General features: G+C 39.1%; 2 long non-coding RNA genes across 3 annotated transcripts; one reads left to right on the top strand and one right to left on the bottom strand.

Annotated features, from left to right (window-relative positions):
* Positions 1-14,476: 14,476 nt before the first annotated feature.
* On the top strand, positions 14,477-56,218 carry LOC308193286. Of its 2 annotated transcripts, XR_013949520.1 has the most exons (3): positions 14,477-14,530; positions 52,871-52,924; positions 53,344-56,218. It is a non-coding gene; the product is annotated as an uncharacterized lncRNA (long non-coding RNA). The 2 variants fall into 2 exon arrangements; XR_013949521.1 differs by lacking the exon at positions 14,477-14,530 and having other exon boundaries at positions 51,826-52,924.
* Positions 56,219-56,899: 681 nt separating this feature from the next.
* LOC308193285 lies at positions 56,900-62,670 on the bottom strand. The gene is made up of 3 exons (XR_013949519.1): positions 61,518-62,670; positions 59,460-59,517; positions 56,900-58,913 (listed from the first exon to the last, which is right to left on the bottom strand). It is a non-coding gene; the product is annotated as an uncharacterized lncRNA (long non-coding RNA).
* Between the last annotated feature and the right edge of the window lie 9,419 nt (positions 62,671-72,089).

Raw genomic sequence — 72,089 nt, 5'->3', positions numbered from 1 at the left:
AATAAATAAAACTTAAAAGTCCCTTTTGAACAAGTTTATATAATGGCTTGAAAATAAACTTACTAATGCTCCCTGGTCCTTGTAGAATAGTTCCTTTCCTCCAGGTTTGTTTTAGATCAAGCAGCTCTCAAGCAGGGCTTTCTTGTTTGGAGCAAACTCCACACAGTCTCCTCTGCACCCAGAAGTGTCCTTTCCGTCCTTTCACCTTTGAAGTCTGGTCATTTGTGCCTGCTTTAGATTCTCCTGGGGTCTACAGCCGAGTAAAACATCTGAGCCAATCTGAAAAATGCTCCTCCTTGTCCTCCCAGTTTTCCCTTGTACTTACCACAAACCATAGTAAATCATTCCAGTGAACTAAAACAGCAGAAAACTGACACAACAGCAGAAAAAGTTTTTTCTGTTTGTTTGGTTGATTGGTTTGCTTTTGTTTTTTCAGCAAATTTAGCTTGCTGATCCAACCCCGAAGGTCAGGCCATCTGAATGGATATATGGATTGGTTGTGGGGTGGGAATGCCAGTCCCTATCACAAATCTACACCCTCCAGGAATTCCCCAGCTGGAGGCTGGCTGATGAATGTCTGTCCTTCCCTGTCCATCAGAGCCTCCCTTCCACCCCTGATGGCACCCTGGGGTGCTCAGCCTTGCCCCAAACACAGCAGCCAGGATATGCCATACTAGCAGCCATCCTCCTGGTTCCAGCACAGACAATGAACAAATAAAACAGGTTTGCCATCCATCAGGGGAGAATCCACTATACTGTAACCTCTTCCTTGCAGTCATCATCGTGTCTTCCACTGCAGCCAGCACATAGCAGGACAGCACTGTGATCATAAGGGTACACACTAGAAATTATCAACAAAATTCAATCTGCAGTCAGCTCTAGTTGCAGTGTGTGCATTCAAGATATCTATTCTTTCCTATCTTTGTTTTTTGAATGTTTAACCACAATCCTTAGTGATTAATACAAATTTCTGTTAAAATAGGAAAAACTGCTGCTTGGTGTAAAATTCTTCTTTCAATGAATTACTATTATGTTGCAGACGGCAGTAATAGCAAGTAAACGATTCAGTATTATTGTAATGCTGATGATTATTGTTCATTTCTGCTCACCAAAACAAAGAAAATCAAAAAATTGCCGTCTGTCTTCAAATTTGCCTCGGATCAAATCCCCTGGGCTTCGTTCCCAACCTGCACCTGCCTTATATCAGTGCAGGCCATTGATTTCAATGAGGCAACACTCAATTTGCACCAGTGCCTGTGACTGAAAAAACAGGTCCTGGCTTTTTGTGAGGTTCGGCGTACTGTCTTGAAGCTGGACAAAATTAGCCAAAATTTGTGATTCGGTTATTCTTTGCCTGCTGAAACGAGGCAACGTCTGCACGCACTGCTTTGAGAATCTGTTCTTTTTGTTTCGGAACAGATGTCTGGGAGGGATTTTGGCAGGGCCCACTCTGTCAAACAGTCCGGCTTTGACAGTTACTTGCTTGAGGGACGGCTGAAATGCAAAGCATTTCTGATCAGAATATCATATTCATCTGGAAGTTAATTACTGTGTCTGCCTTGGTATAAATAATTAATTATGCAAAACCCACACAGCTGTGGCTGGACCGAGTTAAGTGACTTGCTATCAATGTCTCATGGTTCTAGAAAGGATGAAGGGATTTAGAAAATAAGCTCTTTAGCTTTTGGGCCACACTATTGAGGTAGTCCCTTCCCACTCAGATGAGAATATGATTACCACTGTGCATGCTTTTTTAACAAAAGGATGTTTCCTGGTTTAGCCTGGTTGGGCCCCAATAATAAACTCTTCTTGATGCTGTGGTTGTGTCAAGCTAAGAAGCCAAACATGTCAGCTTGTTTTAGGGAAATGCATTTGCAAAGCCTCTTTGACTGCACAATCACGTTCAGAGCAGTCATCAACCAAAACAACGTCTGCATTTGACTGTGTGTGTGCATGAGAGTGAGAGAAAAGTGGCGGCACATGGGTGCAATAATCAACCTGTCTCATTTTATAGCTGGCAGAGGTAAGGAGAAGGCCAAGTTTACAGGAATTCTGAATATTGTTGACAGCGGCCATCGAGATTCTGACAAATAATGGATGGGCTCATAGGTTCACTCATTAACAAATAAACAGCTTTTCTGGAAGGTGAGGGCAGAGAGATGTGACTTGCTATTTGTTCCTTTATGGTGTCATCTCCAGTAGTTCATGGATTTTGAGAGTGCAACTAGAAGCATCATCCCAAGCTCATTTATGATAAGTGGTTTTCTGCATGTAACTCTGATTTGCCAAAATGTTTTTGCCTGCAGCACTGGTAAAACATAAAAAGAAAAGCTTGGTAAATGTATCAAATACCTTGGTGTAGGCAAACACTGCTGACTTTACTGCAGTGAAATAAAATAAACTGCTACAACCCAGAGGACATATTTTGTACCTACAAAAGATCATATCACACTACAATTCATCAGGATGAGTATAGATCTCAAAATATATTTTATCCTTTTCATTAAGTAACACAAAGCTGTGTAAGCATCTAGCTACTCAAATGAGCAGGGAGAAAGAAAAAAAAAACTCTGTGAAAGCACTAATATAGAAACATAATTTCTGTATTTCTGTATATTACAGAAAGAATCTGTAAATCTTCCCCGGCCTTTGAGTACTGTGAATCTCCCACAAGGAACTTTGATCACCTTGTTTCCTAACTTCATTATTAAAGGGAATTGAGTTTTATATATAACCTTTCACATCCCAAAGATGCCAAAATATGTACGAAGCAGCGAATAGCAGAGTTGAGGGTGTAAGAAAATGCAGAAGACATTATGCACTTAGCTGTAATTCACATCTAACCTTGGATATTGTAACAAGTACAAAGTAAAGAATAGTAAGGAATTGTCTTACCCTTTTAACTGTTAAGTGTCACAAGCCTTCTACCCGCCACCTGGCAGGACTCTTAGATGAAACAAAGTGCTTTTTCTAGTGCATTTGCCCTTGTGTTGGATACGGTATAAGCCACAGAAATTTAAACTATAGCCTACTCTGCACAAGGAAGTTGCCAAATGAGTGATAGTAATATTTGGGCTGTCTCTCCAGCAAGAAGCAAGGCTCTGGCTGAAGGTCCACACACCGGCTTTTGATCGATCCCCCATACATTTCAATTGTTAACATGTGCTCTGGCATAGACTTGGACCTGCCAAATAATGCTCTTCCAGTTCAGTTTATCACACTGAATAAAGAACTTCAGTTTTCAGTAGGAAGTATTCATGAGATCACCCAGGTTTTTAGGAGAAACCTGTCTATATGCACAGTATTTGTCTTTAGGGCCAGAGGATGGGCCAGGCATGAGACCAGGCCTGATTTTCCTGAAGCCAGTGGAAGCTCAGCTGACTTCAGTATAAATTTAAGTGTCTATCAGTAAATTAGCTCAATCACTTAACCCAAACTCTTGTATGGACATTGTCTTTAGTTTAAAAATTCAAATACAAGCATTATCAAAAGTTGTGATAGAGTTTAGAAGAGGCATGTGACCTCTGCTGAAGGTTGAAAGCCTGAAGAAAAAGTGTTAACATTACTTTAACGTTGCCAAAATTGGCACTTGAAAAACACAAATCATATTTTACATTGAAGAGCTCCCTTTCTGAGCAAACTTGATGTGTCTGCATGCTGTCATTTCTGACAATGGCAACGCCTCAAATCCCTGGAAGCATTCTTCAGCAGTCATCTCCTAATTTATTTTAAATGTCACTGGAAATTGCTAGTAAGGGGGCAGGAAAACAACAAAAATACCTGAAGTTTTAGTGTCCCAAACTGCAATCATGTAACGTTTCTTCCGGTTTCAAAAAGATAACCTGTAAATACCTGGGGAAGGAGGAAGAAAAGAAAAAGAAAAGAAAAAGGAAGAAGGAAATAAATAAATAAATAAATAAATAAATAAATAAATAAATAAAGTGGAGAACTAGAAGAAATCCTTTAATTGACTGCCAAAACATGGCAAGAGGCCTTGTTGGTCTCAGTTTGGCACTGGTGATGAGCAGTGCTAACAAAAGATCTCTGCACAAGATTATCTTGGAAAGCAATTTTTACCCACAGTCTTCTTGAGTCCTAGTAACCTGGATGCTACTGTCACTTTCTGAGATTCTTATACGCTAGGCAGATTCCACTAAGTTTTGTCACCCTGTGCTGTGGTACATTACCAGGATATCCAACTTTGCTGGCACCACTCAGCCCACTCATCTTTCTCCCTCTCCCCCATTCAGTCTGTTCACATCTTTCTTCATCTGTGCACTCATGCTCATTTATGTTCTTTCACCCATCTGTAGTCAGATTTCCCCCACTATTCCTATATCTCAATGCAGCTCCTTAGCACGGTCTCTGTGTCCTCTCATCCTCTTCCCCAGATTATCCTTTCCTCTGTGGCAGGCCAGACATTGTCCACGTGCACTCTGCAATGCTAGACCTACCTCACTATTTAAATCACAGTATTCCAATATCCTCCTAAATGGGTCAGTACTTGTCCCCTGCTCCCACATCTTGCCCAGCTATATTCATAAGACTAGATAAATAGATACGAAAAAAGAAAGGGTTATGGCTGCAGGTTCTGCTATGGGTTTCTTTGTTCTCATACTATATTGTTGTTTGGAAAACAACAACAACAACAAAACTATATTTCTATGTTAAATATATCTGTCTATAAATGCATATAGGTAGATAGATAGATACATCTATATGCATGTATAATATATATATATATGTATGTAAGTATGTATATATATATAGGTTTTCAGTATTCCTGGAAAGGAATTAATGTAGTCTGCATCGTGTCTTTTCTGTTTTACTTATTTAAATAATTTTAATAAAAGAAATTGAGAAACTAGACTCTTGGGAGACTTATGTTACTGATGAATTGGCATTTATATAGTTTCCAAATTCAGCACTTAAATCCTCCCTATCTCATGCAGTAGACATCTTAGGTGTTTTGTGAAACTGAGCTTTAATTTCTAGTTCCCCATTTGGACATGATTTAAATAATGAGGTTGTGAGGCCAAACTAATTCTTGTGAATGACTGAAATGCATTGACAATATGACCATGTAAGCACCTAGCTAAATAAAAATGAACAATAGATGGGCAATTAGATTTTTACATCCTCTCAAATTTGGGGTATGATTTTAACAGTTGATCCAGAGTAATTCATCCATTCCTCAAACCACATTCCATTTTAATCTTTCATTTTTGCTGTGTGTTTAGGCATAAGGTCAAAGTGTATTATCAGTGTCTAGGGATGATGCTTATGCAGTTGCACTAGGAATAACTGCAAGTCTTATTAAGGCAATAGACTTGTCTTACTGCTTAGTGGGATCTGCACTTGCTGACAAAACTGCATAAAAACACTGCTGGTTTGCTATAGGATTTGGGCCAAGGATGCTTTCTCTTTATGTATTTTAAATGCCTGAATGTTTCTTAGAATACTCTTGTGTTCTGTGGGATAATAAAATCTAGCAACTAACATTCAGTCCCCATGGGTCTTCACTATGCTGTTCATGTTCTTGCCTCAGGCCTTAACGGGTGGAGAATTTTACTTTACCTACCTCTGACTCTAAGAGAAATGTTCTTAAATTTACAGCCGTCCTCTGTCATAATGCCGTAAATCAGTAGGGTCACTGGAATGATATCTGCTATGCGTTCAGGCAGATGTATGCTAGAGACAAGCATCTTCCCTAAAATTACATGAGGAATGAATCTGCCTCAGTGTCCTTAAGAATGATCCCTGGGAGATCCTTTTGGCTCGGTCACCTTACCCTAGTGCATTGTCTGAAGCTTGCACATAGCAGTGTGGGATCTCACCAATATCTGTTTATTTCACTAATATTACCAAGACCTTCTGATAAACTGACTTCAGCATGTAATACATTATTAGCAGAGAAGAAACACTGTGCCTTCCCCATTATAAACCTCTGCTCACAACTCCCAGCAGGAGCAAGGCAGGTCACTGAGTCACTATTAACCAATAGCTGACAGCTAATTGATTTTACACTTGTGTATTAGTACTTCCAAACCATAATTCAAAAGCTAATTTGCTTCATACTTTTAATATCATAGGCAGCCTTGTATCCTATCTTACAAAGCCTGAGCTCATCACAGTCCATCATTTTTACTGCTGCTGGCCCCCAAACTGGTCTTATACAAATTCATACTCTATAACGCTCTTATCTTGTAACCCAAATGCAAGAAAGAACCCTCCAGCACCAGTTGTCTCATAGAGACATCAATGGAGAGTTTTCAAAACTGAAGCCTCTTTAGGGTAGTTTTAATGAGGTAGTGTTTGCTAAAGCATGACTGACAGAAATAATAAGTTAGCATTTATGAGGGAACCCTCAGAAATTGAACTACAGCAGGCAAAAAGCCAGCAGAAATTGTGTTGTGCTATTGAAATACCTCCTAAAATAGCTCTCCTAGCTCAGCCTAATGCAATTAAAGTTACTGATGTACATAATATGAAAACTGGGAACTCTTCCTGTTAATAACCACTGTGTAACTGAGGTAATCCATTTCATTAATTTAATATACACTTTCATATCCCCCGATAATAGACATATAATTAAAGTGATAGGATTTGCATTCCAAAATGAAAGTTTGCAAAGGGCAATTCCATAAAAACAAGACATTTTGCTTAATTATTGCTCATTGTTATTTTGGCTTACACCTTTATTTTAATGAAATAATAGTGAAATTCAGGACAAATTGATATTTGTGTTGATAAACTTTATCAGTAAACAAGCATGTTGCCCAGTGAAGACGTATTTTCAAAAAAACAGTAAGTGATTGTAGGAGGAGTGGCTTCTGTTGATAAAGGTGCACATTGCAGTTGCAGAAGGTCCATATACAAAGTGTTATTTAATATTATGCTGATATAAATATTCTAATAAGAATGATTTTTTTTTTCTGAATTATGAGATTATGGTGAGATTGTCATTATTTTACCTTTCTCAAACTCTTGACCAGAACTTAAAATCATAAAGACAAGAAGGTAGGTTTCAAGTAGAGATATGAAAGATATCTAAAGGAACAGCGAAGCTGAAAAAATGGTGTCTAAGATTTCAGGAGGTAAGTGGCTGATTAGAAAATGATAAAATTGAGTGATAGTTCTGTTAGGCTTTAGGGGAAAGAGGAAGGATACAATAACTATTTGTCTAAAATGCAAGATGTTTTGTATTTTTTTATATATGCACATATATAATTTACAGAGAGCTGTAAGACTTTGTGAAATTACATGGAAAAATATGAGATACATGAACATATTGACAGATGAATGTGATCATGTTAATTGCATAATTGTTACAAAAATAAAAGGGAAAATGGACATTCAAGAAAGCTAAATATTCATGAAACTCAATGAGTCAAAGAATTAAGAATTAGAAAATGAATAGATATGCCAACATTCAGAAGCTGTGGTAGTGGTGGACTGCTTAGGTTTTAGTTTGTGATGATATGATGTGACAACATTAAGTGTAACAAGATCTTATGTTGCTCATGAGGTAATAATCTCTTATAAAGGTAAGTGTACCTGAAAGTTAAGCTCATCAGCATTTTTGCAAATGAATGGGAACTTCATATGTATATATGAATGCATATGTATGTATATATATGTATATATATATATATATATATATATCTTTCCCCAATCTGTGTTGTGAAATTAAAAGGCAGTTCATTCTTTGTGGTTGTTCACTAGCAACAAGTCTTATCAACAGCTTCTGAATAGCTTTGTGGAAAAGTCAGTGGGGAAAAAATGGGCATTAATGGAATTATTAAGATGTGTAATATATTAAAAGGTAAACTGATATGAGTTTTCCTGTCATACCAATCATTTTAGGATGCAGAAGCAGGGAAATGCCTACACAGTGTTTGTGGCCTTCTGCTTTGTGTTCAGAGCAAGTAAAATTCTACAGCCCAAGGCCAAGCTTTGTTCACCCAGTACTGACAATACATTACAATACCTGAGTAATATGGTAGACCTTTTTCTAATCCCTCTTCCTCCTTCAGAGAAGATAGAATATAATTGCAAATTATATTTTGGCATAAGCGAGGTAAGAGGAATAAGAAGTACTTCATTTCTCCCCTAAGATTCCCTCTATTTACTCATTTATTTAGTTAGTTTTATTTTAAAAAGACATGGATACAAATGCCTTGTGTTTGGTTGTCCATGCACCTGACAGAGATGCCGTAAGGAGTGGGGAGCCACTGTGGAGCTGTTATTGACAGGCAGGGGGTAAGCACCCCAATGATGCACCTCAGGAGATTGATTTTATTCAATCTCCTGATTCCTCATAATTTTTCAAGTGCTTTAACTTCAGCAAAATCAAGATTCATTTTGGGTTCTTAGGACAACCTGTTACCTTTGCCAATTAGTGCATAAAAGGGTAAAAAAAAATATGAGGTGAGATCTGGATTCAGTCAGCTCATTAACTGATATCATTATCAAACTGATACAGGAATCATTAAAAATGTATTGGATGTAAATAGCTTCCAATCTATATTCAGCTGGCTGGATTTACACTAGTAGTGCTAATATATACTCTAAGCCATCCGTTCCCTTAAAGAATGCGAGTAACTATCTGCACAATTGTTACTTTCATGACCACAAATTTGGCATAATAATAAAAGATGTGTAAAGTGCAGAAAAGCAAAAGCATAAAAATGAAAAGTTAAGGTATCTAGACATGAACACACATTTGCTATCTCTTAGAGAGTTAACACCAAGAGAAAAGTCCTCATGGATCATAAACTACATGTTAAACTCTACCCTGGAGAGGCCAACCTTGCACTATTCTCCAGCTTAAAGCACAAGATGCCAAAGAGCTATTTACTTCAATCAGACTCCTACTGCCAGCCACTGCGGCTGTAGTCTGTGTTGGGGTATGTGAGGTGACAGATGGAGCTGAAAAAGGAGGAGGGAATGAACCTTCCTAAAATCAGCAATTTCTCACCCAGGTTCCCTGCACCAGCAGGAATAGCAAACCTACTTCTCACCTAGCTGCTGTCCCAGCTCCATCTCTCTGACTTCCCAGTTCTGCTTGTAGCTGGGACTCACACTTTCAAGACGGCAAATAATCTAGTTGGTCTAAACCTCTAACAGGGACTAACTTTGTTCCATGTTTCTTTCCCTACATTTACACCATAACCTAAAGAGATATCTTCTCCTTATCTCAGTCTGTACAAGAAAGAAATAAAATAATAAAAAAGAAGAAATATGAAAAACCAAACCCAAACCCAGAAAACCTCACATTTGGTAAAAAAGAAACACCAGGAATGACCACAAGCACTCAGAGTTTGGCCTACTTATTTAAATACAGGCTTTATGATATATTTTATGTGGGTGAAAAAGATCATTGTTTTATTTCATGCAGCTGGCTGTCTTCCACTTCCGCTGGCAGAGAGCATTCCAAACTTGCCCATGTGTAGATCTCCTTACAACTCCTGAACAGTGTTGTTACTGTGAACCAAAATTATTTTGTTTCACTTGAATGAAAATAATTCACTTCCGCGAGATTTTTCTATTATTGTTGCTTTAAAGGACACGTGCTGTTTGACTGTCAGGTGTTGTTTTTCCACACAGTGGTGCTTTCTGTGTAGCATGAAACAGATGCAGTCTTAGGGGTGGACAAGCTGGCAGTATACATGGGAACTTATTCATTTTGTAGGGAAAAATACAAAGAGCTGTATTTTTCATGTCCGAGTAAGGAATCAATAAAATGACTGCTTGTAAACTCTGTAGTTTCAATGGATGTAGATAAAGATGAGAAAAAAAAAATTCTGAAAAATTGTGTTTTAGATATTTTGGCACAGTTAATGTCTAACTTTCCATCCTTCTGCAGCTCAGATGTGAACTTTCCCTACGGTGATGTGAGATACACCAATAAGCTGGGCCTAGGATACTGCTAGATTTATCAGTATTAAAATAAATATTGCTGTTGTAGCTGTAGGAGTTGACTGTAGGTTAAGATCTGGCTTTTAGCTGTCAGTTGCTTTGTGCACAGGAACAATATTCTGTGTCAGACCTATGGTCCCTTGAAGCAGCCAGTGATAAATAGCAGAGAAATCCTGCAGCTGGGAAATATGGGATAATCCTTCTCACTTAGCTTTTCCCTCACCATCTTGAATAACTAAAAGGTGTCTTAAATTCTAAAAAAGGAAAATTCTTCCTTATAAAATGTGTGTTTGAAACTGCTATTTCATTTCTGAATTCTCTTTGATTTTTTGTTTCAGTAATTTCTTGTTATTGTGAGTTCTATTGCTTAATTACCTGATGATAATTAACAATTATAACTGAGAGATGAATGTATAGAAAAGCATTAGAAAACACATAAAAATAGAATGGAAAAAATGCCAAAAAATCTTCAGAATTTCTAATAGGAAAAAATATAGATCAGGCATGATCAATTGCATTTATCATCTCACAATGACAAAGTAAATCCCAGTCCCAAGCAATGACAAACCTTAGGTCTATCCAAAATGGTTTTAGGTATTACACATCACAAAACTTCCACACATGGAAAACATGTCTATCTGAGTCATGTAGGAGCTACACACGATTTGTGCAACTCAACCTCAGAAGCAAGTGAGGGTCTGAAGGAGGTCTGGTGCATAGTTTAGATCTCCAGTTTGTCTAAGCAGGAAAAGTAAGAGAAGACCGCAGGTAGAGATGAGGAATGGAGTGAGCTCCTGAGCGTCAAGACAGACCAAATTGTCTTGTTTTGTCTTGTCTTGCCTTGTCTTGATTTGTTTTGTTTCAAATGAAGGCCTTTGCTCTAAATCACAAGTGGCTCATAGCCTGACTTTTGCTCAGAACGAAGACTTGGCAATTTCAACTCTGGAAAGAGATTTTAGAGTCAATGTTTAGTATTTCTTTACAATCACCAGTGTGCAGCTGCAGCCAAAAAAAAAAAAAAAAAAGTGTAATTGCAAAAAAAAAAATGCAATGTTGGTTATCATCAGGTTGGTTATTGAGAATGAATTTTGAATTTTGAACTCTTATCACACATCAGATGCCATGTAACAAAGGCAGGTTAAATTGTACCCAGAGTTTTAGTGTTTGTCAGTTATGCCATTATATTCAAAGCTACTTTAGAGAGGGGAAATCATCATTTGAGAGAAGTATCTTGAAATTCCATAGGCAGACGTACAAAAAGTCCTGTGTCTGGGGAAGAATAACCCCATGCACTAGTAAGCACTGGGTTCTGAGTGGCTGGAAAGAAGCTTTGCAGAGAACAGAGGTAGCTTAAACTACTTTGGGGTCCTGGTGGATAACAAGCTGAGCATGAGCCTGTAATGTGCCCTCACATCAGAGGAAACCAACAGCATTCTGGGCTGCATCAGGCAAAGCATCTTCAGCAGGTTGGTGGAGGTGGTCCTTCCCCTCTACTCAGCACCAGTGAGGCCATACCTGGAGTTCTGTGTCCAGTTCTGGGCTTCCCTGTACCACAGAGACATGGATATAATGGAAGGGTACCAAGATGATCAAGAGACTGGGACAGCTCTCCTATGAGGAAAGACAGAGAGATCTGGGATTGTTCAGTATGGAGAAGAGAAGGCTCAGGGGAAGATCATACTGATATATATGAATACCAGGTGGGAAGGAATGAAGATGAGGGAACAACACTCAGTAGTGCTCACTGAAAGGACGAGAGGCAATGGACACAAATTAAAGCACATGATATTCTATCTGAACACAATAAAATTTTATTTATTTATTTATATTATTATTTTAAATTATTTTTACTCTAAGGGTAGTCAAACACTGGAAAAGATTGTCCAGAGAGGTTACAGAGTCTCCACCTGTGGAGATGTTAAAACCTGACTAGGTATGGTCGTGGGCAACCTGTTCCAGGTGACCCTGCTCAAGCTTTGGGATTTGGACTAGATATCACCAGAGGTTGCTTCCAACCTCAGTCATTTTGTGATTCTATGAATATATAGCAGTTACATATTTTCTGCAATCTGTTCTGTATTTACAAATTTTGGATTTATTTCCTTTTTTAAGAGAAAAAGATTTCAAGACTTCAGTGAAAACTGGTTATGAAGAGAAGGAATATGAGTAAGGAGAAGGGTGTGACTGAATCTGTCCTGTCAATAAGAAATGAAAGTCTTAGGAAAGCAACTTTGGGCAAGTAACTGGTGTTAGGTGTGTTAGGAGACACACTGGGCAGGAGGATGGCCTGTTCACTATATGGTTCATGGGAAGAAGGTCCATAATTTGATGATATTCAAACATTTTTCTTCCCTATACTGTTTCTTTTCCAGGTGATGCTTGTGGTAAAGTTCTCATCACACACAGAGTGAAACATATAGAAAGGGATGGATGACAGAAAAATGAAGTTCAAATGACTCTTGTTGCAGAACTGTAGCAGTATTCTAATTCAATATGACAAAGAATTATGGAGTCCCAGCAGATGGATTGTTCTAGTCACATCTGATCACCAGGGAATCAATTGCATAATAAAAGACTCTATTCATTTTCTCTGGCTTTTAACCAAAGCCATCCACTGGACTCACCCTATGAAACCCATCAGGAAATACACAGACACAACTGTGTATTACTGATACATGAGCCTATATATCTCCAGAGTTTCAGACTGTTCTAGGAGCACATTCTTTAAATGCATTTTCCTTAAAAATGCAAGGATCAATATCTGGAGTTTTACACACTCTGATATCTTATTTTGATCTTCAAATGGCTGTGGTTCAAGAGGGAACAAACTTTGGAATTATCTATAGCTAATCCTGTCCTCAGCTGTCTGCCCTATATCATTCCTGGGTGTCTGTGCTCATATGCCAAAAGGACAGCTCCTGAGTCAGCAGTTCTGAATTGCCATTGTTTTCAGACTGGAATATTAATATTAAATTAAAAAAAAAAAAAAGGCAACACAGGTTTTTATTTAGCTTGTGGAAGTTACAGTTTTGTGGCTGCAGGCAGCTGAGCTGGAGGAGAAATGTGGTGGGCAGCTGGAAATAGGATATGCTAAGGTCTTCCCAAGGTATTACCCTCACTGCTTGTAAATCTGAGACTGAAGTCAATACTGAGTGAAAGCTAGCAGGAGGACAAAGTGAACAGCATGTCAAAAATGTCAAGCTTTACTCTGAATAAATAGGTATATTTATAGTTTGGCTGCAGTGCGAGAGACATCATATTTTGGAGAAGGCACGTCCCTATTAAAAATAGGTGCTATGTCAAATCACATTCTGTACTGAGCAAAAAGGATGAGCAAAGAGTGAAAACAAATGATCCACAAAGCTTTATCATATTACTGTTAATTGGAGGAGATGAGCTTGGAAGAATTTGATGATTCTTTTTCTACCTAGGCAAAGATTATTATTGTTTGCAGTCACTGAATAATGGATTCTGTTTTCCGACGTCGTCTCAAGAAGTGTTTTGATTTGATGTACACTTGCATGATTTAAACCCTGGACTGTGTCAGGCTATGATAAAAGCTGCCATCACCTCACCAGGAATTTCCTGTAATGTATAAACACTTGACTTCACGCTAACCTTCCCTCCTGCCTCTCCCACATCCTTGCATGCATATCAATGACTGCTGAAAAGGGCACTGCTGTGTACCAAGGCCTAGTCAACAGCCCGGATTGATCAAGGCCCAAGGATTACTGCAGCACTGACTGCTAATCAATAGATATTGAGTGCAATCCCCTGCTCTAAATTCAACAAGGTTAATAAGTGTCTACAGAAAACAATGGTCTGAAACACAATCTCCCATTCAGTGAGGGAGGGAAGGTAGAAATGTTTGCTTCAGCAGCTGTAGATAAAACCTGTGGGAGGCAAAGCTTTAGCTTTTACCCAAATTTGGCCTGAAGCATTCTTGATTTGCTAAGTGTGCTGTGCATTAGAGACAGCTTTGCTGCTGACAAGAGAAATACCACATATGATGACATGTTTCTGAGTTCTTGAAAGTCTTTGTTTGATCTCTTTTACTCAGAGATGGTATGTGAAGATCCTTATGGTCCCATCTATTAGACCTTTGGTTTTGCCTTTTATGCTTCGTATGCAAGACTCAGCACATGCAGGATGGAGGAAAGGAATTCAATTTAATAGCTGGCCAAATGCCTTTTTCTCTTTTAAATAGGCAGTGATGCTATCTTGGGATGAAAGGTGAGACTCAAACAGAGAAGCAACACCGCTTGTAAAAGGTCTGAATTTCTAATAACTTTGCTTGATGGCAAAAATGAAGCCAGTCCCATCCCCCAGTTTTACATGATTTACAGAGTGAACTTTTAGTACAATTTAAGAGCCTGAGTGAAAAACCTAGTGCTGAGAGACAGTTTGCCAAACTATCTGACTAAGCTGGGGTAGTCAGCCAAGTTCAGTATCTGCTAGCTGATGATGAATGGTGACGTCTCAGTGCTCGCTCAACATCTGTCTGCCTGCTTCACTTCTAATTGCATACCCATGGATAACTGCTAAGAAGGGCACACCAGATTCCACTGCAATAATATAACATGGCCTACACACGAGAGTGAAAGATTAGGTAGGTATGCCTATGCTGTGTATTTAAATAGGCCTTCAACAGATGTCTGGTTTACTGCATGTGGGCATACCCCACTCAGGATTATTGGCTGTCTAAACCTCTCTGTGGTAATAAAGGAGGATGTGCTTTTGCTTGTCACTGTAGTTTTATTGAGTTAGTGGGAGGAGTCAGCAGAAATGCTTCTTCTTATCAACCAGAAGAGCTGTACTTGTTAATAGATTATGGAATATGAAGATAGGCTCACTATGACATGTCTTCCTCAGCCACCTCTCTTCCACAGATTAAGACAAATATATCACACTATCTGCTGATGTATGTAACTGTCACCCGACACTTTAAAGCAGAGAAACAATTTTTTTGAGTTGTCTGTCATTTTCCTTTTCTGTAATTTTGCATGTTCTTTGTTTGTTTTTATATAATTTTTACAGGGATTAAATAGATAGTTTTGTGTTTTTTTCTAATTACAACTTATTTTATTTTTATAAATTACAACCCATTCCCCTGTGTTGGTCTAAAACTAGAGAACTCACTTGCTATTCCCTTATTTTTTCTGTGCCATACTTTTTCCATCAGTATAGCAGCATCAACAGACTCAAAATACAGGCAAGGGAAATGTGTAATATGAAACAGGATTTGCTAAAACAACACCCTCTATTATTTCTTACAGAATCGAAACGGGGTAAAGGGACTCCAGGAGGTCATATAGTCCCCTCTCCTCTGCCTCTTATGCCTTTTATCAAGTCCCTTTCCTTCAGCCTTCTAACCCTTCCCTTTTTACCTGTTACCTCTTCCTTTCTTTTCTTTGGCTCTTCCTCTGCTGTGTCTTACCTAAGTGTTGATCTGTATGTATTAAAACAGGCACACAAGAAATCCTGACTCACAATGATAGCTCATCTGACTGCAATGGTAGCAGAAAACTGTGTCTCTAGTTTTTAAATTAATGGGGAAACAGATTTCATCTATGCTTTCTTCCCAATGCACAATGTTAGCTGTGGAGTTATAGCAACATGGAGTAACAATAAAACAATGATGACATTTATAATAACAGCTTTAAGACTTCTGGTTTGCCAATGTAGCTCTGAGTCTGCAAGTATGCTGTTTTGTGCTATGGGGAATCTGGGCCTTTGTGTACCAAGACAAATGACTTCCAAATTGGAATACAGCTATGGACTCAGGCTCCATTGTGAGGGTTAATTTTGTTTCACTCAGAAATAATTATTGCTGGCTTATCTAGACTAGCAGAAGCTTGGAACAGCAGAGTACTTCACTCTTCCTGGCACAAAGACTGTTGTGATAATATAAGTTATATAAAAGGTGCCAAGCTAAAGCAGAGGGGAAATAAAACCATCAACAGAACAGTGACTTTAGCCACCTTTCCACTGCCCAGATTACTTTCCCTAATTTATTACATTTACATTGACAACATTCTATTCTGACTGGTAGCTTGCAGGAAGTCTTACTCGTCAGCCTCCCACCAGAGAAGGAACCGGTGACCCAAAATGTGGTATATTTTTTATGACACTAATTAAAATTGCATGAGTTGTGTTAGTCCTTGAACAGTAGAAATGGCCTGCAGCAAAGAAGCCTCTTTCAGGGAACCCTGCCCAAAAACTAACACCCAGCTCCCAGTCAGCTTTAACAGAGATTCTTCCCACTAGCCCCAGAAATTCTGAGCTTAAAATTACATGAAAACACCACACTCCTAAAGAACGTGGCAACACTTAGTCAAGGAGTAAATGTTTTTTGAGTGGTAAGAGCTTTTAAGGTTGCCCTGTGGTTCAGTTGAGTAATAGAGGTGTGACTAAACTTGCTTACTCAGTGATGAGCTTGAAACAAGCCTGTCAGAGAGGCTTGTGTTCTTGGGCTCTCAGCAACCTGCTGCCACGCTGCTGGTGCATCTTATGCGCAGAGGAGCTAGCTTGCGCATGCTGCAGTGGACAATGCCTCCATACACTGAACACATGGTTGACATACTCTCCTGTGTGTGATCATGCCACTTGTCATTTCCTCCTTTGCTACAGGTGCCTCCAAATCCCACGTGAAGCTCAGCCTGGCACTGGCTGATTAATAGACAGGTGTCTAGCTGGGGTAAGAAGTTATATGATTAAAGAGATTAAGTTATAGAGCAGGATTAAATATTCAGAAGGAGTGCAAATCACTCCTGTGAGTTTTGCTGAAGGCCCAGAGTGATTTATCTGCGTATCAGGAAGCAAAGGAAGAGGATGGTAGTAGAAATAAGGGAGAGCTCATCAGAAGTCAGTTTAGTCCTAAGCTTCTTGCCCAGGAACGCAAATGGTTGACCATGTGTGGAGGAATGAAAAATAAGTTCCAATGAGACAATATTGAACAGTGTGGAAGACCAACCAGAATCTGAAGGATAATATCTGGTCTTTCCTAGCCAGCTTTACCTTAACTAGCCACTCACAGTCTCTTTGCAAAACACCTGCAACCAAATCAATCAATCAATGCCACCTCTCTCTCCTGGCCCTCTCCCACTCCCTACCCCAAAAATATAAACAACCTAACCTCAGGTCTCCTATACCTCTTGTGGTTTGCTCTTATCTTTCCACTTTGGAAAGACTGGAAGCTATTGTGTGGATAATTATATTTCCATTTCACATTAAAGCATTGGCTTAGTATGATTGCCCCCCAGGATTTGCTCTTTTTTGTTTAATCCCTTTACTACCTTTCTGATACACCTGTGCTCATGAATCTAGGGTTTTTGAATTCTACCAGGTGGTGGCAGTGATGAACTGATGTTACCTAGCTCTCCAAACCCTGTTGATATAACAATAATAATAAAGAATGTAGGCAAACAGGTTAGTCCTTTAGGGCTCAATTTTTAACACTGGGGCAGGGGGAGGATTTAGTACGATATTAATTAGAATTGCTTGGTCAAATCCGTCAGCAAAACTTTGACAGTTTATCCTGAACTAGTGACTCCAGTCTTCAACTTTGCAGAATTTTTAGATAGGGTATAGCAAAAGAAGATTGGAATATATTCTGAATATATTATGAGTATTTACTGGTCATGGTGAAAGCTGCTTTTGTGTATTTCTGAGTCACTTCCCTCAAGATGTGAAAACAGTTTCAAAAGAAAGAAACACTAAAACAACCATGTAAAAGAACAACTTGGTGTATGTTCTGTATATAAAATGCATATATTGTAATTACATGTAGAATATTTTGTCATTATTTTCATTCCAGAAATTAATTTCTCACCTCAGTTGGAGAATAATAGCTCCATTTAAATAATGGATACCTTTAATTTTCTTTGAATACTTTATCTTGCAACTAAGGTACTAAATGTGTAGGAGTGTCAGTGTAGAAGACGGGGTTCCCCAGAACCTTCATGTAATATATTATACTTTTCTGAATCTAAGAAGAATTTAAAATCTTTGCTTTTATTTATAATTATCAGTAAGATTGTTTCAAGAGCTCTCAATACCCATGTGTAAGAAAGCAAGCAGGGAAGGCAGGTATCCAGCATGACTGAGCAAAGACTTGCTGGGCACACTGAGGTGTAAGAAGGAAATGCACATGCAGTGGAAGCAGGGACATGTGTCCTGGGAAGAGTATGTGGATGCTGTCCGGACGTATAGGAATGGGATCAGGAAAGCCAAGGCACAGATGGAACTGAACTTGGCAAGGGATGAAAAGAATAATAAGAAGGGATACTACAGACACATTGGTCAGAAAAGAGAGGCCAAGGAGGGAGCACCATCTCTGATAAAGAAGAAAGGAGAACTGGTAACAGCAGACGTGGAGAGGGCTGAGGCACTCAGCAAGTTCTTTGCTTCAGACTTCACTGCCAGTCAGGCTTCCCACGCCTCTTGTTTCCTTGAATCTTTCAGTTTAGGGCTGGGGGGCAAAGTCCCTCTCACTGTAAGCAAAGATCAGGTTCAAGGCCACCTGATGAAACTGAATAGGTACAAGTCTAGGGGGCCCAATGACATGCATCCCAGGGTACTTACGGAATTGGCCGAAGGAGTTGCCAAGATTCTCTTCATCACACTTGAAAAATCATGGCAGTCAGACAAAGTCCCTGGTGATTGGAAAAGTAGAAACATCGCTCCCATTTTTAAAAAGGGTAGAAAGGAAGGCCCAGGGAACTATAGACTGGTGAATTTCACGTCTGTGCCTGGGAATTTCATGGAACAGGTCCTCCTGGAAGCAATGTCAAGGCACATGCAGGACAAGGAAGAGATGTGAGACAGACAGCATGGCTTCACCAAGGGCAAATGATGCCTGAATAATCTGGTGGCCTTCTATGATGGAATGACTGCATCAGTTGACAAGGGAAGACTGACAGATGTAATTTACCTGGACTTCTACAAGGCCTTTGACACAGTCCCACATGACATCCTGATCCCCAGATTGGAGACAGATGGGTTTAAAGGGTGGACCAGCCAGTGGATAAGGAACTGGCTGGGTGACAGTAGTCAGAGAGTTGTAGTCAACAGCTCTATGTCCAGGTGGAGGCTCGTGATTAACAGTGGCCCTCAGAGGTCCATCTCTGGACTGGTGCTGTTTGATACATTTGTCAATGATATAGACAATGGGATCAAGTGCACTCTGTTTTTGTTTGCAGTTTGCAGATGACACCTAGCTGAGTGGTGCAGTCAGTACAACAGAAGGAAGGGATGCCATCCAAATGGGCCTGGACAAGCTTGAGAATTGGCCCCATGGGAACCACATGAGGTTCAACAACTCCAAGCGCAAGGTGCTGCACATGGGTCAGGGCAATTGTGCTGGTTTTACCTTGCTAGGCAGCTGAACTCCACCACAACTGCTCTCTCTTCTCCCTTCTCAGAAGAGGGGAAGAAGAAAAGAAAACCTTTTATTGCTGAGTGTGACACCATATAGTATGGAATATCCCTTTGGTCAGTTTAGGTCAGTTCCCCTGGTGATGTCCCCTCCCCATCACTTGCCCACCCCCAGCCTGCTGGCTCTGGGGGGGTTGGAGGGAGTCCTGATGTGGTGCCAGCACTGCTCAGCAGCAGACACAACACTGGTGTGATACCACTGCTGTTCTAGCTACAAGTGCAGAGCACAGCACTGTATGGGCTGCTGCAGGGAAAGTTAACATCCCAGCCAGACCCAGTACAGCACTCCCAGACAGGAGCACAGACTGGGAGAAGAACTCATTGAGAGCAGCCCTGTGGAGAGAGACTTGGGGGTTCTGGTAGACGAAAGGCTTGACATGAGCCAGCAGTGTGTGCCTGCAGCCCAGAAGCCCAGCACACAATCCTCAGTAGGGCAGCTTGTTGGACTGCTACCAGCTCCCCTTCCAGCTGCTAGAGGCCTGGGACAGCATCCCCTATCCCTCTGAAGGTCTGGCAATGTGGGGGCCTGCAGTCTTGTAGGCCTTTTGAATAATTTCATAGGAAATGTATGAGTAATAATTTTAGTCTCCTGCAAGAGCAAAGTCGCAAAGCATTTTTATTACCGCTGCCTCCAACCCAACATATTTGTTCTTCTCAGCTCAACATCTCTGGCATGCTCTGGGCTAAAATCCTGCTTTCAGTTCTCTTGGAGCTTCACTATTGTATGTGTAAAAGTGCGACCTTCCCATATTCACATATGGGTAACAATCAGAGAGACACTTTCCTCAGAGTACAGAAGGAAGATGTGCAGGAACCATGAGGAAACCAGTCTTTAGACAGTCCTTGACAAGCAGAGCTTGAAACATAAATGTATTTCCCTCTGGAAAATTTTTATTATCAGTCTTTTTTTTTTTTTCTTCTTTTTTTCCCCTTTGAGTTTAAGAGGAAGGGTATTTCATACCCAAAATAAAAATGAAATGAAATGAAATGAAATGAAATGAAATGAAATAAAATAAATAAAATAAAAATAAAATAAAATAAAATATAAAAAGAACCAGCTTACCCCATTCCTCCCCATCCCCCACCCCCCCACCCCCCTCCCACCCAAATAAACAGCAGTAAGGTTTAGGGAGGTGCTGCATAGTTTTGCAGTTTTTCTCTTCCAACCACCCAGGCAGAACACCTCCCCCTCATTTTCTTATTTTATTTATTTATTTATTTTTCCCAGAAGGGCAGAACACTGACAGCAACAAAGTGCAATGTGACTTAAAAGATGAAATGCTTGCCTTCCTCTCCACCCCCTCATTTTGGTAGTAGTTGACTAACCGGTAGCATAACCACTGTAATCACACTGTAGTTTGCACAGTTCTGCTGAGACAGAATATTGCTGGACTTTGAGCCAAGAATTGATTTTTATGTCCCCAGAGTCTTCAAGTATTGAACACAACTCTGCTGATACCAAGACTGTTTCTGTGTGTGGAAACATAAAAAGAGAAATCTGTTTCAGGCCTATGTGTGACCACAGAGGAGAAGAGGCAGGGTACGTGTCTATCAGGGCTAGCAGGGACTCCGTTCAACAGCTCACTTTAAAAGTGACGCTTAAACAGGTACAAGGGTGTTTGAACTGTATGGTGCTTACATCCATCTGCTCTTTGATCATGTTCAACCATAAGCTGCAGTTTAAAAACCTGATTTCCATTTTGCTGAACACCTCTTTATACAGGTAAATCCTGTCTTCTACATAGCATGAGGATTAATGCTGTAAATCCATAGTTTGAGAAAGACAAATTTCTTAGGGGAAGATAGTTTCTCAAAAAAAAAAAAAAAAAAAAAAGCAGAGAAGCTTTTGGGCACAGACACTCAAAATTATAGCAGTTAGTGTGAAATGCTAAGGACTTTCTCAAAATCTTAACTTCTCCACCCACACCCACCCAAGCTACACCCACAGCAGGTGACTTCAAGACAGGACTCTGCTCTAATCCCTGTGAGACACGAGAATTAGTCTCCTAAAGCCACCAGGAGGAGTTTTGTGACTTTTACTGCTGAAGGGGGAAATGTGATCTCCTAACCCTTCCCCGAGATTTGGTGCAAATTCACAAAAGGCTGACTGGATCCACCTGTCTGTTTAGCACTTTCCTAATTTTTTCACAGTGCTGTTGACTTGAAACTGATTTACTCAAACAGCCTTTCACACAAACATGGCTGTGAACAACTTCACAGAGAGTAAATCATTGCATCCCCCTGCCTTGATCAGGTTGACATGTCATTCACATGAAAATCCAAGGCAGATATGGCAGGGCATGTTTGTATATTTGCCTACTTAATGCCTTTTAAGCTGTCATTTGCTAGTTATCTGATTCAAATATCTGGACAAATGTAAAGAAAACACTAAACCAAGTCAAAAGTGCAAAATTATTAATCAAGTTGAGCAAACAAATAAATCTCAGCTTAGTGGCTGCCTACAGACGTATTTCTGGGACTTGTGCAAATGAAGCCAAGAAGACATACAGGCTGTGCTCCTTATCAGCTCAGTTTATCTCAGCTTCTTGTTTATTCTTCATTACCTCCCAGCAAAAGATAAAATTGGATTGTACAAGATCCATTAGTCCAATTGTGTGCTTTGGTTTTAATTGCTAATATCATTTATTAATCAAAGGATAGCCAGGCTTGGAGGTATTGCTGGAGAGCTAGCAGGTTTAGGCCTACCTAGCTGAGTATGCTGATGTCAACTGATTGTCTTAGTATGCCAGTCAAAACCATTTCCTCTACACTCCGGTAAGCTGTTGTGACAATCAGAGTGGGCAGTGACAGCTGGGATATCGGGACACTGCATCCCACTCAGAGGGGTGTGAGGATCCTTACACCTTTCCTGGGGAGCTTGGAGACATGGTGGATGGAGCCGGGGAATGACACAGCCTGAGGGCTCTCACGCTTCTGCAGGTTATAAATATCAACCATAGAATCACAGAATGGTTTGGGTTGGAAGGGACCTTAAAGATCACCCAATTCCAACCCCCCTGCCATGGGCAGGGACAACTCCCACCAGACCAGGTGCTCAAAGCCCCATCCAGCCTGGTCTTGAACACTTCCAGGGATGGGGCATCTACAGCTTCTCTGGGCAACTTGTGCCAGTGCCTCACCACCTTCAGAGTAAAGAATGCCTTCCAAGTATCTAATCCAAATCTACATTTATTTATTTATTTATTTATTTTAGTTTAAAGCCATTACCCTTTGTCCTATCACTACACCCCCTGACAAAGAGTCCCTCCTCAGCTTTCCTGTAGGCCCCCTTTAGGTTCTGGAAGGCCTCAATAAGGTCTCCATGGAGACTTTTCTTCTCTGTAAAGACAAACTCAGCTCTCTCAGCCTATATTCGTAGGAGAGGTTCTCTAATTGTCTTTGTGGCCCTCCTCTGGACTTGTTCTAATATGTCCATGTCCTTCTTGTGCTGGTGGCCCAGAGCTGTACTCCAAGTGGGATCTTATAATCAATACATATTCTCAGTAGCACAGGAAAAAAAAATCTATTTGGCTGTCAGAAGAGAATGAAATAATCTATGTTATGACTTAATATGCATAATGAACAAATTAAACGTTTTATGTGTGATCTTTAGAAACAGGGAAATAATGTACACTTAAAATACGCATTATTATTTAATCTCAGTTGTGTCATAGTTGCCTTAGCACTCACCACAAATTATTCCAGGAACCTTCTAGAAAGAGTACAATTTCTTAAGTGAGCTCATAATTTCTGCAATATTGGTATTTGGTATCTTTGTACATAATGCTCATTAGTGCTAATGGAAGGTGTGGAACATTTTCAGTAGTGTAAAAATCAAACTATGGCTAACATCTCAGCATCTCAGCTTGCTGGCTTTAGGGATATCCAAGGTTAACTTACCCTGCTGAAAAATACTCCCTTCATAAGGTCTTCCTTGGGCAGAGCATTGCTCTTCTGGCATACCTGCAGTGCTACAGGAGTGTACTTCACTACAAATGAAAGATGCAGGATCAGGCTACAAAATGATTCAGGTTGCTTAGTCCACTCCAGCAGTTGATAGGAGCCAGGGCTAGAAGTGTATTTCATTCTTATGACATGACAGTCTGTAGGTTACATTAGGGATAATGTTGAAACACAGCATCTCCGGGATTTTGACCCTCTCCAAACAGAACAGGAACATTTTAAACAAGTTATGTGGACATTCCTATTCTAAAAGCTTTGCAAATATATGACTTAATTTATTTGAACATTAGCTGATGGGTTGTGTGGGGTTTCTGCATTCTGAGCTGCCTGGACTGCCATCTTAGAAACAGCCTCAGCCTAGGGATTGTTAGGAAAGGCCATTTATTAACAATTCCTTGGTTGAAAACACGTCAGTCCTCTTGAGGAGGGGTAGAATCAGAATCAACTTAAGGGATTCTTTTTTCCTTTAGTTATCCGTAGTTACCCTGAAGAAAAAAAAAAATCATAATCATAATTATGGTTTTTATTTTTATTTACTACCTCAGGAGTTCATCAAATAAATATTTCTGAAATACAGAGAATAAATGGTTGAAATTACTGCACATTACGTTATAAAAGCTGAGCTCTATCACATGATCCATTGTGGAAAACTGTCAATACCTTTGTAAGAGAGGATAGAAGGAATAAAGACTTTCCTTATTGTTTTCCTATGTAGTCTGGTATTCCAGAAAACTCCAGGGGAAATGGGTTCAACCTGCATGCAAGAAATAGAATTAAAAATTACAGTTTATCAACATCTAAGATTGAGATGTTTACTGTATGCTCTTCTACCTCCCTGCTTCCATTGTAAATTAGGTTTATAATTCATATAGCAATCATACGTACTTCATCTCTTCTCCGACATACACTACTAGTATTGACCTGGTACCTGAGGCAGTGCCTGTATTGTTAACATATATCTTATTTGTTGTGACATTAGTTTTCTGTCTTCTAGATTGGTCTGAAGTAAAGAAAAAGAAAATTTAGAAAACAAAATCACAATTTTATTTTTAGCTCACAGTTTGTAGGAACAGAATCAGACCTAACATTTTAAAAAGTTTCCCACCTGAACAACCAGTATCTTAATCTGTTTACAGAGCTTCTTATGTTCTTTCAAGATCTAGACTCGTTTTTACATAGCAGCGTTCCTATGCAACGCCTGGGAGCACTGGCTTTTCAAAGCGCAGCTGGCGGTCATTTGTTAGGTAGCAGAGCAATAGCTGGCCTGGAAATCTTGGTTGGCAAGTGATACTTGTCACGAACAAACAGACCTGCTACAATGGCAATGGGCTACCAGTAGTATGTTTTACAGAGTCATTCCTGCAACTCATAGCAATGCCATAGGCGTTTTGCTGTAATGGGTGATCATCCTATTTGGAAGCTTGTCAACTTCAAAGGCTGTGGCCATCAATCTGTAAAATAAAATTACTTGGTGCTCTTTTACCTCTTCCAGGAGGTGTTACCTGCCTTATCCTGGTGGAAGCTGCCTTTTCTTTCCTGCTTCCATTGTGAGCTCTTAGAAAGCTGGGAACCTAGACTGATAAAGGCAGATCTGATCAGGCCACCTGATGCCTGAATACCATCCTCTGATATTTGTTACCTCATGCTCTTGAAGGAAGGTCCCACTGTGCTGGATATCCAACTATCCCCAGTTTCCCCAGGCTGGAGTACTCCCTGTTGATGCATGCTGGCATTGGGGTACCCATGGTTGGCATCCCATGAAGCCCTTGAGTCACAGCCAAGCAGTGAAGTGATGGACAACCTAAGTGAAGGAGACTGACTGTGGGTGCCTGTATAGCCCCACAAAATGCCTTGGAGGTCAGGTAACCTCCAAGCAAGGAGCAGGCAGCTCGTTGCCCAGATGCACAAAGCTGGAAGCCTTCAAACTATCGTCCTGTCACCATAGTTGGGTCTGCATAATTTCTTTCTTGCTTCTGTCTGCCAACCTATCTCTTGCTGTCTTGGTGGTGCCTGTTGCCTTGTTACTGCTGTTGGCACTGGTGTTTTATTTCTTATCAGTGCTAGGAGCTGCCTGTTTTCTTTCTGTTTTGTACAGATCTAAATCCTACTTTTATCTTCCTTTTATCCGGAGCAAAGCTTGCGGATATTTCTGCCATCAACCTACACTGTGTTTGGCTCCATATTCACTTGTCCACCATTTTTAACCCGTTTTTAACTATGTTTAGTATTTTAAAGCATCAACATTGAGAACATTGACTTTTGAAGTTTTTACAATACAGTTAGTCTTTTATTACAAATTCTCCCTGCTTTTTTCTTTGGGAAAAAATACCATTAGTGGAGAAAGTATGAAAAAACTTAATTTTGCTAAAGTGATATAGTAAAAGTGATATACTATGATAGTCAATAACTGCTGAAACCATTTTTTTTCTAAAAATAGCCAAGACAGAAGAAAAATGTCAAAAATTATCATTATACAAATGTGCAATCACTGTTTTAGGAAAAAAAATGCATTTAAAAATCATGTTTATAGCTCTAGTATTTTTCAATTTCAGAAAAAAAAAATCTTTTTTTTGTCACTTTTTGCTTTGAATCTTTGACTTGGAAAAAGAACTTGGAAGATTGTCTCTCAGTATCAGGGGAGGTGTTTTTTGGTCTTTTTTTTTGTTTTTGTTTTTTTTTTTTTTCTGAGCCGTTTGCAGAACAAGAAACTCACCCTTCTTGGCAGCTGCCTGAAGACAGATTGAATATTGAGGGAAGCTTACATAAAGAGAAAGCAAGCCCTGGCACAGTGACTGATAAATCCACTCCTGCCTTCTAAAAAACTGCTGAGATGAGGGAAAAGCCACCATCAGAACTGCAGTCCTTGAGAAAGAAAGACAAGTCCTAGATATCTAAGGTTGTTTTTCTTTCAACCATCCCTACCTTTGGACTCCAGAATACATATGACAGCTGATATTAGTAACTTTTCTTTAGCTCATTTCACTCATTTCACTTCACTTTTCATAATCATTTGCCACTCCTCTCTGTTTTCTGTAGGAAAAAAAAAAAAAAAAAAAAAAAAAGCTCTTATTTATCATGGTTCTGTAGTCCCTGCCACATTGCTATGTCCACATTAGTTTCAACCATAGATGTGATTCTAACATGAAAACAATGACTCTCACCCTCATTTTAGTATCCGTGCTTTATCATTTAGTATCAATGATTTATTATAATGGATACACATTTTCTGGAACCTTGGTATAAGTAAGCAAAGAAAAATATTTTAAAGCGATTGCATGGCTCAAAACAAACTCTTTTCCTACTAAGCCACTACTTTCCTACAAAGGACAAGATTGAGTGAATATTTGATGGAGGCCTCCATCTACCATTTTGCAAATGGAGGAGTCTCTCTCCACTGACAGATTCTACAATAAGATGTCCAACTATTTATTCCCTATTCAAAGTTGGTTCATTCTTAAAAAAACATCCTAGAAACATCTCACTCTTCCATAAGTGAGCCAAGGAGCTGAGTTTGATGTAGCATTCCTTGGGGATGTGTACCTTCTTGTCCTGTAAGAACTGTAGAAGAATTGTGTTTTAAATTCCTGATGTGTAAAATGAACAATATATTCTGTTTCCTTTCAATGATTTGTTAGCTAAGGATTTCTTATTTCTCATAGATAATTTTAACCTGAATTCCAGCTTTAATCTTTCAGACATCTTTTAGACTTTCTTTTTTAAAATCATCTGCTCCTTTTACTTAAAGAGTGGTTATTAGAATGTATTTTATACTGCTTAATTTATTTTTCTTCTTGAAACTGTCTAGAAAAGGAATTGGGGTTTCAGCTTCACCAGCAGATCTAAGGTTAAATGATTAACTGATAATGTCAGTAATGGAACTTTAAATCCAGCCAGAGGCAATCCAGCCACATTTTTTTTGGTTCTTTTTTTTTTTTTGGTTTTGTATTTATTTTATCTTTGATTTTGTTTTTCTTCCTTCTTTTTAAGAGGATTATCAATGAAATGGTAACTGGCAAGAAGAAGTGGTTCAAAGCATCACTGATGTGCTTAAAGAAGCACAATATTCTCAATAAATTCTCTGTATAAGAGAACAAGTGTCTGGAGTTCATCAGCATATGGGTGTTCAGTGTTACTGCCAAGATTAGCACCCACACACATACAGGCTATGTCTACTCTTGTCAAGATATGTCTATTCAAAGAGGCAGGATATAGTAACTCCAGGAAAATTTCATGAGGAGGTGTCAAAACAGCTTCTGTATTGATTTACTTCTTGTTGACTTACAGCAGGGACAGCATGAACTCATACTGCTCAGCACCTAAGCAGGTACATGTGTTTATAGGCAGCCTGGTCATCAGCAGGGAATGAATGTAACTCTGTCATCACCAGACATATGAACTTTTTAATGAGTTTTAACATAAGGTTAATAATCTGGACATTAACAAAATGAAGAGACAGAATTATAGGAGCAGTCTATAGATAGTCATTTTATCAGTATTTCCATAATATTCAATATACTTTGCAGTAGAAATTTAGGGATTTCTAATTTCTTCAAAATTGCCCCAATTCAGGAATGCACTAAAATACATTAAACTTAAAAGCAGCTGTTTCGTGATTAACTTCATTAAAGCTTGGTACTGAACTACAGAACTAACCTGAATGGGATAGAGGAGCCTCAGTTTATCTTGCAACATCTATTACATTTAAACTCATACTTAGTTTAAAATGCCATTTTCCTTGACAACAGAACAACATAGTGACAAATCAGTCTCCTGCATAGTTCTTTTTTTTGATTTAGCAAAGAAATAAAATATGCCTAAAGGTGATGTTTTACAAGTGACCACACATCATCTCTCATATACTCGTAAAGAGATGTGGATGGATCTGCTTGAAATATAAACTTCCTGCTACATTATTTTCCCCTTTCATACCCCTGCTTTCATGAAACAAAAACACATAAAGTCATGTTACACATATACTACAACATAGACACTGGTTGGAGCTGATAATTTACTGATCAGTTCTGTACAGTCACAGAATCACAGAATCACAGAATCACAGAATCACAGAAACATCTGTGTTGGAAGAGACCTCCAAGATCATCGAGTCCAACCTCTGACCTAACACTAACAAGTCCTCCACTAAACCATATCACTAAGGGCTACATCTAAACGTCTTTTAAAGTCCTCCAGGGATGGTGACTGATCCACTTCCCTGGGCAGCCTATTCCAATGCCTAACAACCCTTTCAGTAAAGAAGTTCTTCCTAACATCCAACCTAAACCTCCCCTGGCACAACTTTAGCCCATTCCCCCTTGTCCTGTCACCAGGCACATGGGAGAATAGACCAACCTCCACCTTGCTACAACCTCCTTTAAGGTACCTGTAGAGTGCGATAAGGTCGCCCCTGAGCCTTCCCTTCTCCAGACTGAACAATCCCAGCTCCCTCAGCCGCTCCTCATAAGACTTGTTCTCCAGACCCCTCACCAGCTTCGTTGCCCTTCTCTGGACTTGCTCGAGCACGTCCATGTCCTTCTTGTAGCGAGGGGCCCAAAGCTGAACACAGTACTCGAGGTGCGGCCTCACCAGAGCCGAGTACAGGGGGACAATCACCTCCCTAGACCTGCTGGCCACACTGCTTCTTATACAAGCCAGGATGCTGTTGGCCTTCTTGGCCACCTGAGCACACTGCTGGCTCATATTCAGCTGCCTATCAACCAGTACTCCCAGGTCCTTCTCCACCAGGCAGCTTTCCAATTACTCATCTCCCAGCCTGAAGCTCTGCTTGGGGTTGTTGCGCCCCAGGCGCAGGACCCGGCACTTGTCCTTGTTGAACATCATACAGTTGACCTCAGCCCATCGGTCCAGCCTATCCAGATCCTCCTGCAGAGCCTTCCTCTCCTCGAGCAGATCGACACATGCACCTAACTTGGTGTCGTCTGCAAACTTACTGAGGGTGCACTCGATCCCCTCATCCAGATCATCGATAAAGATATTAAAGAGAACTGGCCCCAGTACTGAGACCTGGGGGACTCCTCTAGTGACCGGCCTCCAACTGGATTTAACTCCATTCACCATGACTTTTTGTGACCGGCTACCCAGCCAGTTTCTAACCCAACGAAGCGTATGCCAGTCCAAGCCACGAGCAGACAGTTTCTTGAGGAGAATGTTGTGGAAAACAGTGTCAAAAACCTTACTGAGGTCAAGGTAGACCACATCCACAGCCTTTCCCTCATCCACCAAGCGCGTCACTTTGTCATAGAAGGAGATCAGGTTAGTCAGGCAGGACCGGCCTTTCATAAACCCATGCTGGCTGGGCCTGATCACCTGCTTCTGTTTCTTAGGGTATTAGCTGAGGCTCCAGTTTGGCAGATGTTTGTGTTATTGTGGTATTATAAGCCCAATTCTGGGTCCAGTCATCTCCCTTTTGTACTAGCCCAACACTGAAAAGGTAGAAGTTTGCCTTCATTGCAACATTGGTGCAGTATTTAGTCACAGGGGACCACAGCACTTATATGTGGAGTGTGGTGTTCATTTCTCCTGTGTAGATAGAGGCATCAGGAGAAGGAAAGGCATGTGCTGAAGCCAGAGTGCACATCTACCTTCCTGAAGTTCTGATTTAGTCAGTGGCATGTAGAGGGGCCCCCAAATAAAAATAAATAAAAATAAATAATAATAATTAAAAAAAGGTAATAGTCAATTTTTGACCAGGTAAAAAATAAAAATAAAAATAAAAAAATAATAAAAAAGTGAAGAAAACAAAAAGACATGGGGTGTCTTCAACATAATGTTTTTAGGATTTTTCCTTTTACAAATGAATTAATCTAACAAACTAGACACACTTGGGGGGATGTCTATTGACTATTTAATCAAAAAAGACACCTAATCTGAAGAAGTAACACAAAGTCTAATCTGATAACCTAATGCCAGTTCTGACTTAAAAACATTTTTTCAAAGACTAAAGATATCAATATTTCCACTGTTAATGTAAATAGCAATGTCTAAATCTTCAAAGTGTCCTGGGAGGTTTGGGAGGTTGATCTTGTTAAAGGTCATATGAGTTGCACAGAGAAAATCCTGGACCAGACTTTGAAAATGTGATTTGCTCAAAGGAGAATAGTGCAGATAAAGGGAACACTTATACTGAGCTGTTCCTTTTAAATGTCAATAGAAGTCTTTTTTTTACACCCCCACCTCTTGTCTTCCTACTTTGTTTCACTCCCTCATATACTTCTCCCTCTCAAATAGTAAACATCTTGAAAGTCCTGGCAAGAAAAATTGAGACAGATAAACTATCAATTAAAATTATGTGGAATGCTTTGATTTTTGCCTAGAAGGAAGAGGAATCAAGCTTTTTTCTGTATCAGAAAAAGGCTTACGGGTAAAAAATAAAATTTTAAGGGATGCCTCTGGCTCCCCAGCCTGTCATTTCAGGTACCTTCCAACACCCACACATTTTGATCCTTGCAAGTGAAGGAGACAGAAGTCCACATCTTTCTAACACACAGTTGTCTGGCTGAAGTTATACAGAGAAGCACAATTAGCCCTCCTCCTGGGCCCCAGCTATATTTTACAGGCACGCACTTAGGCTAGAAACAGTCCAGCAGGCCCACACGATATCAATGCTGGTCCTTGTGTTTGCCTTGTAAATGTAAAAAGCAATTACTCATAAACAAATATGAAATGAAATCTCAGAGCTTAGAGGAAAGAATAAAAGTAGACTTAAAAAAAAAAACTTTCCATGTTGTATGACAGGCTCTGGTGAAAATGTTTCTAGTCTATATCTATGCTTTGCATCAGCTTTCTAGTCTATATCTATGCTTTGCATCAGCTATGTGTTTTTGTTTACTTGGATGCCATAATTATTGTTGGTCTGCTGTTTTCTATTCAAGATTAATTTGATTAGTTTGTGCTATTGATCAGGAAAATGGGAATAGCTAACACAATAAAATATAAATCAGTTTTACATTGTGTGTATTTTTAAATTATTTTGCATATTTGTACATGCAAGTGTGTGAATATGTTTATATATATGTGTATATATATATATATATATATAATATTGAAAACAACACTATAAATGGGGGAATGAAAACAACACTATAAACTCATCTCTCGATAAAGTCATCTTTCCAGAAATTGCCTAGATTGCAATTGTCTGAACATAGCTCACATTTATAACAACAGCAAATTGCAATCATCTGATCATTCTCAGGTCCTCTTTAGGGATTGCATTTGGAGTTCTTGGGACTAGTGCCAGTGGATATATGCCATATCCAGGAGCCTAAAAAAATATAAGCTACAGAAATAGCTCGTTGGTTCACTGGTTGACCCAAGGGATAAGCCCAAGGGAAAATCAAGACATGCTTAGTTAACTATTTGATCACAAGACTGTAGGTGTCTGTGAACTTAAAGCCTGCTCTGAAGCCCATTGACATCAAAACTGAAGTGTCTAGGCTTTGCATAACTAAATAATGACATACCCTGAGCAGCCAGAAAGGGGTGTGGGGTGTGTGTATGGGTGGAATTCTTTTCTCAGAGCAGGAAAAGGGGCTCCCCAAGGATCTGTTGACAGCCCTGAACCAAGTGTGAGCTGCACCTGGAATGGCTGGAGTCTGAAATCAGGTGCTGTTTATTAGCTTTGCCTCATCAAAAAAAGCTTACAGGAGAGCCATTTATTTTGTTTATATTAAACAGTCAACAAGGAAAATAAGAAAACATGCTGTTCTGCAGATCAAAATATTACTTATTGCTCTAATAAGCACTTAACTCTTTTTGAGAGAGCAACATGGGCAGACAAGGGATTTTTTTTCTGCAGTGCTTTAAGTCATTCACTTGATTTGTTGCCATTTACTGCAGTTGTGTAATGGCTATAAAACTGGAAAAAACATAAAACATAAAAGAAAGGTGTTGAAGTCAGCCTTAAGGTACTAAATTCCTGACAGCAGCTTGTAAAGCAGCGGAGATTTAGGTGCTGGAAGATGATCCTGGGGGTTGTGGTAGGTGACAGAAGGTGCTGAAGTGATGAGGCCATGACATACTGGAATTATGCAACTCTGAAAAAAGGATATGGACACCTTCTGACCCCTCCTCATTCCTGGGAGCACCAATACTCCACAGAAGCTTTTCGTGTGACATGAGTGGTCTTCAAGGTCTGAAACTCCTGGTTTGTCTATGCCCAGCACTTCACCTAAATTCAGCGTGAGGCTTGGTCTGATAGGAATTTACAGATCACTTCTGTCAGGGACTGAAAACTTTCAACATATAAAAACATAGATTATCTCTTTAAAAATAAAAATAAAAAAGTTGGTGATTTCCTTTCACACAGCTTTTTTCAGTACAGTCTTAATGCCTCAGCCCCGGAGGCTGAATCTCAGATCTGTTGTGTACACAGCAAGGAGCTGAGCACTGCATCAAGAAAGGACTTAAAAGGACTCTGCATCACATGTGTTTTAAAATTCCTGGTACCTCCCACGTTCAGTAGTCTCATTCTAGTGAAGCATATGTTGAGGAAGGAGGAAACCTTGGTTCAGTCCCTCTGCCTCAGACTAAAGAGACTGAGAGTTTTCATGTTATCTTGCAGGAAGATTTCCCACCTGCTTGTCTAGAGACCACCAAGCAACAAAAAGTTCTTATTATTGGATTCAATCCACCATAAAAAAAATAAAAATAAATAAATAAAAATAATATTAAAAATAAAGTGCATGAATCCAAAGAATGGGATTCACTTTCAGTGCTGGTATATATTCAAGTGTTTTCAGAGTGATTCTCATTTTGTGTTCCCAAGGGTCCTTGCTCCATGGATCATTTTGTTTTGAAATACGTGAAATCTTGTGCATGAGGATACAACCCAGAATACAAGCCACATGAGATGAAGTCCTTCATTACTGGATTCCAGCAACTTAAAGTATGTTTTTTGCCACCATGAGAGTCTGGATGCTAGGCTAGGTAGGCCTATGATTATAATGCAGGGTGGTCATGCCTCTGCTCCATTAAAATTCCATCTATAGGTATTATTACAATTCACTTGTGGACTGTATATTTATATACTGTACATATTTATACATATATATATTTATACATATAAATGGAATAGATTATTTTTATTGTGTCTTAATACTTGATTTCATGAATAGTACAAGGCAGGCTGTGGTCAGATGCCAGGACTGAGGGGAGGGGGAATCATAACCAGTATATGAAGCGGACTAAGAAGGATATAAACTTTCCCCTTCCTCTGTTAGCGTAGTTGAATGGAGTTAGTGATTTCTATCCCACTACCATGAGCTACTATGCAATAAACTACTATGCAAACTTGCCTTTAATTTGTTGTGTCAGACTCACTCCTTCCACAAGTTACTCCCTTTCCCACTGCATCAGAGCTTGAGGCAATGCTACACTCTTCGATCCTGAATGGCTCCTTCTTGGTTAAGTCAAAAAGGGTTGGACAGGCGTAGAACTATAACTGTAACCCCTAGCAGATGGGGGCTAGTACATGTGCTGTATCTTTTGTAAATGTAAGTAGATGCATCTTAACACTGTTTTAACTCTCAGCAGCGATGCAGCTCATCCTCCCAAACAGAATTCCGTGTCATGTAGGCAGAGATTAGATTCAGAAGTTTGCATTACACAACCTCTCATTTTGGTCATGGAGGGTAGAATGAATTCCCTCAGTCCAACTTACTGGATATCTCTCATAATCCTTGTTTGTGCCAAGTTTCTGCATTTATTTACAATGCCACTGTAAATATATCTGCTGATAACTGACAATCCAGTATTCACAATACCTCTCAATAGGCTTGTTCAGATCAAAGGACATGTTACTTATCTGCCTGAAAAAACATGGGAACTTCAGGGCAGTTTCTTTTTGTAGGACCTGATCCATCTACCATTAAGTTCAGTCCTAGAGCAGATGCATATGACCAAGAATAAGAAACTAATGCACACAGCTCTACTTAAGCGTCTACTCTAAAGCCTACCAAAGTCAGAGACAGTCTCTCCTGTGAACTGTGGGTTGAGTTTCAAGTGCCAGCAGTTACTCATGTTACATATAAGCGCCAGAGCAGGGTCTTTAGTGATATGTACGTTGGTTACTAAGGCCAGTGTTAAGTCTTTTCAGTCAGTTAGTCATGTATTAGCTCATGATCTGTTTGTTCTCTACATGTTCCTGAGGAGGGGAAATGCAGAGAGTGTGTCAGTCTCTTTTCCCTGGTAACCAATGGTAGGAAATATTGGAAAGGCACAAAACTGTGCTAGGGGAGGTTTAGACTAGATGTTAGGAAACATTTATTTACCATGAGGGTGGTCAAACACTGGAACCAACTTCCTGTAGAGGTGGTTGATGCTCCATGCTTGTCAGTGTTCAAGAAGCATTTGAACAATGCCTTGAATAATATGCTTTATCTTGTAAGTAGCCCTGAAGTGGTCAGGCAGTTGAACTTGATGATCTTTGTAGGTACCTCCCAACTGAACTACTCTAATTAATTCTAATTCTAATTCTAATTCATTCTAATTCTAATTGTAAAATTCTAATTCTAATTCTATCTAAAATCAAATCTTTCTACAGAATAAGTAAAATGAGAGATTCAGCAATGCATTGTATCCATTAGTGCTACTCAGTGAGCTCAGTTTACTAAAACTTCTGGCTAAACCTGCCTAAAAATATCCAGATTGTAATAATGACCCTTTTGAAATATTACATTTACTGCATAGCAATATCAGGAGAATAAATTAATAATAAAAAATATACTGAGAATGATGGGCAGTTTTAGCTGATATCTCTAAAGCCAAGGACATTTTATCACCATTTTAATTTATGGTTATGGGGTGTTTTAAGAAACTAAACCTAATTCATGATCTGGGTGAGATGAATTACTATGAATATATTCCATTACCCTCTATCACCTATGGTCATACTGGCATTCATAATATGTCATTTAAATCAAAACAAAACAAAACAAAAAAGAGAAAAAATCCTTTCTGTGCTGAAGTACTATAGTGGCTCAGCTAAAATCCAGAATACCCTAGAAGCACAGAATTAAGATAAACATAACAGGATGACCTCAGTATTTCAAATGATTCAGTATTATAGTGAAGATAAAAAAAGAGTATTTTGTATAATAATATCAGAACATGGAGTAAAACAGTAAATCATTCCTTGGGTAGATAAGCTTACACAAAAGAGAGGGTCTTTGTTACAGTTTTTTTTTTATTATTTTAAATTAGTACCTGCCTCCTTTGGCTTTTGCTGTGATGTGTACAGTACTTAGAAAACTGTATCCATCCACATGAATAATCTCTTTAGGTTCGGTCAATTGAAGCAATATAAGAGGTAGGGAATAGGAAGGATCAATTCCAAAGCCAGTAAGGCTCGGAGAGAAGAGATAAGTGAACCTAAGTTACTTATCCTGGCTAGAGTAAATTAGCCCAGACGAAGAAATTCACACTGCATTGAAGAGGGCAGTGTGCTTCTTGCTGAAATTGTGCAATGGTGGGACCAGCAGGGAACAATTTTAAGCCTCCATCCTGCCAGCTGCTTTACATGGGTGGTCCCTAAGCATGCCTGGTATGTAATTAACCTGAATCCTTGGGCAGCATCTGTGGCATACACACTGGTATTGCATGCTACCATTTCACCTTAGCTTCCCTGCAGGTCTGACAAATGAATGTTGTATTACAATTACAGTACAAGAAGTAGCAGCCCGAAGCCAGCCCTACATTTTTCTTCCTCCCTTTAAAAATAAGGAACATGGTTTTCCATTAGCTGCCAATTAAAACAAAATTCAGTTTAGAATTAAAAAAAAAAAAAGATCCAAAAGACCCAGCTGTAAAACACTTGCTTCTGTCCTTGAAAATCAATGCCTACAGTGGAAAGTGCACAGATTTGCACCCAGCCATGCTTGTTATGTAGAACATATTTTCATCACGTTCTTTGAAATCTATTAGGCCTTTGATCTGGCAGATTTCTTAACTGATGATCAGTTTTTGCTGTGTAACTAGTACTACTCTACTCAGGTGCTTCTATTTAAGTGCTTAACTAGATCAGGATGTTAGTCTTGCCACACATGGTGCAGAAATATATTTGCTTCTGCATGCAGTTCCAATGACTACAGTCAGTAGGGAGACTGAACAGAACTTAATGTTGCACACAGACAATTATTTGGAAAAAAAAAAAAATCCTTTACCTTTCAAGATGAAACAGATTTCCTAAGCCAGAAGGGTTATTTTACTGGTCATTAGCTGCCATAAGACATTCTCTCCAGCAGAAAGTACACTATATATACCGTACAATGTTGACTTTATTATATTCTGGCTCTACTGGTTATATTACCATTTTAACTACATTTACCATCTTTTCTTAATTTAAAAAGAATCTGTTTCTCATAGCGATGCTGACAGATTGGTTGGCATCATGAAGGTGTTTGATATGTTATCATAAAATCCTGTGACTTGTGAAATGATGTGATTTAACCTACAGTTACGTATGCCAATTTCAGTGAGGTCTGATTGACAACAGACACTTGTACAAAAAGTGAGATTCTCTTCCTAATTAGAAACTGTGAAAGTAGCAAAACAGTGACAGTGGACACTGTGTTATTACCTTCACTGTATTGGCTTGGTCTTCCTAATACCTAAGTTACTGGGAAAATTACTGCTTTGTCAGGGTAGACTCATGAGGCATATCATGTAGATAAAATCCTCTTCTTCCAAAACATGCTTTGCAATGGAATTAATGTGTTTTGGCTCTGCATTATGGGATAATGGGATTTTCTTGCTGGGAATTCAGGAGGAATGTTCCTGAAGGACTCTAAGTCTACACAAGGAAAGTTCAGCTCTGCAGACAATGCTTCTTGTCTAGTAATGCTATGTCCAATGTTGGCTTTGATTTTATTGGCTGGAACCAGACTCAGAGAGACAATTTCCAGATGCTGAGCCAAATCTTTTTTCTGTTACTCCAAAGACAAGAGAAGGGGGAATCTACCTATCTACCTCACATCCCACTGATTGCTTAAGCCAAATACTGAGATACAAAGATCAGCCCTCTGCATCTTCCCAAGTTTCATTAGGGACTTAAGCATGTGCTTTGGCACAGGAAGAGCTGGGACTGTTTGCCCATGGCCTCTGAGATTTTATTCCTGACTGAAGTTGAAGTGCTCTGGCAGGCTGCAGCTGCATAGGAGAGAGAAAAAAAAAAAAGTAAAAAAAAAAAAAAAAAAGTCCACCTCAAAGCATGAGCTCGCTTACACTGCTTTTACTCACCCTTTCCAAACTAGGAGGGTGTGCCAGCTATTATGCACATATTTCTGTAATTCTCCAGTCAGCATGTGGATTTACATACTGCAGTGTGTGTGCTGAATGCTGCTTGCTGATGCTGGCTAAGATCACAGCCTTGCCACCAGAGGCACAGATCATACTGCAGCACAGACACAAAGTGCCTGCCTGCATGTGTTGCCTGTTGGCCCTGATGAAGGTATGTCACAGTGATAGCACAGCAAGCAGCTTTCTCCCATGACTGACTTTTCTTCTTAGAGATGATAGTGGGATATCTCCATGGGGGTGACAGTGCAGTGTAAGGATGCTGGAGCTAGCTTCAGATGAGTTCGCTTGGTACTGACAATAGCTCTGTATGACACTTCTCTCCTGGGGAAATTATGCAGCTGTCTGCAACACATACATACTCCATAGAGCTGGGGCTGTCTGTATACCTTGTTTTCTCTCAATAATTTTCCTTCTGCAATAATTGTGTTTCTTTTCCCCTTTTCCCTTTTCCCTTTTCCCTTTTCCCTTCTCCCTTCTCCCTTCTCCCGCCTTCCCCCTTCCCTTCCCTTCCCTTCCCTTCCCTTCCCTTCCCTTCCCTTCCCTTCCCTTCCCTTCCCTTCCCTTCCCTTCCCTTCCCTTCCCTTCCCTTCCCTTCCCTTCCCTTCCCTTCCCTTCCCTTCCCTTCCCTTCCCTTCCCTTCCCTTCCCTTCCCTTCCCTTCCCTTCCCTTCCCTTCCCTTCCCTTCCCTTCCCTTCCCTTCCCTTCCCTTCCCTTCCCTTCCCTTCCCTTCCCCTTCTTCATTTCCTCTTTTCTAAAGGTAGGAACATTTAGTCAAACTTTCCACAGCTAGAGAAAGGAGAGGGCTTCATTGTCCAAAACCTCTTATATAGCCCCTTATGGCTGGCATGTATCTTTGTTTTCTAGTAGTTTAAGAAGCTCAAATAAAAGCTTCAAGAATCCTTGTCTGGGTTTTATTGCAATAACTTTTTCTTATTACTCTGCCTTGAATCATGTCTCTAATGGAAGAGAAGATATCAAGTACAACTTTATGTACTTTTGTAGAGTCTGCACATCAAAACAAATACTGCATTTTTTTTTATAATAAGCTGCTGCTGCTTCTCTCTTTTTTTTTCTTTCTTTTTTCTTTTTTTTTTGCTTTTCTGTTTTTAACTCCTCCTGCCATAGCAATTTGCTGTTATGATGTGACAATTCTGTGTCTGTTTTGCATGTTGATTTAGTTTAGAGTTGAGTTGTTCTCTTGGATGCTGTCCGCATAATTAATGCTTTCTATCAGTCTCCAGCAGAAGGAAGAAAATCTTTTCTATCTCTGATGGAAATGGTTGAATGGCCCTCTGGGGCCAATTAGATCACCAAATGGCAGTGACATCCTGGAAGAAAACACTATGGTGCATTTTCATCATTCTTTTCAGCAAAGCAGGTTGGAAGATAGACGGAGGGAGTGGGAAGGAAAATGTCAGGGTCTCTGATCAGAGCAATAAATTGGCATATAGACCACATCTTATTTCCCAGTTGGAGGTGCTGACATGACATCTCTCACTTTTTCAACCTCATTCCTTTCTGGCTAAGTAAATACATTTCACCACTGTTTTGAAAGTGCAGTGTCTTGATGACAGTCTGAATCTATACCATTTAATTCCAGCATTTCTTGTGTCTCTTGACAGCAAGCAGGCAGAAAATACAGGTTGGGTTAAATGACATTTCCGGCCAATTCCAGGCATAGTGCTTTTTAATCAGAACATTTAAGGGAGCATCCAGGGCTGTAGTCAAATTGTTTAGGGCTTTCTTTTCTTATTCTAAAATTTAATATCGTGTAAGACTGTGATGCTTATTATAGCATTGCTGTTATTCCTGGCTTTAGTGATAAGATGGTTAGTAGAATTATTAGTTGTTTCAACAGAGCCCTAAAATTCAAAACCATTTAAAATTTTAAGTTGAATCCTGAAACCATCTGTGTAGAATTGTGGTAATAATCCTTAAGTGCAATAAGTTTATAAGTGATATGCCTGTCATGCTGTTAAAATGAATGTCTGTGTTGCCTTGACATTTATAAATGCTAAAACCTTTACTTTACCTTGCTATTCAATTCACAGCAGGAGACATTATTTAAAACTGTAACCTTCTCATGCTTATAGATTATTGCTTAATTTTATTAGCCTTTTTATAAAAAGAACCATTCAGTCATCACTATTTCTCCAGTGTCAAGGAGCACAATTGTAAGTTGATGTATGATTGTAAATTATAAGGAGAGCTAGAAAGAAGAGATGAAGTTTATAAACACATGTTTCTGATGCCATGCTTAAACATCAGATTAGGAAGAGTGTCAGCAGAAGAGAGGTGACATTTCATTAAAAAGACAATCCCTGTTTTGTAAGTAACAATCATTTGATTAATTTCATATGAATACAACTTAATTAGCACAACTTAGAAAGCTGTATTGCTTTCAAGTTCTTCTCAGTAGGTATGCCAAAAATGACCTTCCACATGGCCACTGCACATGATGAAGACAGACTGTCTTTGTATATAAAGTGCTACCTCTCACACATGCTGCTCACGTGTGTTCATCACACAAGGAACCATTATAATGCAAGTTAACAGTACTTAGTGGGATATGTGCTTATCCTTCACCTCAGGAGGCTTGGGCTCACTGGAAAACCCCAAACAGTCCTTGTGGATGAGTCACTACCGAGGTCACCAGTGCAGCTTGAATTTAGAGTAATGAGAATAGTGAGTATATGACAGACCTCATATGGTCATGAGATAGGAGACTACAGGAACCTTAACATGCCTTGCTCCTGTCACTCCATCCTTACTCCATTTCCTACCCATCAAGCTTTCAGGTATCTGCTTGTCAAGCTTGCAGTCTTACATCACAAATCCAGTGTGGTGCAACCTTGTTGTTCTCCCACTCTTGTCCCCCTTTATCATTCACTTCGCCAGCTATCAATAAATCAGCAAAATCTAAAGGTTTTATTTGTTTGTTTGTTTGTTTTTTTCCTTGGGGAAAGGGTTAAAATGTGGCAGAACATTCAGGTGACAGGAACGTGCTACAGCTTACAGAAAGAAAAAGATATTGTGGATAGTAGGCAAGACTATCTTAAACATTGAACTAAATGATTTATTGCATGCTGGTTGCACCTCACTGTGTGGGAGTTCCTCATGCTCTCTGTCCCCAGTTGTACAAGCCAAAGAACTAGTAGGAGCACACCTACTCTTTTCTCAATGAGTCCCCTCAGAGGGGCTGCATGTGGCCAGATCCCAACCCTGTCCAAAGCCACATCACCCAGGATGCATGTGAAGGGTCCAGGGCTGCAGGATGCACAGCAGAACGGAGTCACAGCTCTAGGTATTTTATTCCAGACTAGGACTCCAAATAAGACAACCTCTGCAAGTTAAGACTATCTCTGGAACTTCCAACATTTGCAGGTGTCTGTTGAGAGGAATTAAAAAGTTGAGAGAAGTAAAAGCTAGAAGAGAAATCTTAAAAGGAGTCTTGGACACAGATGCAGCTCTTATAAGCCATGGGGTCTTGATGACCCTCGGTAAAATCTCTCTTGGTTTCCTCCTGCACTGAACATGAACACCACATGTACTAGTTCCTCACCCAGCATCACAACAAACTGGGACAAAAAGTTTTCTGTGCCTTTGCAGTTGCCCACATTTGGGATCTCACTGACCATCCTCAAAGCTGCAGAGATGTGCTTGTGGCAACTCTGCCTAAGGACAAAAAGCGCCACACAGGAGAAAATTAGATGGTCCTGACACTCCAGCTGTCTTGTCATGTCACAGCATTTATTTATATTTTTTTTCTGGCAGTCTCCAAGCTTACAAGCAGGTGCCTAGGAACTTGGGATGTGTGCAAAATGGACAGAGTGGAGAAAATTACAAGATGAGTGAAGGTAATGGCCATTGTTTCTATTTTCCAACAGGCAACAACGACATTCTCACCTCGTTATTATTATCTAGGTAATGAATAACCAACACTGCTCTTGCCTCGCTAAATACTGTTCTTTCAAACATCTGTCATGTTACACAGGTATGCACAAAACCACATTCCTACAACAGAATTTTCACTATGGATCTCCCCAAAACCAAAATGTTTAGGTAATTTGCTGTGGATATAAGCGTTAAGAATAATCACCCTCAAAAGTGAAATCTGTTTCATTAAAAAGTTTTCTTCTGTGTTGGCTGCTCTTTAAACAGATAGAAATATCACTTAAATAGTTAATCCTTTTATGATTTTTTTCACAGTGTAGTAGTTTTGGGGTCACTTAAAAATCACTGGAAATGTAACCCCTTGCACTTCCTGTAAAACACTGAACTCCGGATGATAATCAAGACCTCTAGAAAATTGTGGGCTGCATAAAAATTGCAGATTTTGCAATTTTCTGACTGCTGTGTAATTTTCTGGCACACTTAAATATGTGTTTGGTTCAGTGCCAGGCTTCTCCCTCCCCCAGAGACCCTAAAATTAACTAGGAGCTTTGGGAATTTCATCTGTCAAACAGAGACAGAAGTGTCCAATAAGCCTGGAGGAAGCATGGCTGACCAGTGCTGACCCAAATCCCTTTTGAAAGCAGTAAGGAAGGAGACAGAGACAGATGAGGAAAAGTCTAACAGAGAAAAGAGAGGGAGGACAAGATCAGAAGGGGAGAGTGAAAAACTAGGAGAAAGGTTGTAAGAGAAACAGAGCTGCAGAGACATTGGAAGAATGGCTTGTAGTTCCCTTGTAAAGTTTATTTGGTGCAATTTCATCTGGGGATTGGGAATGGGAAATTTGTATACTGAAAAAAATAGTTTCTTCTCAGAAAGCTAAAGCAGCATCTGCACTTTTTGTGGTTTGGTTAAGGTAGTGCTGAGGTGATTCAGAAATGCATTAAGTACTGAATTTGCACAGGCAATTTTAAGGTTACAGTGGATTTGTAGCTGCACTCAGCAAAGTTGATGAAAGGTGGGGGAAGATACCTGTACCAGGGACTGCCTTGACACCACATCACATAATGGGAAGAGAAGCCTGGGCATCCCATGCCAGTGCAACACCTTAATCACTGAGACATCCACACTGCACAGCTTATTATTTTTCTATTCTAGTTTTCTTGCCTTTTTCTAAAACCTTTAGTAGTTTTGAAGTGGTACGAAATGGTTTACACAGCCTGCCTTTGTCCTATGCATCCGCTTTACTTCCTCCCATTTGTTATGTCATAATTCCCAGCAACCGTCCCTCACTGAGAAACAAAAAATCATCAGCCCTTGAAGCTCAGCACTCAGTGCAGAAAATAGCACCTCATGGGACATATTACTATGACTAATCAGTACCAGTGGTACAAGGCTTCTGGTCTTCAGAAGCAGCTTTTTGAAAGTTCTGAGGAATAGGGAAATATTTTAAATGAAGAAGCAAAAGAGTTAAAAGACATGAGGCATATTTGAAACAATCAAGGAATAAGTTTACAGACATATTGCCAATTCTGTATATAGCGTGTGGTCTTGAGATTGGATCCTTTTACCAGGACCACTGTCAGGAGTCTTCATTGTTACATCAGTGCTTTTTACTCAGCACTTGTCCTTACACATTTAATCTCCCATCAGTAAAAAATTTATGTATAGCCATACTCTTCTCAGGTTGAGAAATCACAAGCAAGCTTTGAAAAAAAATACATTATGATTACAGGCACAGGCGATTTTGAGATTGTTCCAAAAAGTGGCTCATTTGTAGTTTAAATAAAGGTTAGTAAATTGAACAAAACGTGGAAGATTTTCTCTAATATTGTTATGGGATGTGTGGATAAATCCTCGATTCTCTATTTATTCTTTCTATCAGGACTAGTGTGTTCTGAATCAAAAGTGTTGTGCTCTTTTAGAAAACATGACTAGAAGTTCTATGCCAAATACACCATGTACTCACTCTATAAGCACAAGAAAACATGATGATCTACGTTTTCTGGAAATTATTCACTCTGAGGTATTATAAAACTTTCTGACCTTGCTGGTGTCATGAAAGGTAGTTCTAAATAGGCTTACAGAAATACACAATTATGAAGAAAACTAAATAAGAAAAAAAAAAAGAAAAAAAAAACACTTCAAGGTCATAGAAAAGTAGACAAAGACAAAGAGGAAGTCAGGCAAAAATGCCTGGAGAAGATCATGGGGAATATCATACTTAGATCAGATCATACTGATATGTATGAGTACCACATGGAAGGAAACGAAGGTGAGGGAATAAAACTCTTCTCAGTAGTGCCCACTGACAGGAAAAGAGGCAATGGACACAAATTAAAGCACATGATATTCTATCTGAACACAAGAAAACATTTATTGTTTTTATTTATTTTTACTCTGAGCGTGGTCAAACGCTGGAACAGGTTGTCCAGAGAGGTTACAGAGTCTCCATCTGTGGATATGTAAAAACCTGACTGGACATAGAATCATAGAATGTTTTGGGTTGGAAGGGACAGTAAAGATCATCTAACTCCAACCCCTCTGCCATGGAAAGGGATGCCACCCACTACATCAGGGTGGCCAAGGCCCCATCCAGCCTGGCCTTGAACACCTCCAGGGATGGAGCATCCACAGCTTCTCTGGGCAACCTGTTCCAGTGCCTCATTACCAGTGAAGAATTTCCTCCTAATGTCTAATCTATATCCATCCTCTTTTAGTTTAAGACCATTCCCCCTTGTCCAATCATTATCTATCCAAGTAAAAGTCCTTCTCCATCCTTTTTATGACCTCTTTAAGTATTGAAAGGCCACAATGAGGTCACCCCAGAGCCTTCTCTTCAACATGCTGAACATCCCCAGCTCTCTCAGCCTTTCTTCATAGAAGAGGTGCTCCAGTCCTCTGAAATTTTTGTGGCCCTCCTCTTGACCTGCTCTAACAGCTCCACATCCTTCTTGTGCTGGGGGCTCCAGAGCTGGATGCAATACTCCAGGGGGGGATTCACAAGGGTAGAGCAGAGGGGGACACTCACCTCCCTCAACCTGCTGGTCACTCCTCTCTGTTGATGCAGCCCTGGATGCAGTTGGTCTTCTGGTCTGCAAGCATGCACTGCTGGCTCATTCCAAGCCTTTCATTTACCAGAAACCCCAGGTCTCTCTTTGCACAGCTGTTCTCAATATGTTCTTCTCCCGGTCTGTACTCCTGTCTGCACTCCAGGTGCAGCACCTTGCACTTGGACTTGTTGAACATCATTTGGTTCATAGGGGCCCCCTTCTCCAGCCTATCCAAGTCAAGTTCACCAACGTGATCAAGGGAGTGGAGCACCTCTCCTACGAGCAGAGTCTGAGAGCTGGGACTGTCCAGCCTCAAGAAGAGGAGTCTCAGAGGGGAATCTCATCAATGTCTGTCAATACCTGAAGGGAGAGTGCAAAGAGGATGGAGCCAGGCTCTCTTCAGTAGTGCCTGGTGCCAGGACAAGAGACAATGGGCACAAACCAGAACACAGAAGGTTCTGGCTCAACATCAGAAAACACATCTTTACTGTGCGGGTGATGGAGGACTGGCACAGGTTGCCCAGAGAGGTTGTGGAGTCTCCCTTCCTGGAGACCTTCAAAAGCTGTCTGGACATGGTACTGGGCAACATCCCCTAAGTGTGCCTGCTTGAGCAGGAATGACTTCCAGAGGGCCCTTCCAACTTTAACCATTCTGTGATTCTGTGAAATCCTTTGAGTTTTTGAGATTCAAGTACCCATGATTTTATCTACTTTCCTTATTTTAACACTTTCTCAAATTTGTAAATCTCATGAGGACAAGATCTCATGAGATATTCTATTATGTTTTTCAGTTTGGTTAGACATATGGCACCACATGAACAGCTTTCCTTCCAGTGTTTGATTTCTGTTACTCAGCTATGAAATACACAGTAAAATGACACTTTCTCCAAACTGAAATGCTTAAAAAAGGTTTTATTCTGATTCCAGTTGTACTTTAGGTTCAATCTGGTTTTATTTTCAAGATGGGAAGACTAATGAATTGTAGCATGTGATGATGTACGTAATCCAACATACTTCATCTTCAAAAGATTTCTGTTATTGAAAGACACTGATACTACACATATGAAGATGAAGATCCCCATGCAAATGGGATCTGTGCTATATCTGATATACTTTATGCTATCTCTGTTATTTTTAACGCAGTGGGTAAAGTTCAACAATGCACCACAGGCACCTCCATTCCTTCTTTCCTTGCTTAAGTTTCAAATGACTGAGTCATTTCCAAGAATGAAGTCAGGAAAAGTAAGATTGACTCATTCTTTTAATTTGGGTAGTTGTTTGGTTGAGGTCAATGAAGATACAATATTCTGCATGTTGCATTGCTCCTGTCACAGTAGTGGGGAAAGGAATCTGTCTGCCTGATGCATATAGCTTGTACTGGCACATGCTCACTTGCTCTAGAGACAAGGTGCACACTTAGTCTGAAGAAGATCTAAACTGTAAATTCATGTTTAGTTCAGATAGCAAACACTGAATTTAGCTGCATACTTCAACAAGTCCATGAATATCTTTTTCATAGATAAGAATATACATTTTTGACTTTTGCTCAGCACATACATCCAATGCCAATTTTTGCATCCATACTTCAGAGCATTGTATTGAGAGATCTCAATAAAACAGTTATAAGAATTTCTTAGCGTGGACAAAACAATATGCATTTCCTCTATCCTGGTTGCAAAAACACCTAAAGCACTTTGTTAAAAATAAATAAGCCTAAGGCACACTTCTGATATTGAAATTTCATCTTGGATGATTAAAATTTAACAAAATTATGAGTACTTGAAACACAGTATTCTAACTGACAGTATTGAAAAATATGACTACATAAAGATATTGTTATGGCTATTAATGACAGAATATGTATGCAAAAATGTACAAGGCATCTGAATTTAATGCTTTCAAAGCAAAAAAGCATCAATCATTTTTGAGATAATAGTGATTTTGCTTATGCAAATCAAGTAAGGTAAGGTCTTGCACATCACACCATCCAGAAAAAAATCTTTCTGAAATGTTTTTCATTAACATAAAATTTCTATTTAGAAGGTTCTAAAAGAGTATTTTCTCTTTTTAAAGATATTCTGATAAAAATAATAAAAGATGAAAAATAAATGTACATTTAAATATTTCCTCTCATCTAAGCCTGTGGTTCAGTTTTACTAAAACAGGTTTCTAGCCTGTTTAGTCTAGCCTCTAGACTCTTTATTCTTGGCCTCACATTGAGAAGTTGTCGAATTCTCACGTGATAAATGTTCTTCGAGGTCTCTCAGCTTGTTAACAGTGTTGTGCTTCTTCACAGGTCTAGCTTTGCAGTGACTACAGACATCACAGTGGCTTTTAATCTGTGGCTTTAAATCCCATGTCATACTAAAATACTTAGAGAGTATCCATGCACTTCTGAACTTGTGTTTACAGATTTCTCCTTCATCTATAAATTGTCTATCAGAAAGTTTATATTTGGTCTTTCCATGCTAGAACAGTGGAATACAACCCACAAAATCTCTGCTTCAAAGCTCTTTCTAAACAGAGGAATCCTCCTTCTCTCACATGATGTCTCCAAGTACATTTTCCTGGAGTCAGTTTAATCTATACACCAAGAAGTTCCTGCACTAATGGAAACTCTACATCTCTCTCCCTGGCCTGCACTGGATGTATGTTTCTATGGTATGTAAGTGCATTTTAATTCAAAAGACCAAAAAGAAGATTGGAAGTATATATTTTAGATGTTTGAGAGCAGATGCAGGGAAAATTTTTAGGAAGAATGCGATGGGGATGGTCAAATGGTGTAGCCTAGAATGATTGGTGGAATTATGTCATCAGCCATGTGCAAAAAAAGGAACATACTTGTGTCTCTGCAAAGCTTAATTTATACAAAACATAGAGGATAATAGAGAGATTTCTAAATCTTGCCACTCCATGGGTCTATTTTCAGGGACCATAATTCCTTCATATACTTCTTAACTAACAGAGAAAAAAAAATTAGATTAATTGTAATTTGGGTGGAATCCTGTAAGATTTTCACATAAATATAAATGGAGAGGTAAGACTCTCAACCTTTTCTGTCCCACTTAACCTCACTGTTCTTTCCTCCTTTTCAAACAGAGTCCACCTTTACAGAGGTTCAGAAAGTTCTAGAGAATGTCCATAGTCAATACTCATTTTCAGCTATATTTAAATAAAATAGAGATTTAAATATCGAACAGCGGGATATAGTTTCAAATATAGGAATATTCCTCCCTGGTCTCATAAATGAATAAAGGTGCACAGAACCATTTATAGTAACTGTATATTTATTACCAAAGCTAAATATCTTGTATTTTGAGTGTATTTCCCAGATCATCTCTGCATTGATTCTCACGTGTTTAGTATGGTTTTTAGTATTGTAGACAGAAAAACTAAACATAGAAGGAAAAAAAAAAAAAACAGATGAAACACAGACATAACTTTTCTTTTGGATTTATATCTATCCATGTTTCTGAGGCCCATAAACTGGACTATTCTCTGCTTTAAAGATTTTTTTCTCTCTCTCTCTTTTTTTTTTTTCTTTTTTCCTGGCCCCCAATATTTCTCTTCCCGAAAGAGCTAAGTGAATATATACTTTCTGCCATATATTAAATTCCATAAAACCTTTCCCATTGTTAAATGAATTGTAAGCCAGTAAGGTACTGAGCTGGAGGCTACTTTTTCCTGGCAGAGCAGACAATATATTGTTCAGCATACAATTAGCATGCATTCTTTGATTAAATAACTAGATAAGGCTAACTTCTAGGTCTGTAACCTTCTTACCGCCTATTAAAACTTGGAATGAACTGAAATGTCCAATCTCTGAAGTAATATCTTCCAACAGTGAGAATGAGGAAAAAAAAAAAAAAGAAAAAAGAAACAACATTCAGAAGTAAAAGTGGCTTAATTTTTTATGTATGTATGGTTTGATTTTTATTTATTTTATTTATTTATTTTTTTTTTTACAATGGTGCAATCATATTTTGGTCACTGCTGTGGTTAATATCAGCAATTTTGCTGGGGACATTCAAACTAAACTCAAGGAGAAAGTAAACATAGATAAAAATGCTATACATTACTTTATGATACAAAGCTATACATCATTCATGATATCTTTATAATGCAATACTATTTAGATGTTTCAGTCTGGAAAGAAGCCCAAGTATTTCCAGGCACTCTAAAAGCATATGAAATTATGATCGGGGACCATATTTAAACCACCTACTCTAAATGCCTAATTTAGGCATTGCTACTAATACAGTGTTTAAATTCAAGAGTGAGATGAGTGATCCAGGATATGCAGGCCTGCCAGATCTTGCCTCCACTACAGCTGGTGGGAAAGAAATAACTGTGACTCCTAATTCAAGCTCTGGAGGTGGGATTCATGGGATTCATCTCACCTCACTTCTTGCATATAAAAAGTAGTGGTTTAAATCTGGGCTGGCAGTCTTCCCTTAAACTGAGAGAGGGTGACACCTTTGCAGTGTCTTTCCTGTTGTCACCTGTTTCAGAAAGGAGTGAATTTTCCTCTAGTGTTTCCTCTGTTGCTATTTGGTAAGTTTAGATTTAGACAAGTGAATTCCAGATACATGACCTGACTTTTCTTATGGCGGTCAGTCTAACCAAGAAGTCACAGGTATGTCTTGCCACCAGCTCCACAAGGTGCTGAGGCTGGTGCGTGGGAGCAGCAAGGTCTGGTTTGTAGGGGCAGGAGAGGAAGGAAGTGGGATGAAAGCCAGGCTATGGGGGCCCTGCCCCACAGCACATGAATGAGGTGAGCAGGGCAGGTTGGTGATGGTCACGAGGGTCCACCAGGAGCCTAGGAGAAGTTCATGATGACAAGGGGTCCAAGGCCTGCTCAGGGAGTCAAACCAGGATTGGAATCAGCAAGGTCCATGAGCACAGACACAAGTGCTGTAGCTCAGACAAGGCCCAAGGTCGAGGGCTGGAGCTGACACACATCTCTGAGGCAACGGGGAGGTTCCCAGCAGGTGGGGAGGCCCCTTGCACAGCTGCTCATAGCTCTTGCCTTCAGCCCTGCCCACAACAACCTGACCTGAGGCTGCATGGTGTCTCTGATGCTAACAGGCCGCACCACAGGGCCTGTCACTACGGGCCAATATTTTACGGAACAAAAGTGCTTTAATAGCTTTCTTCTGATAAAGTGGGCTGATGTGGATGAACTTATGCAAGACACACATTACAGATAGAAATTATTAAATCTTAAGCACCACATATCAAAACAATTTTAAAAGCTGATGAGAATCTAGATGAATGAGTAGATGCAAGAATTTCAAATGATATTTTTAAGCCAGTCACTCGCATTTGTGTTTAAAGAATATTTGTGGTAGTAGTTGAATACTTTCTGTGGAAGTCATAGAATAGTAGGATCATAGAATCATTAAGGTTGGAAAAGACCTCCAAGATCATCTGGTCCAACCGTCCCCCTACCATCAATATAACCCACTAAACCATGACCCTAAGCATCACGTCCAACCTCTCCTTAAACACTCCCAGGGACGGTGATTCCACCACCTCCCTGGGTAACCCATTCCAATGCCTGACTACTCTTTCTGAGAAGAAATGTCTCCTAATTTCTAACCTAAACCTCCCCTGGTGGAACTTGAGGCCATTCCTTCTAGTGCTATCACTATTATCTGTGAGAAGAGGCCGACCCCAGCTCCCCAAACCTTCCTTTCAGGCAGTTGTAGAAAGCAATAAGGTCTCCCCTGAGCCTCCTCTTCTCCAGACTAAACAACCCCAGTTCCCTCAGCCACTCCTCACAGGACTTGCATTCCAGAAGTCCTGCCACTTTCACCAAATATTAGGAAAAATTCTGCCTCTGTGAATCATTTGTGACATTGTCATCATTTTATGACAGATAAAAGTGCAGAAAAGTGAGAAGTGCAGCAAAGCTAACAAACATTCCTCAGAGATGTTATGACCAAACAATTTAAGATACACTTTAAATAAATAACATCATCTTTTTGTGACCTGCCCGGCCTTGGACCAGCAGCTATACTCGTCTAGCTCCATCTCTGCTCCCATACAGCTCTGCTTGGCTGTGAACATGCAGGAACACAAGGTCAGCTACCTTTTTTCAACAGAGCAGCTGTGGTAATAAACCTGTGATGAATGTACCAGCTGAGCAATGTTCCCAAGACCTTATTTTTGTGCTCTGTGGAAATGGTGGGTTGAGAATTTTTCCAGTCAAGACATTCTTCCTCCATTTCTGTTTCTTTTGTAATCTTTTGGTCTGTCATTTCCTAACAGCTTTTTATAATGTACATTTGTATATTTAAAAAATATTAACACTGATGTAAGCACCTCAATGTGTTGTACTCTTCTGTGCATTCAATACTTCATCAAGACACAACTGAAAAGACTAACTTTAAAAATTCACAAAGTACTTGAGTCCAGTTGACCCATTTTGCTCATATGGCACCAAGTGTACTGTCTGTAAGGACCTCACACATAGCAAGTCTGACAGCCATTTAAAAAAAAAAAAATCTGGATCCTTCATTAGCAGATTTTGGGTAAAATTCATATTTTCTTCCTTAAGATGTCACTAACAACATTTTGTGCTAAGAGACAGCTTTTGAAAACATATTTTAGATTAGCCACAGTTGACATTTTCTCCTAGTACAAATATATAGGTGACAGTGATTTAAGTGAATTCCAAAGGCTCATTCTGATCCTTTCTTATCACTGAAGCTGTCACTCATTTGTGCAATGGAGAAACCACATGCTCCAAACGCAGAACTATTGTGACTTGCTGTGATTCCCCTTGTTTTGGTGGAGGTAAAGTAATTTATGCCAACTGCTGCTCCTTGATCCAATATTCTCCAGCTGTAAGGTGGCAACATTTAACCTTAGACTTACCATAGAATATTTAAGGCTATAAAACTGTTTGGAGCCTCATTGAACTTTAGTAAGTTCAATACCAGCACAGATGTCAGCTCCTATAGCTGTAGATTCTGAAGATGATCTGAAGAAGGTCCCATTTCAGAAACTGAATCTGTTGTAAATTAAATTAATTAGAAAACAAAAGAAAACAGCATATATGGAATGGCACTTGACTGTGGCTTCTGTCTCAGTAGCCACAGCTAACAGAAGTAGGCAGTTAAATACAGCAGTTTATGGTTTGTCCTTCTAGATCTTCTAGAAAATTCTCTTAGAAACACTTGGAGGAACTTTGGGGTGGCTGCTACCATTGGGAAAGGGTGGCTACAGAGTGCCAGGATAGTTAGTAAGCTCTAACAACTTCTCATAATCTCTTCCAGCTGTTCTTGACCAAAGGGTGCTGACTCCATATGAATCCTGATTTGGGAGGGTCAAGCAGCCTTCCAAAGAGGTGCTGGAGAGAGGCCTGTATAACTGCTTATGAAGGCTCTGCTGAGAACAGTGTACAGGTGCTTGGTGGTGGTGAAAAGCTATAGGGTATGGTCCCCTGCATTCTCTGGAATAGCTCTGTCTCTGGTGTGTTAAAGACCTTCACTCAAACCAAGTTGCTGAGGGAGGATGCAGCTCCAGGGCTGAAGGGTGAGTCTTCTTGCTGGGCTTCTTGCCTGCAGGAGGTATGCATTGGGGGATTTTCTGTGTATCCAAGTACAGCAGCTGTGGAAAGAGATCAACAGACTGTGCAGCACCAGAAATGTTGAAAAAGAGACTGACTGGAGCTTCTCCTAGAGCTTCTAGCTTCAAGACTCTAAACCTTTAACTGCCTTGAGTGGGGACCAGGCCAAGTCTGTGCTTACCAGAGACTCCCATGATTGTGAAGCTAGAAAACTGTCTTCTGGTACCAGGAGGATGACTTCATCTGTAGCTACAGAGTAGGTTCAGTGCCCTGGTAGCAGATGAGGGTCTGGGAGCTGTGTCCAAAGAAGCATCTGAGAAGCACCAGGAGGAAGCAACAGTATTATCTGTGGAAGACTCCCTGCTGCTGGGGATGGAGGTCACCATCTGCTGATCTGACCTGTTGTCTAGGCAGGTTTCCTGCTTGCCATGCATTTGGATCCAAGATGTTGTGGCAAAGTTGCCAAGGTTTGTCTGGTCCTCAGTCTATTACCCCCAGCTGCTCTTCCATGTGGGCACCAATGATACTGGCAGGGGAGACCTGGAGTGTGGCAAGTGTGACTATATCTTACCGCAGGTGAAGGCCAAGGACATGGGTGACCAGGTGGCATCTCCTTGATCCTGCCAGGGAGGAAGGGCTTGACGAGAACTGCAAGGATTCTATGGGTCAACAAAGAATTACACAGTCATTATTAACAATAAGGATTTGTGTTTTGCAGCCATGGGACTCTCTGGGGACTGAGGAAAAGATGACATCCACCTCGCTAAGTGGAGCGAGTACCAAGTGGCACAGAACCCTTTGCCTCTCTTTCATCTTTCTTATAAGACCCTTTTAAGTACTGAAAGGTTATAATAAGCTCTCCCCAGAGTCTTCTCTTCTCCAGGCTGAACAACCCCAACTCTCTCAACCTTTCTTTAGAGGAGAGGTGCTCCAGTCCTCTGATCATTTTCCGTGACTATCTTTGGACCCACTCTAACAGATCCATGTCTCTGTTGTACTAGAAGCCTCAGAGATGGATGCAGAACTCTAAGTGGGGTCTCACAAGAGTGGAGTAATCAGCTCTTCTTTGGAGAATCACCTCCTTCAACCTACTGGCTATGCTTCTTTTGATGCAGCCCGCCATGTGATTGGCTTTCTGGGCTGCAAGCATCTATTGCTAGCTCATGTTTCATTTTCTACCAATATTGCTAGGTCCTTCTCCACAGGGCTGCTCTCAATCCATTCATCAACCAGTCTGTACGGATACGGGCAATTGCCACAACTCAGGTGCAGGAGCTTGCATTTTGTCTTGGCCTTCAAAAGTAAAACTGGCCTTCATGAATCCCAGCTCCCTGTGATAGGTGGGAAGGTCTGGCATAAGGAAGACGGCCTTGGTGGAAGAGGATCAGTTAGGAAACATTTAAACAAACTGAATATACACAAGTCCATGTGCCCTGATGAAATTCACCCATAAGTGCAATGGGAGCTGTCTGGTGTTATTGTGAGGGCACTTTTGATTATTTTTTTTAAGCCATGTCAACTAAAAGGGGTTCCTGAGGACTGAAAGAGAACAAAGACTGCTTCTGTCTTCAAGAACCAGGGGATCTGCAGAACCAGGGGGTTATCAGCCTAACCCTGATCCTTGGAAAGGTGAGAGCACAAATATTGTTGGAAAATATTTCCAAACATAGGAGAATAAGGTTATGGGGAGTTGTCAGCATGGATCTACAACAGCGAAATCATGTCTGACCAACCTGACTCAATGAAATGACTAACTCAAAGGACAAGGGAAAAGCAGTGGATGTTCTTTATCTTGACTTCAGCATGGCATGACACCTTGTCTCACAATATCATTGCTGACAAATATACAAAGTGCTAAATAGATAAGTGGACAGTGAGGTGAGGATATAAGAGACTTATCTGGGTCTCAGTGTGGTACACACTGCAGGAACAGAAAAAGGAAGCACTTGACCCTAGCAGCAAATGGTCTTGAAAAGTTATGGTGAGGTAGGAAAGAAAGGCCTTGAAAACAACAAGGTGCACAAGGCACTTTGACCAATTGTGATCAATAAAGATAAATTACTGTTTGGTAAGCTGCTAAACTGTTACAAGGCTTATGTTCTTTGAATATATTAAGTAACATAGCAACTTTTGCAGAAGGATTTAGAAGGAAGAGGCAGTACGTCCATTATTGCTGCATTAGCCCTTTGATAAATGTTTACTCTTGCAGGTGCACATGCTTAATGCTTACCTCTGCTAAGCAACGAACGGTACTTTAACAAAGGAAGGACAACAGTAATCTCTCTTAGCATTTTCCTTCTGCTGTTGTAAGACTAATGTGTAGGGATGTGGTCACCCTTCACCCACAGAAGGAAATGCTCAGAAAAATGAGGAAAAGTGAAGCAGCAAAACTATATACAAAAGGGATTTGGAGGAAAAATGTACTTCTCAGTAGATGTAGCCAGAGGGAATAAAAAATATGTTTTCTGTGGCCTCAGTCACCTTCAGAGGTAAAACTCCATCTAAATTGCCCTCCACCTACATCTTTACAGTAAAAAGGAGAGCATTTGCCTCCCTCAAAGAGGATTATCTGTTAAAAGGATGGCCAAAGTGGTGGTTTCTTCTGCTTTCTCTCGCCAGTCAAATACTGTATCACACAGAAATAGTCATATTTTACTTGCAGGCTTCTAGAAAGTCTGGTTTTGCCTGTCTTGGGCAGCTCAGCTTTTCAAAGAGATGCTGAAATATCCATGAGACCCCAAAATGTAGGACTTGTGAGCAGAAGGCTTGGCATGTCAAAAAGTCTAAGAACAAAGCAGCCAACATCCTTTCTCCAGAGACAAAACACATTTTGTCTGTGACATGCTTAGTCTCCATCTGCTCAGGAGAGGGAAAGTTTCCCATATGGCACTGCAGTGGGCTAGTGAGTCACTCTATTGACTCACTCCACAAAATGCACAATTGAATGTTAAGTAACTTAAGTCAGCTTTAATGGGTACGGCATATGTATACTTCACGAATGCAAAATATATAAACTATTATTATGCCACCACTTATTGTGCTAATGATGGTACTACATTGATTACTAATAGATTTCTGTTTATTAATTGGAGTTATCACTCTGTGAATAACTTACACTTTGAATCACCAGTTTAGAATCAAAATTAGAAATGCATCCATTTCTCTCATATCACATTAAATTTTACATTTTTTTAATGTTGTTTTCAGTAATATATTGAGTCAAGCACATTAAGCAGCTGAAATATTATTACTGGTTTAGATCTGATACGAAAATTTGCTTTGCAGTTTTAGAGAAAAGGATTACTGACTCCCCATTAGTCTTATTCATATGTCGAAAGTGACCTATGTGTTTTAACAGAACACTAACTTTTAAATAAACTGTCAAGCTGGGTGCAGTTCATGAGGCAGGACAATTATGAGATGATCTACTGTTGTTGACTGCCACTTGGGTAATTTTACTGATCCATATGGGATGAATCCTTGGTTGTAACATCTTCCCTAACACCATGCTTGTAGCATGAAGGAGACTTATATACACGTTATATAGCTAATCAGGTTTTCATGGCATGAGAATGTGGGATTTCAGAAAAGGAGATGTGCCCAAGAAGCCATGACCTCTCCTGATGTCTGTGGTTGCTAAGTTTTTCTCAGTCTTGCAATGCCATCATGATCCCAGCTAAGGAAACTGCAGGTCAAGAGAAATTTGATGTAGTCTGTGAAAACTCTCAACAGATCCTACCTGACTCCAAAAGGTCCTTTTTTTCCTTTTTCCAAAGAAGCTACAGACACTGCTTCAAAGGGCAAAACCTGTCCCCATGACATTGTGATGGGCAGAGGCGTGCAGAGGGCTCTGTTGTTCACATTGGCTCAAAGCCATGAGACACTGCTGCAGGAAACAGCAGTGGGTTTGTGAGTTTGGGGTTGTGAGTCCAGCTGTGTGTAGTCAGTGCTTTACTCTAGGTCTTTAACAAAAATACGATTGCAGACTTGGGGCTGGGTCAGTATTTTGTGTATGGTTAGTTTGAGGTCCAGAAAAAAATCTGGTGTGATACAGCCAGTTTCAAAATACCTGCAGTATTTGAGAGGCTGGAGCCTTGAGGAATTGGAAGCAAATTGCTTTACCCCTGCCTCACAGGCTGATACTAAATATGGGAATTTAGCAAAAAGCAAAAATGTCCTTCCTTTTTTATTTTTTATTATTTTTTTTAATTAAATGACCACTTAAAGATGTTTTTTTTTTTTTGAGAGAGAGATGATTGAAAATGACATAGCTGCTGTGTTTGTCATTTAAAACACATTTTATTATTTATAAATGATTTTAAATAATTTAGATTAAAATATTTAATATTAAGCATATAATATAATATTAAACATTCCTATAGGCCTAGAGTGTGCACGATATGGATGTGTAATCCCCTTGGGCAATATTATAATGAATATTATGGGGATGTCATTTTTGTTTTCCAATTTATTTATTTATTTATTTAGCCCAGAAATGCATTTCTTTAATACCTGCATTATAACATTTGAAGTCTTTCTGATCTAAACTCAGAATTTTCTTTTATGTTTACAAATCAACAATATTGAGGCTTTCAACTTTTGACCTTTTCCATTTTTAGAAATAGTAGTAATATATATGTATATATACATAGAAATACTCCGAAGTGCAGAACAGATATAGTTATAAATGCACGTGTCATTCAAAAATGAAGAACTTGTACTTTGGCTCATAAACACGTTTAGTGATTCTTCCTTTGAAATAAATGTCATACACAATGTAGTTCTTACCAAAAAAAAAAAAAAAAAAAGGGGCTTTGATGAACCACAAAGAGACAGGAAATGCAAACTTTTTTTTTTTTTTAAAGGGTAATGGAAGGAAATGACAGAATGTGGTAGACAAAGTAATTTGATTCCTCCTTCCCCTTCCATGTGTGATTTACTACCTTTTTTTTTTTTTTTAAAGTATCACATATGGGTGTTTTTCCTTAATTTAAGATCCATCTACAGATATTGTTGTCAGTGATGGATTCCCAGAAAGTCTTTGTTCAGAATACCTGACAGTCATCCTTAGATGACTTGGATCCTCCCTGGATTCAGAAGGATTTAGGGGGGCTCCAAAGTGCTGCTCAGCACTAGAAAACGCTTGCAATTTCATATCAATTTATGAAGTCAGAAAAACTGAATAAAACATTGAAATAATGAAAACTGTTTGATTCCCCAAATCCATCATATTCCACAAAGCTGTGAGAGTTCTATATTCATATTCTTAAAAATATAAAGTTATGGGACAGAGAAAATGAAATAAACTGACCCTTCCCCCTAACAACTCTAATCCCTTTTAAAGCCCATCTGTTTTTAACCTGCTTTCTCTCTCTGATTACAGATGGGTAGAGATAAAGGAGGATAGTGTTCCTCCAGCATCACGAAGGCTCATGCTTTGGTGACATTTAAGCCATGCAAAGTTATGAACAGAGCTTTAGAGAATTAAAGGGATATTAATGTTTGAAAGTTCTCTTTAAATCAGCATAACCTTTGCTTATGCTCTGATGATTTTGGGGTCTCTACATCTTATGGACCAGATATGAACGCTTTTTTTTTTTTTTTTTTCCTGTGATTAATTGTTTGGCTGTTTTGTTTGTTTGTTTGTTTGGTTTGTTTTGTTTTTCTCCTCCTGGCTGGCTTCACATTTCTGATGTAGCAACCCTTGCTCTCCACTTAAAAAAAGAAAAAAAAATCAAACACCTGACCTACACTTTAGGAGGCCTGTTTGGTGGGAAGCGAGTGCTGGAAAATTTCAGCTTTCAAAACTGTAAAGATTCAGATTTATAGTCAGTCTGTTTATACTCTATCGTATCATGTGTGGTAGCATAGGATATCAAAGCAAGAAAGCCTACGGGGGCTACCACTATTTCAAATGAAAAATAGTTCTTATGTATGGCATAATGCAGCACAGATGGAAAGTTGTGCTTTTCTGTTTTACTGTTTTTGTACATCACTCAGGCAATAAATACTGGACAAATCAAGCAGTCATTTCTAAGTCTCCACATAACCTATTTTACCAGTATCAGCTGCTATAGTTTTATATTCCCTAGAGAAAAGCTGCCTAGGTTCCCAAGTTTTATAAGTCATTTCAATGAGACCTCACAAATAAAAATGGATGGAAAATATAGCCTGGTTTTTAATAACCATAAGGTTAACTCTGCATTTTCACGTGACAGTCAAAGTTCTCACTAGTGCTCTGCAGCATTTTCATTCTTCAAAGCAGTGTTTATTTAATGGTTATTACTTGCTCATTTCATCTTTTTATATTTATTACATTTTGCATCTTTATTTCAAAGGCACTGCACAACAGGAATATGCAGTAACCATGTCACTTCTGGTCTGTGCTTCATAAATGGAGAAGTCAGGAAGGGTTTTCTAGCATCTGTGGCAGCAGATGAGCTCTGCCACTGGTTTGTTCAATGCTGCAGATTCCCAAAGCAAAGGTTTGCAAATCCAAATAGCTTAATAATTAAAACAGTACCTAGGAAGCAGGGGACACAGTTATGAGGGACACCTTCAGCCTTCTCTCTCATCCAAAATACCTAATGTGTCATCAGATGGGACAGTCTTCCTCCTTCTCTCCACTATCTTCACTTTGGATTAGAGGCCACAGACAAGGGACTAAATCGCTCAGTTGGTCAGCACCTGATTGGATCTCTGGGCTGTTGCACTGGTAACATACAAGTTACAGTTTTGGTGGGTACTTGTCCATTGCTGAACTGAAAAAAAAAGAGCTGGAGATAAAAGAGAATTGCTTCTTTCTCTACACATTTTCTCTACAGTCACATCTGACTGTGGAAAAGCATTTCAAGTTAAGGGCTAAGATATCTTTCAGGAAAAAAACTGGCATCATCATAAACAAATGCTGAGCAAGATGCCTCTCTATAGAATGAGACTACACCACACTTTGCACACCGGGGGAAACAGTAGTACCTACACCTCATCTGCCTCTTCTAAAGTAACCTGCCAATTAAATGCATATTTTCCACAATATGGAAAATGAACTTTCTCCAAACTTTTTAGTTCAAACTACATCAACCATATCCAGCAAGGACAAGTTTCCAAAATTTTTCTTCTTTGAAATACTGGGGATGGAGCTGTAATAACAAGAGGATAATAAAAATGAAAAGGCTAAAGAATCCCTTAGAAATATTTGTTTAAACACAAGAAATAATTACTTATAGGACTCTGCTGCAAGAATTTTTATGTAGGTTGGGGGAAAATATATATATAAATATTTGTAAAGAAAAAAAAAAAAGGCATACCATCTTTAGAGAGGATCTCAAGCAAGTTCTTTCATGACACAAGCTGGTCTCTGTCCACCTGGGGTTAGAAGAAAAATGCCCATTTAGCAGTTTTCATATCACTGCCAATTCTAGTAGTGAGGCCAGTTCTGGGGATGAGTATGAAAGGACTTTTTCAGCATCTGATTACAATCACTCCTCTAAAAATACTTTTTTTTTTTTAATTAATTTATTTATTGTGAGACAGAAAGTAGTTATGTCATTGTTATATTCTGATGTAATAATGGAAACATTTTTTTAACCAACAGAACTTACAGTGACTCAGTTTGGAGTGGTCAAAGGATAAGTAATTGAATGTGTCTTTAGATTGTTTGCTTGTTAGCATGCTTTAAACAATAGATTTTAATTGTTTTCCCTACTTTCCAAACTTTGAATTCCTTTTGGAGTATTTTATTTTTCTTTCGTTTATGGATTTTTTTATATTTTTTTTAGAATGGTTGTATTTTTTTTAATTGATTTCTATTATCTAAATTTTAAAACATTACAACCACAAGACAAAAAGTTCAGAAAATATAAATATATACATATATTCAGGAAAATGTGTTTTTATTTGTTTTTAGGAAGATAGACTGCAGGATTGTACTCTAGGTAATTTCATATCCAAGGCTGGGTGTATAAAACTGACCTTATTTAAAGCCAAAGAGCAGCCCATGGAGAATTAGACATGGCCACAATGGTTACAACTAAACTAATAAACTAAAAAAGGTCAGCACTTGGGCCTGAGCACTGTATGAATACAACCGTTCATACTGTGAAATTTTTGGCATGGTTTTGGTCTCAGCCAATTAGTGCTATCATGGGGACAATCTGAGAGCTGGCTCAGGCCAGGCAATGTTCTCAGTGGGCAGTTTGAACTCAGCCACTCTGTTTTGGGGAGGAAGGGTTATGAGAGTTAAGCTGTGTGGACACGAGCCCTTCTGTATTTTTTGTCCCCAGTAGCAGTGAAGCAGCACTGTCTGCTTTTATTTACTGGCATAAATTCAGTCAGTGGCAACAGGCGTGACTGTAGGTTTTGGGGAAGGAGGAGGCTGAGGTAACAAACTGCTGTACCAGGAAAACTTAATGCGCTCCAAGGTCCACTAAACCCACTGCTGGACTGAAGATAAAATGCCTGGCACTGCTCTGACCATGTAAAAATCCAGGAAATTCAGATACATTTCTTGTTCGAAGTTGGAGACACTTTGGAAAAGGTTCTGATTCCCCCGAGCAGAGGATTGATTTAGTCAGCTCATGTGGACTAAGACATTTTCAAACTTAGCTTTATATTCCCCTTTATTCCCTGTTTGAATCAGAGCATTACTGTTTTGGTTTAATTTAATTAGTGTAGAAGAGTGGTTTTATTATTGTGGTCTGCTATTTTTATCACAATACCAAAAAAAAAAAAAAAAGAATCAGTTATTGTTTCCAAGCTCCTGTAGTTTTTACAAGTGAAAAAACTATAAATGGTGTCTGACTTAAATACTTGACATGAATAAGGGAGTCTGAGGCCCTACCCAGTGAGGTATTGAGCAGCCTTGTGAAAGTTGGGCCAGATGGCTTCGTTAGGGATAAACAAAAAGAATGAAGAGAGAGCAAGCAGTAAGAACCATTTAAGGACTAGGGAGACAGGAGAGACTTTGACCTCTGGACCACCTCAGACTGAGGAAAAAAATATTTTTGTTGTCAGGAATCATTCTGAGACTCAGAAGAAGAAACAATCATGAGAGATACTCTTACCTAGGGCCTTACTATGCCTTTGTGGCTTTTTAAAGAGTTCTCACAATAAGATTTTTTTTTTTTTTTCCTTTCTGTGTTTCAGCTCCTTCTTTGGGAAAAAATCTGTTTCAGTCTCATCCTTACATCATCCTGCTCTAATGCATCCCAGCTGGAGGGACTTCCCCTTTATAATCATCATTTTCCCCAGCGTGAGGCAGATCTCCTACCCCTTCTTGACCTGCTCTTCTCCAGCTTCATATGAGATTGCAGCCAGCACAAACCTTGGGCACTCCTCAGTCCCCATGTTGATGCTATAAGACCGACCTTTTAAGAACCTCAAAGCCTCAGAACAGCAACAGATCTCTGAATTTCTTCATAAGTAAAACAACAAAAAATGACAAGAAAAATTCTGCACAATGAATCAAATTCATTTTACTTCTAATTAATAGAACTATTCAGCACAGGCTGGTACAATTCCTCTCCTTCCAGTACTTAAATACCCCAAGTAAGGGCTTTGGGCAGCCATTTATATCCTCTCCAGCTCCAAACCTCGTTTTCAGAGAGGACACCTACAGCTGCTGCAGAGAACAATTCAAAGTTACTGCTTTGCATCCTTGCTTCTGTAGTTTAAGCAGAAAAGCCATAAGAAACGTTCAACAATATCCCGTTCAGCAGAGACCAGAATTTCCAGAATTACTTCTCACAATTCTGACTCCCAGACCTGAGCATTAGACTCTCTTGTGGCTTGTTTCAGCCCCTTCCATGTGTGGGTATAATGTTTTGCTGTTTGGAGGGGTAGTCCCACCAGAAGATCAGGGCAACTGCTACAAACCAGAGTGTAAGCTTTCTCTTGAGGATGAGGATGTGAATATCAGCCTTTTCTGATTTTATTTATTTATTTATTAAGCTATACAATAGTGACTCCTACAAATGTCTCATAATTTGGAATCAAAACATCTTCTCAAAAACAGACAGAAAATGCATCTGCATGCAGATCACCATTCTCTCAGGCGTGTTTTTCACTTGCTGGTGTAAAAATATATATATATATATATATATTCCCCCACTATTTCTTTGTGGAGGGTGAGGTATGAGCACAGCTGAGGAGAGTCAAGGATGCATCTAACTTAGGAACATGGGGCAGCATCAGTGCATCAGCTCACCCAAGTTTGTGATTGTTGGTATATAAGCAAGCTACTGCAATGTGAGTGTATACATACATATACATGGCCAAACATTTCTCAGTAGCTCACGTATGATGTTTAAAAATCCATTTATGGCTAAGTTCTCGTAGGAGGATTTGTTGCTTGGCTAGAACAAAGAGTTAACCTGTGAACATCTCCACGTAGACACTCCTGTTGCGCTGTACAAAGCAGTGTCTTCCTTACACCTTACGTTGTTTACCTGTGTAGGGGAAGAGATGATTTTTTAAATTTTTTTTTTCCTGATACAGGAGTTGCAGTAAACTGGGTGGACAATGGAATAGCAGATGGGATCCACACTTAAAATTTGGCTAAATTTGGGGCTGTGAAAAAGGCTTAGATGGGCTTAGGGCATGGTTCATTCCCTGTAGCAGGGCTTGTGCCAATGTTGTTACTGCACTGCATGGTGGAAAATGCTGGAAATAAAAAGACAAATCTTTTGAAAAATGGTTTAATGGACTTGATGAGACAGAATGACAGACGGGCCAAGTACACACCATTATGATGGATAGGGATAGGCCAATGCTTGCTGACTGCCTGCAGGTCATTCCCAAATCAGTTAGAACAGCTGCAGAGGAAAAAAGAAAAAAGAGGGAAAAGAAAAAGAAAAAAAAAACAGGTTAAAACAAAACAAAACAGATTTTCATCCATTGTAATCACTGCCTTTGCCAGGCTTAGCACTGGAGGCTGGCTTCCTGGAGTGAAAGAAGAAAGACTTCAGATTGCAGAAAGGAATATTAATAGGTGCAATAGATGAGTTTAAGAAAGAAAAAGGACTAAGATGAATATAACTTCCTTTTGGTGAGAACAGATGGATCATGGAATAGTCTGAGGAGTAACTAATGGGACATTGATGCTAAATTGAACAAAAGAGACAATTAGCAACTGAAGCAAAATCTGGGGAACGGTAAATAATAAGAGCAGGCCAGTTCTACAGAGCACTCAGAAGTTCATTATAAGTAGTACTTTAGCAACTCAAATTTTCATATACCCAAATACAAGGAAATGAGTCATGGTTATAGAACAAGACTCCATTTTAGCAATTGGCAACTCTGAGGACAATACAAGGTCACAGTAGTCAACCAACTGAACGCCTGTGTCCACAACTATTAAGTGTGGAGAGAGCTCACAAGAACTTTTGAAATGGAAACAAGAAAAAATATGAAGAGCTAGTGGTGTGGCTCTCCTTGGCATTAACAAGAACGCTACTGTCAGTTCTGGCGTCTGTGTTAGAGGATATTAGAAAAGGGTGACAAGAGTTATGTTTTTCCTGAACATGTCTGATTCACATATTTTCAACCAGAGGGTGAAAAAGTTTGATTTGTTTAGTATATCCAAGGGAGGGACTTGAGGTTACTTGGTCACAATGTATAAGTACCAGCTTTGAGAAATTGTTTTCCAGTGAAGAAGGCTCTTAATTCCAACTGACAATTTAAAATTTAGTGACTGGAATTAACATGAACTTTTACATAAAAAAACACTTCTTACAGTAGTTAACTAGCTAGGCATTTCATTCATCACATAACGTCTTCATATAAAGACTGGATGGCTTTCTAAAGAACAGCTGCTGTATCTCAACCAGGAGTTATGGGCTTTATTCAGGTATTACCAAGCAACATTCTCCAGTCTGTTGTGTTGAAGGTCAGAGGTAACAGGGATAGCAATCATTTTTGGCCTTAAAACAGATCATCATATACACCAGGAAAGCTCCAAGTGCATTGCAAACATACAAGTGGTAGCAATTTCTAAGAATTCTCATCAAAATGTCAGTCCTGCATAATAAATATCTGCCCCCACCAGATTATAAGAATATTTGGAGGGCTTGTTTTCACTGTTTTGAACCTCAGAGATGCAGAAGGAGCATCCAGATTTAACTGGAATAGTTTTCTATTGAAAAGAAAGTGACCCGTGTTTTACCTGCACAGAATGACACAAGTTTTGTATCAAATACACTTCTCATATTATTGCATGAATACTTAGCCTAGCCCTTGCAGGTTCAGTCTTAAGTTGCAGTCTTAAAAACCTTTAGAGAGGGAGGAAAAAAAGAAAAAAAGGAAACTTGGATCTCTGTCCTTTGTATTTGGTTAGAAGGGAAACGCATTCTCTTGTCAATCCATCAAGAACCATGATTTACGCATTAGCTGTTAAACCAAGTAATGACATGAGTAGAGGTGATTATATACTTGCAGGTACCAAATGCTCATCATTAAATGTAAGGACATACCTGAGGAGCTGTGTAATCTAAATAGCACCAAGTCCCTATGACTATCCACCTGCCCTATTTCTTTCACATTTGATTTGATTTTATTTTTTTTAATAAAGCTCATGCCGGAGGTGCTACTTAAGAAGCTCAGAGAGGCAGGAGCTATGAGTTCCATCAGCTTTATAATAAATGGGTGCGTAAGAGGAAACCAGCCATAGGGCAAGCATTTGGAAGTGAGATATTGAGAACACCTGCTCCTCCCTCAGCACACTAGTGATTAAACATTTCACTTAGTGCATGAACTCAAATGTGTTATGTTAAACTGGGGTCAGAAGGCACAATGTAATTACGGGTGTTATTAATATTACAGAGGCCACAATGGGTAGAAATCATATTGGACATGACTATGCGTGAGTGTAAAAGGGAGTAAATCTCCTTGGGGAAGGAATTATATTTTGGGTGGAGATGATAAAAAAAAAAAAAAAATCCTATGAAAAAAATCCTATGTTAAATTTGCAGCCTTGATTCAAGACAGTAAATAGGTTTTGTTTGTTTGTTTCACAATCTTTCATCAATTATTAAAAATCTATTTCTAATTTAATCTTGGTTTCTATGGGCAAATAATAATGCCATGAGCCACTTTGCAATGGCTATTGTGAGAATGGCACTATAGCATGAGACACATCCTGCAAGAAATTTCACAAAATGTATATCACTTGGAATTTATTTATTTATTTTTTATACAAGATGAATATTATGCAGAAAATATTAGTATTTATAGGTATACTAAGATCTCAAAATAAATTAAAGTGTAGCAAAAAGTAACAACTAAGGGACTCCATAAATAAGGTCGGTAAGTACAGTTGCTCATAGTGCAACAGTAAAGCCAGCAATTCCTTACCAGAATATTTTATTAAAATTCAGAGACAGATAGAAAGTACATTTTTATTCTTCTACCCTTATTTATCTTGAACACAACAAAATTATAATACAGGACAGTTACCGTAAGGGGTGAGATGCCTCATTCCTTTTATCTTATAATCTGTTTCTGATTGTAATCAGTAGCAATTACTATACAGAAAGACAGGTTTAAAACATGCGATATACTAGACCCCATCCTGAAAGGCTCAAGTCCTGAATCCTTCTATGCCTTACTTAAAAAGAAAGGATATTATGATTAATTGTGAAGTGTTGAGAAAAAGATTATTTTTTTTTTCTGATTCTTACCTAAGCTTGAATTTAAAAATTCCCTGTGGCAATGTGTCACCCAGTCTAATTGTATAATTTATATTAAATAAAAAATAAAAATAAAAAGGGAAATAAAATAATCTTGGTTTTGAAGCTTAGTCTTTTTTAATTATTTAAAAGGTCACTTGATTGTGTATTATAAGATAGGTTGTGATGCCTACAATCAATCTTTAATGTCTTGCTTTAACTTGATTAAAATTGTGTATGTTTACCTGTTTGCAATTGAAAATTTCCTTGCCATCTGTCTGCCACAGTTTGGTTTTCCAACAAAAATTTTCAGTTAAAATAGTGAAGTTTTTTTTTCTTCAGTGGCAGAGAAAAATACCCTATATATTTTTATATTAATTTATCCATATGTCCTGTCAAACTGAAAACTCCAGTTATTGCTTGTCTATTGAGCAGGAACTGGAAAACTGGAAGGTTGTTGTCTTAACGTCAAAGGTGTGCCTGTATCCCTCCTATCATAATTATTTCAGGTGTGGTTGAGTTTTGAATTTCAAGTTTTAAACCAGTAATTCTTAGCTAACTCATGTTCTGTATAGCATACTGGATGAATTCTTAACATTCCATCCAGAATTAAGGAATTAAGTTGTGCTACAAGGTCATAGTTGCAAAACCTCCCAATATACAGGAGTTATGCAATGCCAGAATGGAGATCACACATACAATTAACAGGCTCCTTGTGCTTACATAGTAGTCTTCAATTCTATAACAATCTATTTTTCTTTCTGGCAACATTTAAAACTTGCAGGAAAAGTAAATCAAAACAGAGTAAACATTTAGCTTGTCTTTTCATTCTTGCTAAGGTAAGCAAAGCCCTTTCGTATAAGTCCTTCTCTACAGTCTTCTCTCACATTCCCACCATATGAACTTTTTACCTGTTTCTCATACATATAATTGTGCTATCCTCACTAAAAAGAAAAAAAAAAGGAAAAAAAAATCATAAAATTCATATTGACAACAAATTTTACGCTAAAGAGTTTGTCAAATTAGTGTCCGTATTTTCCTCTGAACCAGAGGCAAAACTATTGACACCGAGATGCCCTTCTCTCCAGATTATGTAACAACTATCTTTTTAGATAACCTCTTAATCAACATTGTGTTGTTCTGACAAGAAATTCAAAGTAGGGTTTTATAGTTAATTTTGTCAAGAATTTAGCTGATACCACCAGTGTTCTACCACCATTAGACTGCTAGACTTTGCAATAAAATACAGAAATGTTAACCTATCGTGTACAATTAACATGTTCAAAAAAAGAAAATAAATTCACAGATTAATACACCTACCGCCACAAATCTGGCAATCCTCTAAATCAAATATATATTTTCTGACATTTAGTTGAGCTTTCAAATAATGCTGCATCTGTTCTTAGAGCCGTGACAACATCCAATTTACCACAACATAAAACAATAACAGCAACAATAACAAAAACAAACTCCCAGCAAGAGGACACTCCTCTGGAGAAATCCATTTTATTTTAGTGTTTCAATTTAGAATTAAATGCTCATATTAACGTATAAACCTATTTCTATGAAAGAAAAACTTCAACAACAGTACACACCTGTGTGTAGTATACCAGGACATAATGTTGAAGTCTACATAGAAAATAATCAAGTAATTTTAATTTACACTGAAAAATTATATCTTCAAAGCAATATTATTACAAATTTTCTTTCTACATTAAAAAACAAACAAGCAAATAAACAAACAAGAAACCACTCGTCTCTAAAATAATCATCACCAGAACTTCCAGTATAAATAGGTAGAAGTAACTTGTTCCTAAAATGTTGTCACCATACGTGGTTGAAAAATGAACTAGTATTCCTTTGAATGTTGGAGTGAATTCTCACAGAGGACAAATAAAGGGCTTCAATGCCCCTTTTCCAGTGGGTAAATATGTCTCAGAAAACATCCACCATTCCTGACCTCTCTGTCACGATCTTCTAGGGAGACTCACAGAAAGCATGTGCAAGGCGATCTTGGAAGCTCAAATTCTTAGCTGGATAGTCTGTAAAAAGCCTTGGACTCAATAGGGACATTGTTCTTTTGACCCACTATAATTTAAGGATACAGTTTCATGACCTGTTTAAGCCAATCTGTAACTGTGCTATGTTGAAAGGAGCAGGCCTGTCTCCAGCTCCTGTCCAAGCCATATGTTTGTGCTCCTCCTTTGCAATTAACTATGGGGGTTGTATAGCTGTGGATCAGAGTCTTTTGCAGAATTAATTGACAGAATGGACATCAGGTGATTCCGAAATATTTGTTTATATATATTTTTGGTACTGTTCTATCATGGTTTTGGCCAATCTAGTCTAATTGTTTTTATTGGAAGTGAAACTGCAACTTTACTATTGACTTTCCTCATTTTGCAGGTGCTGACAATCAGTGTTTTTTAATGCATTAGATATTAGCAGAAATTGAATAACCTCTACACCACTGGTGTTCATACTCTCTTTCCTGAAGTCCAACAAAGTGACAACTAGGTGAGCTAAGGTAATGTAGTGATTTTATTTTGATGATGATGATGATTATTATTATTTATCAGTCAGGTAAGCTCATTGCTGACTAACATTGTTTAGGGACTATTTTTTCATTGTGGAAGCTTCTGTAGGGATGAACCATTAATCTGTGGGCCAGAAGGGAGGGTGGAACCAGCCTCCAGAGGAGTTTAGGTTGTTATGGAACTACATTGTTTCTAACAATGTCGTTGTCTTTAACCTGTGGAATCTGCTGTTTCTTCATCAAGATGGTGAGGGGATCATATGCCCGAAGCACGTCTGCTGTTGCCAGCAGAATCATTTGGAAATTCTCTGTTTCTGCAGTACAGCCAATATTGTACACAGCAGAATTGATGAAACCATGTTGTTTCCCTCTCTGAAGATATTATCTTATTTTCAGCCCCCTGTTCCTGTACGTGTTCTTGTTTGGCTACTTTTTTGCTTCTTTTGCATCTGGGTTCTCAGCTAAATCCAGAAGTGCACCAAAGGTACCTAACTTGGATTTCTGTTATATTAGAATATAATGAAGTTCTTAAAATGAACCATGTATCCTCCAAGAAGAAAAACTATGACAGACTATAGTTTCAATTATGAGTACCTTTATCTACATTCAGCAAATATATATATTTTTTTCTTTTTCATTATTCATTCAAATATAGTTACAGTTTTTGGGGCATTTTATTTTCAGAGACAGCTCACAGATTGTGAGGCTGAAATACTGGCCCTGTTGGAGCCTAAGAGAATTTTGTTGTGGTACCTAAATTTAACTTTCACATTATTTTAATGTATCTAGTAATGGCTAGTGCCAAGCAAATTGTAGATGCCTAACAAATATATAGATAATAGAAGCTCACAATACTTATAATTAGGGATCCTGACTGTACGGCTCATCATGCTTATTTTTGTAGCTGCTGAACTATTCTGCTCAGATGAATAATCTCATTGAAGCCAGCAAGACTCAGAGGGGTTAAATTTAGCATATCACACATGTCTTTGTAGAGCTGGAGCCACAGCTTGTATTACAGAACATTCTTCATATTCCCCAGGACCAGCATGGAAAAGTGACTTGAACAAACCATTAGATGGCCACAGAAAAATGACTTAAGGATGTGACCCTCACAGACCTGATTTCCTGTAGGCTGCAGATGAACAGCAGTGCAGGCACTTAGAATAAAAGCTGTCTGTTTCTCTGGCCTTTGGAAAAAAGAAAGAAAAAAGAAAAAAGAAAAAAAAAAAAGGACCATTTTCTTTTACCTTTCTTTTTTTACTAGAAGAGGTAATATCAAAAGGATAATTCTCAGAAAAATATCCATAGGCTTAAACAAGTAAAACATATTGTTTTAGTGGTTTTTGAAGGTCTACATAATAGAATAGTGAATGAATAGAGAGAAAGAAAAAAGAAAAAAAAAAAAAAGAAGCTTGCAGCTTGTTTCATTTAGTCCTATTAACAATCTGAAGACAGTGCTATATAAAAATACACTGGTGATAAGTCAGTGTCCTTGTAATATTCATGAAGGTGCTGGCTAGGTTCAGCTGCAGTCTGGTATTTGTACCCAGGAGCTATTTTTCCCCCCTTACTGTTATTCTTGCAACTCTAATGCATGAATCATGAACTGAGTCTTTTTGCGGAAGCACATTATTATCCACCAACAGCAGCTCCTTACATTTGCCACAACATTCCCTCAAACCACCTATTGTTATGAGGGTGCTGCTGTTGGCTAAATGCTATTATACAAATAACATTAATCATATGTGCCTGCAGTTAATGCTAATTATTATGCTTTCTGCTTCTTTTCACCTTCCCCCTTTTTCCTCTAGTCATTCCCAGCAGAGAAGCTGAAACCCCAGTTTCTGCACCTTTCCTGAAGACCAAAGGAGGAACAGAGCAATCCTTTTGCAGGTAGTGGCACCCGTTAAAAATAAATAAAATAAAATAAAATAAAATAAAATAAAATAAAATAAAATAAAATAAAATAAAATAAAATAAAATAAAATAAAATAAAATAAAATAAAATAAAATAAAAAGAGAGATAAGGATCCCTAAAAAAATGTTGTGGGGCAGGAGAATCAATATTTGAAGTAGTATCTTAATTCATTAAAGCACCTAAACTGATATGAGAGCAGCTCCTGGTAGTGGTAACGTGTTGCTACATTGAGATAGATTGATGGGTTTAGAAATTATGCCAGGGATGGAGAAGAGGGGAGATCTGATTAACTGCATCGTGACATGAAGCCCCATTCTCTTCAGAAAACAGTCCAAAATTGGTCTCGTTGCTAACAGTTCTCAATGTTGGTCAAAATTTGCAGTCCTTGGGCTCATAGTACAGCTTCAAAAAAAAAGGGAAAAAGCTGACAAAAAGGCAAGTAGCAACTCAACACACCTATTCAGCATGAGGTAATTGTCTATGCAGAATCAGGCTCCAGTATTTTCTGGTATACTCATATCTTTCACATTCTTTCTGAGTGAATGGCCTACTAGATCCTTTTCCATAATTAGGCACTACTGTATCCTTTGACCCATGTTTTGCTGAAAGTGAGCAGAACTGCTGTTCCTTGTGGCCAGGTGAGTACACTCCTCATGGGGCAGGTGTATTCTGAGTAGATCTACTAGAACTAACACTTGTGGGAAACCTAGACACACAGACACTGATGGTGTGATTCACCATGTCTGAGTCAAGGTGTCTGCAATAAAGAAAATGCATGAGCTAGTACCTTTTGTCTCCTTTCATAGCAGTTTGTCTGATCCATGTTAGGCATCCATTTTTATTTATTTTTGGATTAAATGCTAAAGATACTCATATATCTTTGATTGTGAAGTGAGCCTCAGAAACCTACCTTGAGACATTGATATCCTGTAGTATGGATGTCCACAGCGGGCCTCATCTGTGATTCCCAAGCACATTTGAGAGACTGGGAGACTATGACACTTGTCTTGGCCAAGGTCATGATACCCTGGGAAGGCAAACAGGAGGTGCCTCAGAACAGTTTCTGCTGAAACTGTAACTACCAGTGGGGTGCTGAAGCAACAGGAAGGGTTTGTGTAGTGCCTTGCTGTTATTAGGCATCCACGTATGTCCTCCAGAGGCTACTGGTGTATGGCTTGTTTCCCATTGCTCATCAACATCTCTGCTGGATATGCTACAGCACAGGTGTAGTCACAGGTTAATGCACCCAGCATCCCAGGTTATTTCAGTACTTAAAGGGGACTTATATAAAAGATGGAGAGTGACTCTTTGCTCAATCAGATAATGACAGGACAAGGGGGAATGGTATTAAACTAAAGATGGGAGATTTAGATTAGAGATTAGGAGGAAATTCTTCACTCAGAGGATGGTGAATCAGTGGAACAGGTTGCCCAGAGAAGTTGTGAATGCCCCATCCCTGGAGGTGTTCAAGACCAGGTTAGATGAGGCCCTGAGCAACCTGATCTAGTGGGTGACATCCCTGTCTATGTCAGGAGGTTTGGAGTTTTATGATCTTTAAGGTCCCTTCCAACCCAAGCCATTCTATGAATAAACTTATATGGATAATCTGTGAACATCCTTTCCCCATCTCCCCATCTAACTTTCAAAACAACACAAGGAGTGATTTAAGCTCATTTGAATAAACAAACAAATAAATAAATAAAACCACTCATTCCACAATGAGGCTATCCCACCAGCGAGAGGAGAGGAGGGTAATCTGACATTATGGTCATGGTTTAGTTGTGTCTGAGTCACTGGTATGCTGGTATGACTTCTCTGT

The sequence above is a fragment of the Anser brachyrhynchus genome, assembly GCF_964034855.1.
Source record: "Anser brachyrhynchus genome assembly, chromosome: 3".
NCBI lineage: Eukaryota > Metazoa > Chordata > Aves > Anseriformes > Anatidae > Anser > Anser brachyrhynchus.
The sequence above is the reverse complement of the archived record's forward strand: the minus strand, read 5'-3'. Positions and strand labels throughout refer to the sequence as shown.